Source organism: Diabrotica undecimpunctata, chromosome 3, assembly GCF_040954645.1.
Source record: "Diabrotica undecimpunctata isolate CICGRU chromosome 3, icDiaUnde3, whole genome shotgun sequence".
Taxonomy (NCBI): Eukaryota; Metazoa; Arthropoda; class Insecta; order Coleoptera; family Chrysomelidae; genus Diabrotica; species Diabrotica undecimpunctata.
This window is the reverse complement of record NC_092805.1, coordinates 171611437-171683525: the sequence shown is the minus strand read 5'-3', so window position 1 is coordinate 171683525 and position 72089 is coordinate 171611437. Positions and strand designations below refer to the sequence as shown.

At 34.4% G+C, this 72089-nt stretch overlaps 1 protein-coding gene across 1 annotated transcript; it reads right to left on the bottom strand.

Moving 5' to 3' along the window:
* Positions 1 to 41764: 41764 nt before the first annotated feature.
* LOC140436141 (uncharacterized) lies at positions 41765 to 50055 on the bottom strand. Its single transcript, XM_072524848.1, has 3 exons — positions 49765 to 50055; positions 45672 to 49437; positions 41765 to 42014 (listed from the first exon to the last, which is right to left on the bottom strand). Exons 2-3 carry the CDS (start codon positions 49085 to 49087, stop codon positions 41765 to 41767), a joined length of 3666 nt encoding a protein of 1221 aa, XP_072380949.1. The 5' UTR covers positions 49088 to 49437; positions 49765 to 50055.
* Between the last annotated feature and the right edge of the window lie 22034 nt (positions 50056 to 72089).

Sequence of the window (72089 nt, the reverse complement as noted above, 5' to 3'; positions counted from 1 at the left end):
TGTGTCACAGTGAGAACAGGTTATGTTATCTACCAAATCATAAGATTTATTGTCGCTCTTGCTGTTTATAAATTCACCAATTTTATTTATATAGGCAATCACTTGTGGATTTGCAACATTCACTGGTACTTTTAACGTCACAATTATGTCGATTAGTTCATTTTTCTTTAATTTATTTAACTCAGTCGTTAACATGGTTGTATCACACGCCGCCATCTTTTTCCATATGTTTTCCATAGTTGTCTCTCTTTCTTATCGGTTCTTTTAATATCCCTTTGCATGGAACGAGGTGCCAGTTTTTTAATATTTCCCATTGTTGGTTTATATCGTAGGTGTTAGTATCAAATTTATCAAAGTTTTCGTATATTTTTTGTTGGAGTTTGTTTTTTATATCAGCCTCTTTCAGATTTCTAACATCTAATTTTGAATATGTTGGATATGTTTTAACTGATTTGATGATGTTACGATATCTCTCGTTAATCATTATCTAATTTGGTTTCTTACCACATTTTTCAGTTTATCTGCTGGTGAGCGCCGTGTATGATCTTGTTCCATGTGTTTTATATATCTTCTCTTTGAAATTTTTATCACTGGTGCCTAGGGAAAGGTCTTTTTTGTTCTTTTTTTCGGAAGTCTATGGACGAGAGTCAGACATGGTCTAATTGTAGAATATTACGTGATTTTTTGGTACCACTCCCATTCACTTTAAGTTCTTAACCATTGTTAAATATATCATAGGTTTATGTAGTTCTTTAAGTAAATTTTGTATGGAATACAACTTTGCCTAGAAATAAATCACAAGAAATCTAAATTTTTTAACCAAACTTTGTCAATTTATCTGTACTATTATTGAACATCTGGAATACTCGTATAATAGATAATTATTGAAAATGAATCCAATCTAAATATTTCAACAATCTGACTATAAATAAAACAACTGATTTATTCTTTAAAAAGTCTGTTAAACATAATTGATCGATTTCAACACACCAAAAAATTCCTCAAAAGTTTCTCTACACTTTCCAATTAAATGTCTAAACAAAAACAATAGATACACTGTCCGGCATTTTACGGAAAAAATCCGATCGTGCCTGCTATTGCCAAATCGCCTCAATGTTAACATTGCAATCTTTATATAATATTATTTAAAACAAATTAGCAGAAAATGTCAAGTAATAGCAACAATGGGAAGGGAAATATTCATTAGTAGTAGGTTGTGCGAGGCACATGCCACACACAAACTCACGAATTGCTGCGTTGTAATAGATAAATAAACAAAAAAAGTTCATGTAAATTATTAGCTGGATGTCGTTTTTTTTGGCTGTCGTAATGTTTAGCATATAACAAATTCATTGGCGTGTATTCTGATACTCAACACAAATTATTTAATTGAATATTAAAATTACTTTTAAAATTAAGGAACCAAGAAGATACTTATATAAAAAATAGAAAATAATCCGTAATGATACAAATCGGTATATTGGTTAGGTAAACCAGGAAGATATTCAATTATAAACATTTTCGAACTATTGTCAATTTGGAAATGTATGATAGCACAGTTTTATATAGTAGAGGATTACGACGGTCCTTATATCGGACTGTTCAAAGCCCGATATAACATATTAATTCCCTCGAATATTTTTGTATGGTATGTTGCCCTTCTTTTTTACAACCGACCGGATGCTGTTTTACTACGATGAGCGTTTTAGTTAAGAAGCAGTTTTTTAGTAGTATGTAGAGTTTGTTTTGCCGTACTTTAATTATTTTGAATAGTGATTTAGCAGTTTATTAGGAGGGTATAGAATGTTGTTTCTTCTTCTTTTAGTATTCAATCCGATTATCGAAAGTTGGCGATCATATTGGCAATAATAACTTTGTTTACGGCAACTCGAAACAGATTAGCGGATGTCTCTTGATACTACTTTCGGAGATTTCGGAGCCAGGATGTTCTTCTTCAGCCTTGATCTCTTCTTCGATCTAGCCCTGTGCTATGAAGTGTAGGAGGTTATACTTCTCTGGATGTCTCACTGCATGGCCGAAATATTGTAACTTTCGAATTTTTATTGTTTTTGTTATATCTGTGCTCTTTTTAATTCGATGTAAAACTATTTCATTTGTTATTCGATTAACCCAACTTATCCGCAATATTCGTCGGTAAATCCACATCTCAAAGGCCCCCAGTTTTTTAATTAGTGTTCCTGTAAGAGTCCAGCACTCCATGCCATACAGCAATGTAGAGAATATATACCAGCGTATTAATCTGATTTTAAGGTTTATTTGTAACCTTAAATGATCCATTAGAAACAGTAGTTGCCAACTACCTCCGAAAGTTGGGAGCCAATGTAGAACAAAAGTGACAACTTTCTTTGGGGGCCAATTGTTAGGCCTCGTTCAGTCTCCCAGATGTGAAAACGTCTTATCTTAAAAGTATATGTGAAAAATAAGTTTTACTAGGACAAATAAACCAAGATATTACCTAATCATATTTATTGTATATAAATAAATATAAAAACTTAAAATTTTAATATTAAATTAAAATCAAACACAAATTGTGCTTGTACTACCAAATTATTCTTAATCAATATATTCGAATCGTATGGATTCATAATGCAGGTTGATTCTCCTACAAGAGTTACTAAAACAACATCTACCATAATGGATTATATTTTCTCAGATTCCTCACTCCTTGATGTATGTAATTCCTCTACAATTATTAATGCAGGACTATCTGGTCATAAAGCAGTGTATACCAAGTACTCTTAACAAACAATCCTCTAAAACCCAAGGTTTAGGTAGGATTTTTTCCGCTCAGAACTTTCGTAAATTCCAAAATTTGTGCTTTCCCTCAGTGGACGTGGACTATAATTTCAGTGATTTTTTAGAAAGACTTGTCTGTATTTTCAATAAGCCATTTCCTTTAATTACAATTAAGTCAAAACATCACAAACCTTGGACTCCCAAAGGTATCCGTATATCAGCCAAGAATATGCGTTCACTACTGCACATCAAGAAGTTTACTACCAACCTCTTTGTCACTAAATATATCTCCAAGTACAGAGAAACGTATCTAAAACTTATCAAAACAGTTAACAAAATGTACCATCAGAATCATTTAAGAAGCTCTAAAAATGTTCAGCACAAATATTTTCTCTTCCAAACCCTGAAAATCTAAATGAATACTTCGTTAATGTAAGTAAAAATATAACATCAGCGATTTTGCCACAACAAAATCCTATTCCCTATCTTCCCAATTCAAAAAAGGTCTCGAATTCATTCTTTATTAGACCAGTTGATAAATCTGAACTGATCCAAACAATCAGTAGTGTCAAAACTAAATCTGCGTGTAGTACTGATGGACTATCCATAAAAATTTTCTTAAATCTCCCAAAAAATATGTTGGTCCTGGTCTCACTAATTACCGATTCGTTTGAAAAAGGTATATTTCCAGAGTGCCCAAAGACAGCCATTATTATTCCTCTTCATAAGGCTGGTGAAAAATCTAATGTCTGCAACTATAGACCTATTGCCTTACTACCGGTCCTTTCCAAAATTATTGAGAGACTTATAAAAGCCCGACTTATGTCCTTCCTGTCTTTATCAGAACAACATTTTATCACAAAGTCAGTTCTAATCTTTTAACTAATAAATGTACCAGCGATGCTATGTTTTCTGTACTACATGAGGTCTATCGGGGACTAAACAATAATCTTTATACTGCCACTGTTTTTTGTGACTATGCCAAAGCTTTTGATTGTGCAAATCACAACATTTTGATAAAAAACTAAATTTCTATGGAATTTGAGGTATTTCTTTGAATTAGTTCCAATCTTACTTGAGGAATAGAAAACAACTAGTTAGAGCCAATGACTCTAGTCACAAAAGCATTGTATGTGCAGTACCACAAGGTTCAGTACTTGGTCCTCTACTTTTCCTTATCTTTATAAATGACATCACTAACATAGAAATCGATGGAAACATTTTTCCTTTTACTGATGATACAAGTATTACCTGGGGGAACCCTAATATTGCAATTCTTCATGCAATTATAACTTCTGATCTATTTAAAATAAAAATCTGGTTCGACTCTTATTTACTCTCTTTTAACGTGGATAAGACATTAGCATTATCCTATAAAGGAGTACTTCAACCCTTTCTTCTTAATAACTGCCAGATCAGCATCGTTGATTATGTAAAATTTCTTTTTATTTTTATAGACAGAAACCTAAATGGTCCCTTCATATTGAATTGTTAAGTAAGAAACTAGCCTCAGCCTGCTATGCAATAAGATCTGTTTCAAATAAAATCAATTTAGCATCTTCCAAAATAACATATTTTTCTTTGTTCGAGTCTCAGCTTCGATATGGCCTACAAAAAAGAGCAATACGGTATCTTTTTGGCCTCAGTAGAATAACACATTGCAGAAGCTACTTCAAAAATCACGGGATTTTAACTCTTTCCTCTTTATATATTCTAGAAACTCGTTGCTTAATGCGTAAACACCTACATGTTTTTTCAGCAAGACCTAATCATGGCTACTCCACCAGAAATTAAACCTTTGATATGTATTTAGCGATCCCGTCCACTGAGTTAGTAAAGAAATCTATATTATATTCGGCAAAAAAATTATACAACCATCTCCCTTTGCAACTTAAATCTAAAACCCCTGTGGGAGCCTTGTAACTGGCTCCCTACATAAGAGGGTTGGAAATCTTTTGATTCCAAGCCTTACTTCAAAGGACTTGTGAGTGGATGTATCTCCATAGGTTTGGTTCTTCAGTGACCGTTGAAGGATAAGGATTGTTAATGTGAGCAAATATAGCTCCAGAGAAGTAAAATCACTTTTAGTTTATCGACTTATAATTAACTATTTTTAGAGTAGAGAAGCCTCAACACGGCCGTAGCTGACTATACAATATCAAATAATTCTTTCTTTATAACACGCGAAAGAGAAAACCGTTATGAGAAAAATGCCCGATTTCGACGTAGAGAAATATTTTATACATGAATTGAGAGTGTTTTAAAATGCACATGCCTCAAGGGCGATGTGTGAGAATGAACTGATAAAATACTACTTGATGCGTAAAAGTGAAGATTACCCCTCTTGTATTTAGGTGTGAAAACTATTTAAGAGGCTGTGGCGCCAATGAGTCGGGTATCCCGAGCAAACTTGATGAAATGACTATTTTACTTATTCTACACTAAGAAAAGTATAAGGAATTATATTTTTATTTTATATTTTAAAACAATATGTTCATTTCTGGAACAACCTCGTCGACACTCTCGATCGAAATTCTTAGGACGAAGTGTCGAAGTGAAGTTAATCGAGGTGGCTCTCTACATACTCTTGAAGTCGAGTAATGTAGTGTGACACCTCGTATTCGAACTTCGGGCCCTTTGACTCGGATGCGAAAAACAGACACAGAACGGAAATAGAACGAGGCGAAGCGAGCCTTAGGAGTAGCAACCTCCAGTGGAGTCTTACGTTGCCGTGTTATCAATTCCTGTTGTAACTTAAACATCCTAGCATATAAGATCAAATAATGTAACTTAAATTGAATTTAACAACAATTAACGGGTTTTTACCCAAGTATTTAGTGGCTCAAAACATGTACATCTAATAAGTATTAACCACATTTTGTATTAACCTTGGTCAAAATTTTAAATTTCATGTTTTCTTTAATTAAAGTGGTTATATACTTTTAGGATAACACTGATGATGGAATATTAATTCCCAAAACGTTCTGTGATGTAACGCGATAGAATGTTTTAATTATATACCTTTTATACTTTACTTTACTTAATCAGTAGACCCATTTGTACCTTTCGGTGTTGGGTCGTTTATAATACATTCATTAAATTACAATATTTTACAATCTTCTGAGGTGTTCTAGCTCTTACTTTTTCCATTCCTTCCTATTGGATGCCATCTGTGTTGCTTCCTGCCAAGTCTTACCCTTACTCGGTTAGATGTCCGAACCATGCCAATTTTTTCTCCTTGATTAAGTTGAGTATGGGTTTGATTTTGAGTCTTTCGCTTATTTCTTCATTTCTGATTCTATCAGTTCTTTTTACTCCGATCGTTCTTCTGAGGTATTTCATCTCTGCTGCCTGAGTTCTGCTTTGATGTCTTTTGTTTAATATCCAATTTTCTGCTCCATATGTCATTGTAGGTCTATATATTGTTTTGTATATTGTCATCTTGGTCTTTGTTGATATTTCTTTGTTATTAAGGAATCCTCTATTTAGTGCTTGGAATAGTTTTCCTGTGTTTTCCATTCTGTTGTTAAGATCGTCCTCGATGTCTTCTTTGTTGTTGATTACTGTTTCTAAGCATTAGTATGAATTTGTCTGCATTATTTTTTGTTGGTCTATCATTACTTCTAGTTGATCTTCCGTCCCTTGTTTCCTTGATATTTTCGTTATCTGAGTCTTCTCTTTATTTGCGTTTAAGTTGTATTTTCTTGCTTCTAGGTTCCATTTCTCTAAGTTGCATTTCAGTTTTTCTGTACCTTTTATAAAGGATTTTTAAATAAATTTTTTTGATATCATTTTGTTATGATGTATTCTATAGAATGCTTTTTTGTAGTATATAAGATATATGTAGATATTTCAGGTAAAGTCTCTGTTCTTCGAAATAGAACCTGAGTATTAAATAAGCTTTTAGAAAAGCGTGAGGGTATCCAAACTAAGTGTAGTACATATGCCTCAGTTTCCGTAATTTGGTTCTATTGAACTCATTAACAAGGTACTTTCTAAATCATTTTTATTTTGTTATTAAAGGTGTCATCTATAAATCAAACTGGAGATTTATCGAGAGAGTATTTACATCTAATTAAAACGTCTACGTTTCTTTTTAAATCTCTAAATTATGTAATCATCACTGATGAGTTGTAGTGAAGTTTGTAGGAAAAATAATAAATACACCATCTCTTAGTTTGTATTAGAAATTGGGTGTACTGTACGCCAATGGCTTCCACTCATTTTTGTGAACTCCAGCCATTCGGTTAACCTATGATTCTGTTTCAGATAAATTTCTTTTATCTACTAATTGTCGGTTCGGGTTAAATCTAAACAGATTTATTAACATTTTGTACTAAATACTTGTTAATTGCTTTGTTGGAATGAGAGTGTTGGAAAATTAACGCCTTTTGTTGTTTATTACAGGCTTCGTTCTCCTTGCATGCCGGTAATTGTTTGTAATTGAGTCATTAAAATAAAAGAACGTGGTTTTACAACGAAAAAGAACAGTTTGTGTGTGTTTTTTTTAAGTTTAAATATAAAAATAACTTTGAAAACTTTAAAACACAGATGACGAGATTTTGAAAAATACGAGACTATCAAATTTGATTTCAGGACGTAGGATACCAAGACAAAAATAGAAGAAAGAAAAATAGTAAAATTTAAATACTTGGTTCTCAAATCTCAATTTAAATCCAATAAGAAGAAAATAAATACAATCAGAATATATGGAAAAATAAAGAAATTATCCAAAATAAAGATCCAGGGTACACCCGTTTTAAAACGCATTATCACCCAAATTATTTAATTGTGGATCGCCAAAATATTATGAACCATTGTGATCTAAATTTATATAGATCTTCAAGTATTCTTTCATTAAAAAATATTTTATCTTTTGTCCATAACTGGACACAAAGGATTCCAGTCACTGAATGTAATCCGGCTTCTTTGTTTTCTCGTGGTCAAGACTGCTCTGAAGAAGAGCTTTTCTGCAAGGACGGACGTAGTTGGAATACATAGGATATCCCTTAGCAAACGAGCGGTGGTAGGAAATGTATCCTGGTTATCTTTCCACCAAGATACGATGTCCATGTATCTGTCTTCTCATACTTCTACTAGATAACGGTCCAGTTTGTGGTCAAGGCGCATCATTTTCTTGTACAGTGACAAAATTTTGAGATCGTCCTTGCCACTAGAGGACCTAGAAGAAGATCCAACTTCCTTGTTTGTTGCTTTTAGATTGAGGTTTTTTTTTCATATTTTTTGTATACTTCTTTCTGTCTCCCTTTTATCCCTGTTTCTTTTTTTAACGACGAAGATGGAGAAGATCTTATGGCGATGTATAACTTTAATTAGCAAATTATTTCGATAATAATAAAAGTGCAGTTTTTGCGGGACAAAGCGTCAGTCCCGTCCCGAGTGCCGTCCCGCATTAAAATTGCTGTGCTGTCCCGAGTCCCGTCCCGCATTAAAATCGCTGTCCCCTCCCACAGCAAAAATACCTGTCCCGTCCCGCGGGACATAGCGTGCATCCCTATTTGCGTCTAATAAAAATAAGTTTATATTTTATGATGTTTTGTATATAAACAATTTTTAAACAATATTACAGTACATTTTTAATACTATGTTGGCTTTACAATTTTCTCCTGGACATCGCCTTTGCTTTTCACGTTTCTCCACGAAGAGAATTTTATGCCCGTAGATATTTTAGATGTTGATCTTTTTGATCTTCCTACTAGACTTCTTCTATTAAGAGTCAAGTTTAGGTAGGGAACTGCTACAGATCGACGAAAATCTGATATTTGGCTTATTGACTCGTTTTAGAGAGGCCTTGACTTTACTAATGACATATCAAACAGTCGTGTGAATATTGGTCAATATCACTTCTTAGCTTTGATTTTAGTTATATTTTCGAACAAACGCGTAGTTGATCCATGATTCCTATAAATGTATTTTATACATTTGCGGTTAAATAAACGTTTCCCTTGAAGCGTGTGGCCTTTAAGCGTTTTCCATCCACTAGCTTGTGCGAGAGGTTCTATATGAGGCGCTCCGTGGACAAACGGCGAATACGCCAAATTGGCATTTTGAGAAAAACGCGATTAAAGTTGAAAAAGTGTTTTTAATTCAATAAGGGCGAATATACACGTCATCAAAATTTTGTAATGCGGTTAGGTAAAAACTATTTTTTTTATAAAAAGTTTTGCTTGTTAAGCAAATAAGATCACCCCATCTAAACCAAAATTATAATTCAGGATATTGAAAAAAGTTTTATTCAAAGGATATGATATGAAAAACATTTTTTAATTAAAAATTGTTCTGTTTAAGATAAATCAAAAACTAAAAAAACACCAAACAATAAATTATTAATTCAAGCAAAAATCCATAACATCATCCTGACTTCTCCAGTTAGCGTTGCCAAATTGGTTTGTGATTCTTGGAGAGAGATCAGCTCATCAAAGAAACTCCTATGATGAAGCGGTATGTATGGAAGAAGTGACTTGATGTCTTTTATTTTTTCCTCTGAAAGTTTTATAGGCTGTTGGTATTTAGGAGACAAAACTGCGGCAGATAAATCAAACAAATGGCGTTGATATTCTCCTACTTTTCCTTTCTGCAAAACAACTTGTTCGGACAAAACATTTTGGTACGTTGGTTGTATGGAAAACCCTTGTTTGAACAACTTGGAGTAAAGAAATACTTTACCATCTTTAAAACTAGCAGTTGATTTTCTTTTTGTAATTAACTTCTGAAGAGCAGTGAAATCAAAAAACATTGATGATGTCATTTTTACTACTTTGAATGGTCTGACCTTCCTTGATGAACGAATTAAGTCAATATAGTGGTCTTCAGAATAAACATCAATATTTCGAAGCCTTAACTCAATGTGACCAAAATCCCTGTCACAAGGTAAATATGAATGTCCAGGAATCATAAAGTAATGCTCTATGAAATCAAATTTTAATTCATGAATTTTTTTTAAACAAGCTAAAACAATGTTCATATTTTTGTTCTGGCCGCCACAATTGTCACTAAATAGCACAACTTTTTTGACTTGATGATCCATAGAATCAAAGTAATGGGACAAGCAGCTTGCTATTTCACATGAACCACGACCTCCAGTACTTTCATTCCACATGTACATAACACATTTTCCAGATTTAACATCATGGACTGCAAAATTGTAGGTCTAAAGCTTCCTTTTGTAATACTGTACAGATGTCGTCAGTTTAGGGGTAGGGAGAGTTTGCTGCAGATCTATACAAATTGCTGAAACTGAGTCTCCATTATTACTTTTATAACTTTTAAGTATTTTTTGAACTGCTTTGGCTCGTCTTAAATGAAATTCCTTGGCAACTTGTAATTGGTTACGTTGTAAATCATCACAATTTGAAAGTTCCATATCTGTTTTGTCACAAAAATTACAAGTATCCGACTTAGGAGGGTTGAAACCAATATTGAATTTTTTATTAAATGTGTCACGATAGAACCGTGAGCTGACAGGTTCAATTAAAGGGTGATTTTCTGTCATCCACTCACAGTACAGGTCATACAACTTGTTTATGTTTAAGTCTGTGGAAAGGTACTTTCGGTAAGGGCTTTTTGCTCTGCTGTAATGGCTTGAACATTTGGGTAAACTATTTACATGTAACATTACAGTTTCTTTCATTTCTACACTTACTTTGTTAACTGGATTTTTATTTCCTCTTCTGTCCAATTCTACAGTGCCACTTGTGGATACTTTATTCAAAACAGTTCGAACCCTCTTTTCAGTGACACCATGAATCGCATAGAATGCTTTTCTGCAGACTTTAAATTCATTGCTTTCAAAAAGTACACTGTACTCAATACTACGTAACTTTCGACTAGGTCGATTTTTAATGCGACAACGGTTGACAGAAACAGATTTCACTCTTTTAGATAAGTAAGTGTTTTGTAGGTTATACTCAGATAATTCCCAAAAGTTTTTAAAAATTATACTAATTTTCTCCAAACCTACTTTCTCAAAACATCCACAGGAACAGGGACTTCCCACAGTCCGCTTAGGCACAAGTTTTCGGTTTTTAATGGTGCTGTATTCTTCACCTGAGTTTCTTTTAACTTTATTCACATTCTTTTGCCACGTGTCTTCAGTTTTCGACCTTTTTCTAGTGTAGCCTTTGTTTTGGTCTTCTGTAAACTCGCTTTCTGACATTGTAGCAGTAAAATTTTAACTTTATTAGTAAAGTAACTCAAACTATTCAAACTAATCAAAATAAAAACTACTTGTTTTAACAAGCAAAACGACACTGTAGCTTAAAACGGTAAAAATAAGACGGAAATCACGGAAATTTTATTCAGAAATTTGGCAAGACAGAAGTGGGAGGGCTAGCTGTGTACCGACGTAGCGGTGGCGTATTCGCCGTTGTTCCACGGAACATTTACCATACTTTTTAAGATTCATACAGTTTGCTTCCGTTAAGTCAACCTATTATAGTTCTGAATAGAAAGGACGAATAAACCATGTTATGGTGGTACATTGTTCGAATAATGATCAGGCTATCCATTGCATTAAAAAAAAAACTGTAACTGGCGTATTCGCCCTTTTTCCTCGGAGCGCCTCATATTATCAAAATTAGGTACTATAGACACTTATTTATCGTTTGATTCTAAAAAAATATTTCTCCATTTATATTAAATCGAAAATCTGATGATCCACGAGCTTTTTTACCACGAATTTTTGTATTTTTTATACGACACTTCGCTAATCTGTTTTCCCGCAAGGTTCCCGTTGGTCGGTATTTACATTTTTGTAAATAAAATAATAAATGTCTGTTGATAAATCAATTATTAAAAAATACCCAGTGGCTTGTAGGTTCAGAAATGTAATCTAACATATCAACTACTACTCTTGATCCTAAGGTAAAGTATTCGCGATCATTTTTAGTAATTTTTTTGCCAGTATAAAAATCAAAATTATAACAGTATTCTCTACTACCACAAAAATCACAAAATTTTTAGCCGAATCGAATGAGCTTTCCACGTATAAGTGGCTTCAATGAGTTAATTTCGCCTAAATATAATAGATTATAACACTTTTTATTCAAATCGCAATAAACAAATGTAAAATTAAAAACAATACAACGACTTTGCACAGATTCACGTTCAATTGAATACCGAAATGCTGCACATTCTGATCACGCTAAGTACCAGTATCGTATTTATAGATTAGTCAAATTATAATGACGATTCAACAATTTATATTTTCGAAATTTATTCATAAATAAAGTTTATAATAAACATTTTAACAAATTAATCTAAACATTATGTGATCGAGGTTGTGTCTAAATGAATAAACATCGTTCTGTGTTTCACTCTGCTATATCTATAATTTCTAATGATATTCGATTCTAATGACATTCGATAAGGTATAATATACTTTGTCCAACTTTTTATAACAGTTCGACAAATCCAATAGAATAGAATAAAAGAAAATACAGAAGAGTCTGACCAAAGATGAGCTAAAACTAATACGGAGAAACATTTAAAGGTAACATTATATAAAGGTTATAGCGAATGATACATTTTTAATTTTTTTTATATGACGAACGGCACTGTTTTGTTTGTGAGCCTTTATTTGGGTCATCTCAGCTATTAATCAGGTGTATGTTGCATCTCCACTCTCCCATAGTCAGGTCTACCCATGTTACTCGTGATAGATGGTACCATTACCGGGTAGTACTGAGTCTTCCTTTATACCGACACTATCTTCCCTCCTTTTCTGCCATATTCGCCTCCGGTACGTCATCATTCTTCTCACTATCTGATGCTTCGAAAACTATTAGCTGATTATTTTCCACTGGATGTATACAAATTACTGCCTTCTGATGCTGCTACGCGGGTACGACCACGGTGTGAGCTTTTAAGGTACTACCGTGACGATTTGCCGATTTCATTGGCGTACCACAAGGGACTAATTACACCTTTTTCTAGTTAATATTCCCTTAAAATTTTCCTCTTATATTAAACATACGAAAAACGAAAGATACGTAAAATCAGTTTATTCAACGATAATTATTAAAATCCTAAACCTACATAAATGCGATAAAATAATTTTGAAAAACATTAGTTTTAGGTATCTAGGTATCTTTTAAATCAAATAAACTGTCACCAGAACTTTCTCTTGCCTAGAGTATGAAATTTAGCATAGGTTCGAGTGGAAACCAATATCTACCACTCCAGGGCGTCAGCACCTAGATCATCAGGGCGTCACTGAATTATTTTTTTTCCGCTTTTAAGAATTGTAGAAAAAAGACGAGATATCAATTTTGTGACCTGTATAAAGATGGTGTTGACCTGGAGCTGAAATTAAATCAGAATTGCGAACAGAAATGGAATGTTCATACATCCTATTTTGGATTCTACGATTTGTTTGGCCTATATAGGATCGGGGGCAGTCTGCACAAGGAATTTCATAAACCTTGTGTTGTTTATTTGGAATGTTGTCTTTGATTGATAGGACAAGAGATGAAAGCTTTTATTGGAGGGTAAGTATTCCTTTCAAAGTATTCCTTTCCTACATCAAAGGTGTCAGTGACACCTTTGATGTAAGGAAGAAAAGCTTTCTTATGATGAGAGTCTGAGTCTTTGGGTTGAAATTGAGTGGGAGATTGATGTTGTAAATTATTCTAGTCAAAATTATTTTTGAAATAGCAAAGTGAACAAATTTGTGAAGGTTCAAACCAATTAAGAAGTATTATTTAACTTTGAAATCCTTTTTCTTAAGGCTGCTAGTCACTTGATAATAATAGACATATAGAAGCAATATTACCATCGTTGTGAAAAAATGGGTTCAATAATGCTTTAAAAGCATCTAGCTATTCAATATACAAGTGAAATATTTAAAGATGTCCATTTTTTCCTTCTGTAAAGAAGCAAAAAAGGGAACTGTTAGTGCATCATTAATACTAAAAACTGATAAAGCCTATAGAAACATTCTAATAGCTTACCTGATAGATTTTATTGGGAGAACACAACACAAACGACCCACTTTGCTATTGGAGATGAAGTAACGCTGTGATTTTCATGAGGCCAGCCGAAATTTGTTTATCTATCAATTGAATTAGACCAATCAGAAAAAAGTTTTATTCGGCGCAGTTTAAAAATATCAATAAGTGCTTATGGCCATTTATCAGATCTTAAAAGTGAGCGTTTTACTCAAAATAATTTGAAAATAAACACGAAAGTGCTTTTTTTGTGAAGATCTGTAATACGTAGATTAAAACCTTATACAGGATGAAATTTGAAATACGACAATTAAACTTAATAAATAGGTGTATGTTTATTCGTTACAATACTAATATTAATATCTTAACTACTATCGACATGTTTTGCCTCCTCGGTCTTCTTTGGTCTCCCTTTCCTAGTCCTTCCAAGAAATCATCAAGTCTGTGTTTTAGGTGAATGGCGTATCGACGTTGAAAATGCCCGAACCATCTTAACCCATGCTGTCTCCTTTTGGTATCAATTGATGCTACTCCCGTAAACACCAACAAAACAAAGTACATGAAAAGAAGCACGCAACCACAAATCCTACGACCACTTATAGTGAACGACGTCATCGAAGCAGTGAACGAATTTGTATACCTGGGAGCGCTCCGGAGAAATAAGCCACAGAATTTGCACGGCCAACAGATACTGTTTGAGGCTCAATCTCCTCCTTAAATCCACAATTATATCGAGAAATACAAAAATAAAACTCTACAAAACAATAATAAGCCCAGTCCTAACATATGGTTTAGAGACCTGGACTCTAACAAAAAGTAATAAAAACATGTTGGGATGTTTCGAAAGAAAAGAACTTAGGCAAATCTAGGGAGCAGTGAATGACAATGGAATGTGGAGAAGACGATGCAACTTTGAACTTTATAGAATATACCAGGAACCAGATATCGTAAAACAATGTGGATGGAACAAAATGACCCAGCTAGAAAAACGCTCCTTGATAGACCCATTGGCCAGAGAAGAAGAGGAAGACCCAGAACAAGGCTCCTTGATAACATCGAAGAGATGAGATGAGATGAGAAACATGGAAAAACGTACTTGGCGGAGAAAGGGAAGGATGAATAGGGACGACTGGAGAGAAATTCTTGAGGAGGCTAGCACCCAAGCAGGGATGTAAATCCAGAATGATGATGATGGTGCTAATCCCGACTTCGCCTAATATACTTACTCTGAATTTTATCCTTTTTAGTCACTCCACTCATTCATCTAAGTCTTCTCATTTCTACCAGATGCATTTCCTGTGTATTTTTAACTGTCCAACATTCAGTTCCATACATCATAATAATTCTTATGGCAGTTTTATACAATTTTCTTTTCAGTTTCCATTAATTTAACTGACTTTCTCTTAAGTAAACATTTTTAAGCAGTCCAAAAGCATTTTTAAGCAGAGTTAAACAATATATGCTTGTGATAACAGAAAAATAATGACATCACAGTAATAAAACCAACATACTAAATTAAATTTAAGGCAAATAATAATATGAACACACAAAGCTGCACACTTTTATTCGCCCTCTTTGTACGCCATTGGTTAAAACTGCCACCGTGTTGTACGCTTATTATTACTGATACAGATGCACATGGCCGATTTGCAACCTGATCTCATTTAAAAGGACAAAACAACATCGTGTATGCACATTCGACTCCGAATATATAAATAAAAAGGAAGCGATGCAAGAAGACGTGAATCTTGGCAAAAACGCATTTGAACTTGGCTGATTTTAATGAAAGAAACCGAGGAAATAAACTGTTTTAGAATTTAGAAACATTTAATCTATTAAGATTTTTCGTTCTGAATATAATTAGTTCAATAAAACTCACTGAAAATTTAGACAAATCAAAAACAGAGATTATACAACAAATAAATAGTTAAGTACGGCATCGATCTCGCAAGAATACTTACTGCTGAAACGTCACCTTCTCAGACATAACTAGCCCTATATATAACTGTTTGACAATGGAACTGCTGCTCAGCTGTTTCTAATATACTAAATTTAGAAGCCTTACTTATTCAAAAAATTGCATATGTGGGCATGTTATGAGAAACGTGGTTTAAACCAGAAAAGTTTTATACCGTCTCTGGTTATAATTGCTTTAGATCTGATCACCCAGATGAGTACGGAGGTACAGCAATTTTAATTAAAGATAAAATAATTACAGCAGATTTATTAGATAATTATAATATACATCCATGGCTGTTAAACTTTCTTGTATCAATAGACCTATACATGTAATATCCATATACAAAGAACGGGTCCATTTTTCACACACTTCTCCATTCATTATCGGAGGGAATTTCAATGACCACAATATGGTATGAATGTGCCAAAATGATAATACGGTAAACTTGTATTAGAGACGATTACAGTACACTTAAATGATGGTTTTGCAATAAGTTTCAGTCAATCAGCAATCGATATAACAATATGTATCCAGAACATTGTATATACATTAACTTAATCTGTTATTCAAGATTAACATGGTTCTGATTATCTACCCTTGATCATCGCCTTGGAAGACTTCAAACGAGCAATACAATCTGGACAATACACACAAAATATGGAATCTACATAAAGCAAATTGGAATTTGTATTCATCCAGCTTTTTATCAAATGTCGAGGTCTTGAGAAGAATGAATAAAGAAAAGGAAGTCATATTTACGATCAAAAAACGAAAACTGCAATACTTACAAGAGGTGAAAGATATGAACTGCTTCGAATAATTATTATGCAAGGGAAAATAGCAGGAAAAAGGTCCATAGGAAGAAGACGAAACTCCTGGCTAAAGAATCTACGGGAATGGTATAGCTGTAGTAACAACGAATTGTTTCGGTCAGCAGTTTCGAAAATACGTATAGCCCTGATGATCGCCAAGAAGAAGCTTTTTATCAGAAAAATAACCACAAACCAAGGAGGAATTCTTCTTCTTTTTCTTCTTCCTCTTTATTAGCAATTGTGCTTGTTCATTGGTGGATCAATACCTCTATGGAAGGTTGTCACTTCATTTTTTGCGCGATCGTCCGATACTTCTTTTATCGATTGGTGACTTATCTCTTGCTATTTTGGCGATACTGATCTCCATTCTGCTTATGTGATTACTCCATTCTATTTTTTATTTTGTGTTCATTCATTTATACAGTGTACGTAAGATACCCTGTTTGTCAAAAATTTGGTTGCGAGAACGAGTTTTTAGGTAAAAAAGGGGGATAGCAACCGGCCGATGAAGACAGAAAGATCGGCAGAGGGGAATTGAAGGCAGGTTGCAAGATTTGGTCAAAGGGAACGGTCGTTATGTAGTTTTGCAAAAAACCGGCAAATTTGCCGAAGAATAAGTGATGTAGGTACACCCAAAGTAATGTGTCAACTCTGATAGGGGTAATCACTGTTTTGTTTGTTTGTAAGTTGTAATATGAGACATTTGTAATACGGCGAGTACAACAAATTTGAAGGATCACAACATGTTCCATTGTTGAGTTTTAAGGAGCCCAGTCTGAAGTCTGTATCCGGTGCTGTCCATTTCAACCTCACTTTATTTGTACGTGGTCGTCGTTCCAGACCATAGAAGCAGTTCTTTTGTTCGTGTGAGAGTTAAACCCCAGTTCTACACCAGAAAATTTATTAGAATCAGTTCCCGACTCCAGACGTTATACAGAGTGAAATTTAGTGAAATTCAAGGTAACTTTTTGTGTTAAATTTTTAAGTCAAGATAGACAATTTTTAAATAAAATAATAATTGCCTACATTATTTAAAAAAATAATTTTTTATTTGTAATAATTTTTTAGATGTCACATGTTTATAGTCCAGTAACTTATAGTCCAGTAACATTTTTTTTTGTAAGTTTTGTAGCATATCCTGAGTTTGTAAATGAATAGGGCATATGTAAGTTTTTCTTTGTTATTTTTGGTATAAGTTTTTGTAACTAAGTATATCATATATATTTTGTACCATTTGATGTTTTGTAACTGTTGGTGTTAAGACAGTAAAATTTTTAATTTATCTATCTGAACCATTTTGTTATTTTAGAAAAGTCTCCTAACCTCTGTGTTCTTTTTTTTTTTAGGAAGGAAGAACCTTTCTTCAGGAAGTTTTCTCGAAGCGGCGTCCATTTTAAATTGCTAGAGGTCTTTTTGTTGTTTTTGTAACAATTTTGTCCAGGTGATTTATGTAAGTATCTATTTGTTTAATTTTTTTGTAGCTGCCCCTATCCACCCACCCAGCTCTCCAAATAAGCCCTGAGTGCCGTTCGCACAGTATCGTTTATTTTGCTTGCCCTATCTCCACCCCAGTAACTTCTGTCCCAGTTTTCGAACCCCCTATAATTATACCCCATGTGGTAGGCAAAATATTTCGTTACAGTTGTAAGACATTGTTATTGTTGTATATTTTGTTGTGTTACAAGATGCCAAAACCATGGTGGGATAATACCTGCGAATCAGCTGCAAATAACTGCAGAACAGCATATAGACGTTATAAAATAAATACCAATCTTGACAAAATACTTGAATACAAAGAATTTGTTGTCTTAGCATAGAAAATTTTTTAAATTAGAGAAAAACAAAGTTGGATAAACTGCTGCGAAATTCTAACTCCCTCACTCCAATCATCGAGTTCCGGAAAAAAGTACATCGCTATTAAAACCGAAAACAATCCAATAAAGAAGCTGCATCGATAGAAGAAATCCGCTTCAAAATTTCACCTCCTTACGTTCCAAGTCAAATAAATGAAGCTACAGTGACCGTATACAACAAAAAAAAAAATCGGTTGCCTGTAAAGTCGGTTTTACGGGCGAAGATTTTACGTGACAACGTCTTTTTCTCGGTAGAATATTTATTGATATGAATATTATTAAATTGCACAATAGGAACAAGGAATTGAATGAAAATAAGAATTGCACAAATTTTAACTATAGAAATATATTTTGTTTACTAAAACATTGTACATGTAAACTTAAACTTAACTAATTTCTATTTAAGTGATTTTGTTGAGGATAGGACGATGATAGGAGAAATAGCATCGCACCAGCGGACCGATCATGTTTGAGTGGGAGAGAGACGCAAGGCATTCGCCGGTCCGGCGGGCCTCTCTCTCGTTCGGTGACTCATCGTAACAGACGTGAGTGGGCGTTACACTTTTTCATGAGTGACTCCGAGCCACAACCTAATTTAAGACGTTGTCACGTCAAAAACTTCAATCTGGAAAAACCATTTGAATTATGGGAATTCAAATTGTTGTGGAAAGTCATGGACTCAAAGAAAGTAATAGTTAATCTTCAGGTATGGACTGTATATCACACATTATGCTATATTTTCTAACTACAGAATACAAATCATTATTATTACAAATTTTTAACAATATATAGCCAAACGAGCATTTAATTTCCATGATAAGAAGGACCATATTGCCTATAAAAAAACCAGGATAGCCAGATAAAATAGTTGATGTCCAACGTCTTACAAACCTATATCTTTAAGTTCTTGTATACTAAGAACTCTCAATAAATCAAAATTCGTCTTAAATACTAGCTTGAGTCCGAATATATCCTCCCCAAATCTCAATGTGGCTTCCGAAAATCCAAGTCTACACAAGATGCTGTCACTTTCCTAGTTTCTTCTATACAGGTCAATTTCGCAAATCAAGCGTTAACAAATTAATCATTTGTTATTTTTTAAAAGGGTTCCGCCACCAACAAAATTGGGGAACTGCTAGTCTACGCTATAAAGCATTTCTAATAATATTTCGTCAGAATTAATAAAGGAAGCGCAGAATTAATAAAGGAAGGTGGAGACTCCCTATTGAATGCGATACACGAACTAATAGTGAACATATGGCATAATAAACAACTGCCACAAGACTGGAATACCGGAGTAATTATTCCACTACATAAGAAGGGAGATCAGCTTCAATGTGAAAACTACCGAGCAATAACGCTACTGACTGTGGCATATAAAATACTGTCAAATATTGTGTCAACTCAACTCATTGATATCATAAAAGAAACACTTAAAGTACAAAGCAAAATTCGAATTCAAAACGAACTAACAGATACAATTCATGTGAGAACGGGCCTACGACAGGGAGATGCCCTATCTTGTATTCTATTCAACATCACATTAGAGAAAATAATTAGGGAGTCAAAAGTCAACACCAGAGGAACAATAATAACAAAAAGTGTACAAATATTGGCATTTGCAGATGATGTTGATATCATAGCCAGAAGCGAAAGAGAGATGATAGAAGCATTTAATGCGATAGAAAGAGCGGCACAAAATAGTGGCCTAAACATTAATGAAATAAAAACCAAATACATGAAGGTCAGTAAATCGACAGGCCAAAGAAACCTACAGAATCTGACAATAGGAGACTATAACATCGAAAGCGTGAAAAATTTTACATACCTAGGTTCACTAGTTACCGCAGATAACAATGTCAGTGAAGAAGTTAAGAGAAGAATACATATCGCTAATAAAACATATAATGGACTAATTAAACATCTAAGATCTAACAACATCACAAGAAGCACCAAATGCAAAATATACAAGACCCTGATAAAACCGGTCCTTGTATATGGATCAGAGACATGGACACTATCGAAAAGCGATGAAAACCTATTAGGCACATTTGAACGAAAAATCCTTAGACACATATATAAGGGGGTAAAGGAAAATGACATATGGCGCAGAAGATATAACTTTGAACTGTACACAGCATACAACGAACCCGAGATCATAACATCCATAAAGATCGGACGTCTGCGCTGGATGGGCCATGTTGAACGAATGTTGGAGACTGAAACACCAAAACATATTATGAGACAAACACCAGTAGGAAGAAGGTCAAAGGGAAGACCCAAACTTAGATACATGGAACAAGTGGAGCAAGATCTGAAAACACTTAAGATTACCAACTGGAAAAACAAAGCAAGGAACAGAACAGAATGGCGGAAAATCCTAGAACAAGCCAGGACCCAGAAAGGGTTGTCGAGCTACTGATGATGATGATGATGAATAATATTTCGACATTCCACTTTAACATTCGCTAATGAAAATTTAGCTTGGTTTCTAGCTGTTCTTATTTTGGAATACAATGTTTTTCTATTCTAATATTCTTTGCATTGCATTAAGTACTTCTATTATAAGTTATTGAAAATCTCATTCATTATACTTCTCTGAATTATGGTCCGAGTGACGTAAAGTATGTCACCCGTTATAAGTTCATAAATGTTTTATGAACAATTTAAATATAAATCGTATTAAGCATATTCAATGATTCACTGTCCACGAAGAATTAATCTTAAAGAACACGATGGCAGGGAGATCAATTCAAAGAGATTATAATTCTTAATTAATTCAAACAGTAAACGATGAAAACGAATGCACTCTTTAAAAAAACAATACACACGCGCTGAAAGAGATCGGTCTAGCAGATAATGTCGATCTTTCGTTTATTCAAATTTTATATATTCATACGCATCTTCTTCTTCTTTTCCTTTATTGGTGTTGGCGGGAGGAAAGGTTTTTCGGATTTGAATTGGTAATGGAAATCCTGTTAGAATAACTCATTGAAAGGTTATTCACTGGGTGAATGGATTAAAATTTACCGGATGTCACAATTTTTTTAATTTTGTTTATAAAATTGTGCAGACTTTAAGTCTTTTAGCTAATATAATAGTCGAATCATTTTAAATAGTTGTTGATAACACTCTCCTAACTGCTACATACTTTGATAGGTTATTAGACGATGAATTTGACAGGACAACAAGATCACATATGTTGATAAGAACTTCAAAAAATAAAGTGAAATAAAGCATTTGGACCAGATGCTATGATTGCCAGTTGCTTAGTGAGAATAGGTATAGAAGAGACAGGAAAAAAATGGCTAGCAGGTTTTTTTTATAAATTGATTGAAGTAAGATAAATGTCAAAGGAGTATACTATTAATAAATATCGTGATTTTCCTTAGATGTTTCCACATCTTCAGCTGCTCTGAGCAAGTACTGGATTTAGTAAATCAGTCTTTCCAGGTTATTTGGAAAGTTTCGTGACGTTTGGACCGATACGTGAAGAAACCCAAATATCTAAAAATCAGTTTTAGTTTTTATATAATCGTTGTATTTGGGTGGTTCTTACCGTTTCAGGTTTTTTTCTCTTTAACACTAACACTTGGTTCGTCTAAGTTTATTGTTGTGTTAAATATATTATACATTATTTGTATCTCTTTATTTGACCTATTCTTCTGGTGTATTTGTATTCTTCGGTATAGAAGTTAACATTCCCCTACCCCGCTTCCACATCCTTTTAATTCTTTATCATCTGATTTTGAAAACACACTTATATCGAACGTATGTGACAGAAACCCTGATAATGGTAGCGTATATTATTTCTTAATAAAACAAAAAATAATGACAAACACAGATGACCCCAGACGTATAACTATAAATGGCAGTGAGATAGAACAAATCTAGGAATATATCTACCTAAGCCAAATCCTGAGACTTGACAAAGAGAACCAAAGTGCGGAAATTACTAGAAGAGCAAGACTAGCATGGACAGGATTTGGAAAACTTAGTTGGATACTTAAGAACCGCAAAATGCCCCAATACTTGAGGAGCAAAGTGTTCAACCAATGCATCCTTCCTATCATGATATATGGATGTTAAACCTGGAACCTAACCAAGGCAAACATGAATAAACTAGCCACAACAGAAAGAACAATCAAAAGAGCAATGTTAGGTATACGATTGTCAGATAAAAAGAGGAACGACTGGATAAGATCCAAAACAAAAGTCAAGGACATAGCAACAAAAATTGCAAAAATTAAATGGAGCTTCGCGGGCCACACTGCTAGAGAAAAAGACCAACGTTGGAATACTACAATACAGCATTGGATACCTTACAAAAGTAAACGACCAAGAGGAAGACCACAGATGAGATGGGTTGATGATATTAAAAGAATAGCCGGAAGAAATTGGAAATATGTAGCTCAGGATAGAGACCGATGGAAGGAGTTGGGAGATGCCTATGTCCAAACATGGACGACAGAAGGCTAAGAAGAAGAAGAAAGATATTATTTCTTTGTGATAAAGTAAGCCTAGGAAGTTAAACAGTTTAAATTAATGAGCGAGACAAACTGAAAAACCTGGCACTCTTAAGTATGTTCCTGATGCAGTCATTGCACCTGATTCTTTAAATTTTTTCTTGCATGAACCTCTAAAATTCAATCCAAACACTATCCTAACAACGTTTTATACAAAGAAAAAACTTTGGTAATTTATTTTGATACTGAAGTTTGCAAAATAGATAGCTCGTTTCTATATGACGTTTAGAGTGATGTTAACTTATAATTTAGCGTATAATTTAGCAACCTCTTGTTTACAGTCTTGAGTTCTGTTGGATATAAAAACACCACCTACTCCTGTAGCTCAATATTCTATGTTACACTGTTTTTGTTTATCTTAATTATTCTGAAAAACATAATTTGATTTTTCTTAATTTACTTTAACTATGTCCATAGTTCAAATCACATTTGAGCATTCAACAAAGTATCCTTTGCAATATCCAGAAGGTTGTTCGAAGGCGATCCTAAGATTAATATGAAATGAGATAAGAAAGGTAAATATTTAGAAGGCAAGTACTGATAAGGGTTAATTATAAAGTCGACCAAGAAATTCATCTTTAAACTGAGAAGTAATAAGCAGATGGAGTACTAGCCATGGAGTTTGGACGTTTTCACGGTTTTATAAGATATTTGAAACAAAATGTTCCCGGTATGTTATCAATTTATTACGACATTCATCGACAACATTTATTAGCTAAAAGTCTGTATGTCAGATTATATCAATCTCTTCAATTGGTCATAAAGGCAGTAAAGAAAATTTGTAGCAAGAGTTTATTTGCACAGCTGTGTCAAAAAAATAACTACAATTTTGTAGATTTGTCTTTAACACTGAAGGCTCCTAAAAGGATTATGTTTGGAGAGATTTTATTTACTTTTTGGAAGTACTTTACAATTTTTGGAGGCTTACAATCCCTATTTGAAAGAAAACTTAATCAGATGGAAACGAGACTTTGCGTATTTAACAGATTTGTTTAATAAATTTAATGAAGTTAACTTTCATTTATAAGGTAACATTCTTAATTTAATAAAAGCAAAGTTTATCATTGCAGCTTTTCTTGGCAGAATTAAGCCAATGTAGCAAAATACTGAACGACTCGATTTTTGCCAAATTCCCACGGTAATGATGTTTTAATCTACGTTCAACATTTAAATGCATTTTACAGAGATTTTGTTGAAGATATTTTGACTATGGAAATACCACAGTCGACTGTAAACCCATATTGTGACATTACAGAAATTGATTGATTGGATCCGCTCCATTAGGTAACAGCAAGCATTCATTGTGTATTTACTCATTTTTCTATACATTTTCAATAAAATATAAATTAAACTTTAATGATTTTATTATTTATATTAAGGTAGTTAATAAATTCTTTTTCTTAAGTAGACTTTGTGGACCGAATAAATTTCTAAAAATGCCACACAGTGTTTACAGGTGTCTACGGAAACCAAAATATCAGCAAGTGGACAAAAAGTTTTGGGAAACATTGCTTTTACTCCATAAAAAGAGAAAGTCTCAAATCTAGAAAACCCTTATCGGCCTTAAGCTTATTTTCATTTTTTTTGTTACAGTTTTTTACCATCTATATCCTTACCCACCCCAATAAAACTCCCTTACTTGAGCAACGTGGTCTTCGTTGAGTATTGTGAACGAGAAGCTTGTTATTATCAACTTTTGTCAGCTTTTCGCAACATTGTATGACTCCCAAAATGATGGCAGCACAACTGGGAAATTAACTTCACAGAAACCGTTCCAAAGAAGCTGGAAATAAACAGGAATCGTCCACTACAGGCTGATAATATTGGGACAAATAATAAAGAAAACATAGTTCCAGTAAAAACTGGGAGACAAAACAAGAATATATAACTACGTTTAAGAAACCAATCGTAACTAAACTGGAAATAATCAGACATTTATTATATTTATCACCAAATAATTAGAATTCACAAAATATTATAATATTTTTTTTTCTCTGTCAATAAATTATAAAAACTTGCAGTAATTTTTAAAACGACTACATATGATTATGTTGAAGGGCAACTTAATCATATACTGTGTTAATATATGTAATTTTCAGATTGTTATAAAATTTAATACTCATACTAATAGGTGTGGTGCTCATTACTTCAGCGATTAAATTACTTTAGTTCCTTTAGATACCATGGGAAAAAGGTATTTTTTTACCCATTTCAAAATCTAAATTCTTTATTTGTTTTATCGGCGTTCAGATCATATGACCCGAAAAACTAGAATCTGATTGGGGTCCTTTGTCCAGTAATATCGACAAAGAATATAATAATTGCGGTGAAGACGAATTCGGACATTTTTCTGGAAATAAATACAGAAAATTGTACAAAACTGCGTTTATATATGAATGGTTATTAGTAGTGTTGAAACATTCTCGCAGATTTTTCAGCTCGTAATGTTTTCTCCTTCCTATTGATTTTTCTTAGGCTGCTTTTTCCCTGCATAATAGAGTCGAAGCAGTTAATATTTGTCACCTCTCATAATCTATCAAAGATAATAAAGTTTTCTCTTTTTAATAGTTATTACAACTTCTTTTACTTTTTCCTACGCCTTAACACCTAGACATTGGTGATTTCCTATGCACATGAAATTTCTGCGGGAGCTATATGTTCTATCTGTAGTATTCCGGGTCTTACTCTGCTTTAAATAATTTTGGTTTTGAGCAAAACCATTTTCAGCCCTTCTTGTGATTGGCTCTGTACGTGTATATGTAGGTCGAATCCTACTGGTCCTATTTGTTGCCTGATTTATTTTTATATTCTTCTTCAACACTGTTTTCCATTATATTGTAAACCTTTGAGCATTATTTTTTTGCAATTTCTATTTATTCTCACGTTTCATTATTTCAAGTTTTCCTAGGATCGTCTTTTGATTTATGTTTATTGTATTTTCTATATTTGAGACATGTTGTGCATGGACGTTTATTCTCTTATTAAGATGATATTTCGATGTTGTTCCCGTATGTATACGTATTCTTCGATTCGCCTTTTCGATATACGATTGGTTACAGTCTCCACATGGAACCTAGTGTACTTCTAGATCTATAATCGACATACTTGCATGAAAGCCTACTTGTTCTTCCGGTTGTTTATTTATAGTGTACTCCTGGATAAATTATTACCGCTATGCCCCTGTAGTTCTTTGGGTAGACTTTTGTACCTTTTTTGTGGATAGGCAAAATATAAGACGGTCTCCATTCTTCTGAAACATCTCTCATCTCTCATCATTCTTTTCCATTTCGGAATATTTAGAAAAGTTTTTAAAGCATTTCTATTAATTTTATGTGGCCAAATCCTATTAGTTCGAATTTATTCCCTATGTACCTGTTGATTTCCGCAAATTTGTTCCTTTTTTAGCTCTTTTTACCTGCTAAAAGCTTAAATTCATTCTTTCATCTATTGATTGAATGTTTCGCTTATTCTCTAGAAAATTTTCTCGTGTTTTTTGACAATAATGCAACAAAGTGCTCCATCTACACTATTTGTCAGATATGCTATTTATTAGCGCTTTACATTAATCATTCGTCCTTATGCTTTTTAGGTTCTTAAGGCTTTACAGCTTTTTGTACCTAATGTGGTTACCTATATAGTAATATTTAATTTGCCAGGTACTGTTTGTGTTCTTTAGTACGTCTTGTTTAACTCTTATATTCATTTGCTTGTACTTTTCTACCGTTTGTTCGCATCTATTTTGAACTTGTACTGTTGTACTTTTTCTCTTTTGCTTAATAATTTCTTCAATGTGTTCAATGCCTCGCCAGTACGATTTACCAGTCTTGCGCTGCTTTTTTTAACCTTCAACAGATGGGCATCAAAAGTTACACAAAAGACGGGCCGGGGTCGGAACGGACCTTATTCTTAAATCGGTAAACTATGCTTATACAAAAAAACACTGTACGAGTAACACATTATTTTTATAGTATTGAACATTTAGTAGACTAAAGCATACACATTACTACAAAATACATTCTACTGCTGACGCTAACAGACTAAATAACAACTACATACTATTTGTACAATGTACACAACCTATTTCTGATTTTGCGTGTTCTAGACATACAAAATTATTACATTTTACACATATTTTACTAGTTTTTCTGTCTTTGCCTCTACAACACACATGGCACCGCCCCTTGTATTTTTTTTGTTCTACTCTGGGCTCAGTAATATTCAAAAGTTCTCTGGGAATACATTTGACATATGATCGAATTACATGAATAAAAAAAGGGTAACTTTTTTTGTAGGATTTAACGCTTGTTTATAGTTTTTTATTATTTTACCGATATTGCGAAGATTAAAATCCATATTTAAACTTTAAACACTCGGTATCTCGGAAAGTAGCAATATGTGTATAACGTATGTTAGGTATAATCATCATATTTTAAGGTCTAGAATCTACAAGTCAGACATTGGACATTATTAATGAATCACTCTGTATATATAATAGATTGTAAATAAACAGTTTCTAGTAAAAAACTTCTTCGAAACGAGCCGCTTAATTAGCATTTAACTCGAATATTGTTTAAACAATTGTGAGTTACAACAATTGATTTCAAAAAGAAGAAGGGAGTATTATAAAGTGTAATTCTTTACGCCAAATTAAATCTACCATGTCGTGTGTATTATGTGATAACGCGAGTCATTAGAGGATGAGAAAATCTAAGAGTTTATTACTCAGCCAATCTAAACTCTCCCACATTTTTCTTTCATCGACATTCCATCAAGATCTAATGGACCAAATCCAAACAGGTGGTTTATTTAGAAAAAATGGCATTCCTTTCGTATGAGTAGACGCACACGAGAAGTAAGGAAGTCAATCTTGATGTCCGTACTTGTTACAATAAATGTCTCACTAAGTAGATGGTATGTTCATGTGAGTACTGAACTAAATAAGAATCTCAAAATTTACATATTTTCCTACCTGCTTTGAATAATAACATATATGCTATGAGAGCCGATTGCCGTTCTCTGTGAAGGGAAGAAGAGTAATCTTGATCTTGAACTCTGTCTTCTTGACTCACCATATTTAGTTAATAAAATCTACAGTGGACATCGTAAAGTTGGATGAATGTGAGAATTTTCTATGTCGAGCTTCCACTCGACTCTTAATGGGATATTTATCGGTAGTTCAAAGGTAGCTACTTTGATGGGTACTTGACTAAAGAGTAGGTGCTCCGAGCTATTGGCTTTGCATATAAGGAGCAGAAGAGTTTATATATTAGAGATATAAGTATTTCATTTAATAGAAGCATATACTGCTCAACAGAAATATATGCGGATACTTGCATTGCGGAATTGCGAAAAAAAAAATAAAATGTTCACAAATCCTATTTTGGATTCTACGATTGGTTTGACCTATGTAAAATCTGTAGACAGTCTGTACAAGGAATTTCATACTTCATGTTATTCATTTGAAATGTTATCTTTGATTGATCGGTCAAGAGATGAAAGTTAATGTACCTACTGTGTAATTAAAATTGGAATCTACAATAAGTTATACAAAAATAAGTAAACATAAAAGTTTCATTTTTTAATACAAATTTTAATAAAAGGCAACTTAAAGTCCATAACAAGTGCATGTTTGGCTAATAATTTGGCATAGAAGAATATTATATCTATTTATTTTTTTTTCTACAAATTTCGTAAGTAGTTTTACATCCCTGTATAACAGTTCAAGTAAAATTTAGCTCAAGTTACTCCACCATCATCTTAAAAACCAGTCGAACAAGAAGTTAAGCCGCCGAAAGGGCACAGTTGCACAAAACCCCTTCAGCCCAGCAGGTACTCTGCAAATAATTGAGCCCTTACAAAAAGGGTTCGTTACAATCAAAAATTGCAAATGACTTTTTTACCGATTTCGTCTCTATTCTTTTCAAAACGTTCTCTTCGAGTACCATCCACTTTTTGTCGGTTCTTTTTGAGTGTAACTTGATATTTCTACATGGATACACACAAAAATTAATGGGATTCGTACTGTGCTTGAGAATTTTAGGTGGTTAAACAAAGGTGGATATATCCGGGTTTGGTGTAGTATTTTTCTATGTCAATATCGAGGATTTTTTGTAATAATTCGGGGAAGAATGGTAGAAAATTTATGCTCAATCTCTAACCGCTCATATTTATGCCATAAAAGATTTAGTTAGGTCAGTATTAAGATTTTTTTATTGTTTTTATAATCCTAATCTTAGCTCCACAAATTAAACTATGAGAAGAGTGAGAGATAACAAACATAAGCATGAATTTAATAAGTACGATGAAAGAGTTGTATATAATATTATAATGGGAGATTTAAACGTTAAAATGAGTATAGGAGAAGTGATGAATTGTATGGGGGAAATGGACTCAGGAGAGGAATGAACGTGGCGAGAGGCTGGTTGATTTCTGTATCAATGAGGAACTTAATAATACTTGTAAATACCTTCAAATTTCCTAAATGTAGATTATACACATAAAGATCACCAGTTGACAATACCAATAAAATAGTCAGAAATTAAATAGATTATATTATCGTCAACATAAGATATAGAAATTCTATAATATCATCCAAAACTTATCCAGAAGCAGATATATTCTCCGATCACAACCCGATTGTTGAGAGTAAAACTAAAGACTGTGAAGAGCCTTAGCTCAAAGAAAACCATGGATAGGAAAAGGAGGCTCAAACAAGACAACACATATGCGGAAACAAAATTAAAAAGAACCGATAACTAAAAAACTCTAGAAAAAAACCTTCAAACCACTTGGTGGAAAAGAAAACCTTGGTTGACAGTAGAAATTCTTGAACATGCAAGAGAGAACAGATAGAAAAAGAGAGGCAAATAGAGGCAAAACAGAGGTGGTTCTCCAACAGTTGTAAGGAACTAGAAGATCAGGATAAATAGTATGATAGCTTGATTTTACACAAAAAGACAAAGAAATGACAGATCCTAGAAATACCATAAGAACGAATATCATTAAAAATGATAATGATGATGGTATTACTAATGTCAAGGAGTGATTGTGTCAATGGACCCATTACATCCAACATTTATTTAATTATGAAAGTGAAGAACTGGTATTAGAAACCAACGAGTACAGCGGATCACTAATATTAGAGGAAGTCATCTATGCCATAAAAAAACACAAAAGATGGTATTGATGAATTATTAAAACTCATCGATGAAGATGTTATTGATGTAACGATTAAAATCTTTAATATAATGCATCAGACTGCCACAATCGCCAGCCAATGGCTCCAATCGACCTTTGTAGCAATTAGGCTATTAGACATGGTATGTCCACAAGAGATATTTTATTTTGCTTGAATTGTCTGGTCCAGAGGCACATAAGTATGAATCATGACAAGTACTTACGTTTTGTAGATTTTAGAAAGCATTTATAAAAGTTCAACATAAAAAGTAGATATATTAAATAGCAGAATTATTGACAGCTGTAATATGAAAATTATGTCTAATCTATATTGGAATCATACTGCCTAGGTAACAGTTGACAACCAAAACACCCGAGATATCAAAATACAAAGAGGAGTCCACCAGGGTTGCGTGCTTGCCCCACTACTCTTTAATATTTACGTTATTTAAAGAAGCGCTCTCAGATTGAACAGAGGGCATATTTATCAATGGAGAAATTTTGAATACTTTACGTTTGCAATACTGCAAGACGATAAAGTAATAATGACGGATAATAACAATGATAGTGCTGTGTGCTGTCATGAATACGGACTAAAGATGAATATGAAGAAAATTAAATGCAATGATCGTAACTAAATGAGGAGATGAAAACATCCAATTTATTATCAAAGATCTCTCTTCAGCCTTAACTAATCCAACTTTGGACATAGGTCTCCCCCAAATCAATCCAGTGTTTTCTATTTTGTGCCACTTGCTTCCAGTTGTGTCCTCTGATCTTCTTAATGTCATCAGCCCATCTCATTTGTGGTCTTCCTCTGCTTCTCTTTCCTAACTATGGCCTCCATTGTTGTATTTCGTCGTTCCATCTTTTATTCTTCAGTCGGGCATTGTGTCCTGAGAAGCTCCATTTTAATTGCACCCCGAGCATTGATCTTTCCATTTGTGTCTTTGTGCCTTTACTATTTTATCTATATTAGACTTGGTGAGTGTCCACGTCTGTGAACCATACGTGAGTATAGGGAGGAGACACTGATCGTAAATTCTGGTTTTCAAATATTGTTCTATTTTAGTGCTTTTCAAGATCCAACTCAGTTTTCCAAATCCTGCCCACGCTGACCTTATTCTTCTGGTAATTTCGGCAGTTTGATTTTCTTTGTTAACTTTCATTATTTGTCTCAGGTAGATGTATTCGCTTACTGTTTCTAGATTTATATCGTTTAACGTTATTTCTCTAATGTTCGGTGTATTTGTCATTATTTTTGTTTTTTTCAAGTTCATCTTAAGACCTACTTTTTCCGGAGCTTGAAATAGTTGCGTCATCATGGTCTGTAGTACTTCGAAACTTGTAGCGAATATTATAATGTCATCAGCGTATCTCAAAAGACTCAGTTTTCTTTCATTAACATTTATTCCTTTATCTGCCCAGTTAATATCTTTGAACACGTCTTCAAGTCCAAATGTGAATAGCTTTGGTGAGATAACATCTCCATGGCGAACTCCTCTGTTTGTTGGCATAACTTTGGTTTTCGCATCTATTTGTATTTTCATTGTAGCTTTCTTGTAAATATTATGTATGAGCATTCTGTATCGGGAGTTTATCCTGCAGTTGTTTATAGCTCTCTCTATTGCCCAAAGTTCTATGAAGTCGAATGCCTTTTCATAATCAACGAAGCCAATGTATTATACGAAGTTTAATAATTTTCGTTGACTTTCTCTATTAGCGTTTGACTGTAAGAAGTAAGGATCCGCTGTGCTGAAGAGGATCAGCTGTGCTGTAATCTTTTCGGAATCCTACCTACTATTGATTGATAGCTATCGAGCTTCGACGTTAACCTGTTGGTTATCACTCTCATAAATAGTTTGTACATTTGGGACAGCAGGGAGATTGGCCTATAGTTTTTCAGATTTCCTCTGTTTCCTTTTTTGAAGAGAAGTATTGTTAAACTTTTATTCCAATCATCTGGGACTTCTCCTCTGTGAATACAATAAGATCTTCCTTTGCAGTGTTATCTGGGTTCTTGTTTGAGGAATACAAATCGCGGTAAAATGTTTGAGTAACTTTAAGGATTTCGATCTTTTCTCTTACTTCTTTTAGATCTTTACCCTTCAATGAGATTATTATAGGCTTTCCTAAGTTTGATTTTAAGCAATTCGTTATTAAAGATACTGAAACTAATAGTGTGGATACCTACAAATTAAAACACGTATTGATATAGTACGTGCATAATTCATTTAACTTGAAAAGGTTTCTTTGTTGTCGGGATATAAGGTTACTACGCCTAAGGATGCTTCGGTGTTACGGGTTCTCTGCTATTACAGCCTGGAAGCAAGCACACTGAAACAAGTGCATATAAATAAGTTTGCCACATATTTGAATTTTGGTCTTACAGAAAAATACTACGAATATAATGGATTTTAAGAATGTCAAACGTGAAAGTAACTTGAAGTATAGGAAATGAAGCGGAGATAATAGTAACTATCAAAAGACAAAAACTTGATTACTTGGGACATGTGATCAGATGACTAAAATAGTTATTACAATTTATTATGCAAGCAAACTTCGAGGAAAGTAAAATGTAAGAAGACGAAGAATATCCTGGCTTCAGAACTTATGGGAATAATCTGAATAGAGAGGAGGTGAATAGGGTCCGCAAAGCCATGATAGAAGATAGAACTTGAATAAGAAGAAGAAGAAGAAGATGAAACAGCTGTACGCTAATGCGAATGCAAAGCTAAAGCTAAGAAATAGTCTTTCGAATGGATTACAAGTGAATAAAGGCCTGTTGGCTGTTGTCTCTCACCGACATTATTTAAAATTAAAAATCGTTCATATTTTGACGATAGTAGAGCTCTTGCCGCAATTGTTCATGAGGTTCTTTCTTGTATCTATACTGTTTAATTTTTAAAATTCACTTCTCATTTAAATAAATAATTTTCCTCAAGCATTGCGCACATTAAGCTAATCGTATAGGAATCAATCATCCACGGTCCGATACCTCATTTGAATTCTCCTAATCAAATATTTTCCCATAATTTCCCATCGCTTTCATCTCAGACAGTTTACTAGACATACAACTTTTATCACCTCCAATAATGGTCTAGGAAAATAATAATAATAAACATAATAATTATGTGTACATAAAGCATACATGCAGGTATTATAAAAAGAATGTTAGTATGGGGCGATGTTGTTGCATACGAAATTTACGCACTCCATAAAATTAATGTCTTATAATTTTATTATTCTTCGTGTAAGAAGCTCTAACTTTAATTGATTAATCATTGTTTATTATTATTGTTGGAAAGAAAACTAGGTGCATGTATACAAACACCTGTTCTTAACTAATTTGAGGTTTCTTATTTCAAATATAAAATTATGTTCCTTGTAAGCGTTTTCATAAATTATAATTTTTATTTTTTTACATAAAAAGATTACATTTCGTTAATATTTTTTTTTTGCTTATACATACTTATATAATTTACAAGTATGAAACTCACAAATTTCTTGCATTGTGAACATTTTGTATAATATCTTTAAAATAAAACCAAGCAGACTTTTTAACTGCCTTGATCTTCTCGTACGACAAAGTTGGAAAGGTGGAATCTATACAGGGTGTTTCAAAATGGTATGTCATAAATTAAATCACGCATTCCGGGGACAAAAATAAATTGATTGAATCCAACTTACCTTAGTACAAAAGTGTGCACAAAAAAAGTTACAGCCCTTTTAAGTTACCAAATAAAAATTGTTTTCTATGGTGTCATCTACATATCTGATGTTAAGCTGATGTTTCTGATGTTTTTTCTTCTTCTCCTTTCTTCTTCTAGTACCCGGTCTCCCACTATTGTTTCAACTCTTTCCTTTCCGATTTTTTCTTTTGCGTTGAAGTTGCCCTCAACTCTGATTAAATGATTTCTCTGTTTTTAGTTTTTTTCAAGGCATCTTTAATATCTTGGTAGAAAATTCAATTTAATCTTCTGTTGCGTCAGTTGTAATCACGTCAGTTTTGTATGAGATTATCTTATTTGTAAGAGCATAATATTTGGAACTGTAAGTGTCAATGTTTCCAAAAAAATATATGGTAAAGGTTTTTTGTCAAAAGATATCCTGAATAATGCCACCATGCTTCGTTTATTCCTAATATAAATATTTACTGAAGAATGTTCATTTTACTAGGTTTATACATGTTTTTAAAGTTGCACGTACCTACCTTCAAATTGGACAATTTTTTTCTCTTTTTTTTTTTGACGAGGGTTTTGGACGTTAACGACTTGGTAGTCCTTGTCTACTCCTACCATGATCAGCATCTTTGTTATCTTTAGTATTCATTGCCAGTATGAGTACACTAGACATCTCGTCAGTAGATAGACTATGTATATCTGAGCGCAACCCCTAAATCGCATCCCCTAAAATCGCAACCCCCGGTCGTAAGTTCCAAACGGCTTAACGTAGGATGACGTACGAGGGCTCGTTGGAAAGGGGATGAAAAATGGGGTTGAACGCAGTATGTGCCGTGCGCATCGGAGCATGCCAAAAGGTCATTACGTCATATCTTTGTTTCTATTGGTCCGATCGGGGCGTACGAGGGCTCGTTGGAACGGGGAGGAGACGGGGACACAAAAAACAAAGATGGCGACGTTGCCAAATGGGCGCTAAAACGTATCTTCGTTGCTATTGGCCTGATTTTGACGCATGAGGTGTCAAATGAAAGCGTAGGTGACACACACACACACAGAAGCCATGTCAACGATCAGTATGAACATTATTCTTCTTCTTCTTGTCCATACAGTGCCTAATAGAACGTGTCATTCGAGACAGGACGTGACATTTGACGTAGAACGTGAAATGCCACGTGACATTCGACGCAGGACGTGACATTCGACGCAGAACGTGAAATGTCACGTGACATTCGACGCAGAACGTGAAATGTCACGTGACATTCGACGTAGAACGTGACAGCTATGTGACATTCAACGCAGAACGTGACATTCGACGTAGAACGTGACATTCGACGCAGGACGTGACATTCGACGTAGAACGTGACAGCTATGTGACATTCAACGCAGATCGTGACATTCGACGTAGAACGTGACATTCGACGCAGGACGTGACATTCGACGCAGAACGTGAAATGTCACGCGACATTCGACGTAGAACGTGACAGTTATGTGACATTCAACGCAGGACGTGACATTCGATGCAGAACGTGAAATGTCACGTGACATTCGACGTAGAACGTGACAGTTATGTGACATTCAACGCAGGACGTGACATTCGACGCAGAACGTGGCAGTTATGTGTTAGTCAAGATGTTGCTAGACATAAAATGTGACATTCTACATAGGATATAGTTAGTAGTACTATGAATCCCATCGAGTACATACATAGAGTAATAGAATTTCAAAGAAAACTTGATCGGTTAAAGATCGACATTAAATCATATGAGGATTTTAAACATATTACAAGACAATTAGATAACCTGCATTTTGACAACAAAACGTGGAAACCCGAAGAGTTGAATCTACAGCAGCAGCAGCAAGACACCTGGGCCTGTAGAAAACTGCCACCAGCTACATATCCATTAAGACGTATTCAACCAATACCATGTTTGTCAGCAACAACAACAACAACACCACGGGTGTCAGCAGCAACAACAACAACACAACCAGCGAATATATGAAAAGTGAAATAGATAATGTCTTTACAATGTCCTGTGTAATATTAGCATCTGTATTTATCTTAATTTTAAAAATTATTTTTGAAATTGTAAGAAGAAAATTTGAATCTTCATGTAATATAAGACTCAATCAATAAAGATGTTTTAAATAAAAAAAAAAGCGTTTAATTTCTAATATATTTATTTATACATATACAAAAATTACAATGGTATTATGTTATTGGCAAACCAGTGACGTAGACGATCCACATTTCTTTCGGTGCATGAAAATAATCCAGCGGCATGACATGGGTTTGCAGTAGGGCCAACGTTTCCAGTAGCACGAGGCGTACCATCAAACTTGCAAACATCAATAATAATGGGAAAAACTCCAAAAACGTGACGTTTCTTATCCAAATATTCTGCTTTTTGTTCTCCTCGAACGTAGATGTAATCTGCTGCATACAACAACTTGGTTTCTAGTATTTCATTGATTTTGGACAATTCTACTTGTCCATCAGAGTATCGAATTCCAAGCAGTTTTTTCTCCACGTATGAGGCAGTCTTCTTATCCCCATTACTTAGCGCATTAAATGGTTTCTGAGGCAAAAAGATGTAATGACTTCGTTTAAAACCTATTTCAATGGTAAGTTCTTTGGGAACAAACCATCCGTCCACATCGAATCCCTGAATGTCTACGAATGCTACTCTCATGATGACTGCTCGTTCACTACTGACAATTTATGCATTTAATTTAGACTTTTTACAATTTCGGTGAGAGGGAAGTACTCCATTACACAATCATGAATTATAATGCAATAAGCCTTGGTATTTTCGGGAAAACCATTATTCGCTTCAATATCGAGTTTTACGTCAACAGTGGATGCTTTCATGCTTTCTTCTTGTTTCGAACAATCGATGACAAACAATGCGTGATTCTTGAAAGCTGAGAAATCGAGTAGAGGTCGCTTTTGTTGGGAATGTATGTAGCTAGGATAAAATTCGGTATAGTTGAAATAGGCCTCATTGTAGTCAGTTTTGCTAAAATCCAACTGCATTCGCTCGTTTGGCCAATATTCACCATTTAAAGATAATCTGATACTTTGAATATCGACATTGTCAAATAAGGTGGGATCAGCTGAATTCTTGTCACGTTTGTTGGTTTGAAAGAAAACAATGACATAACGGGGTCTTTCCACTGCATTGCTAGTTTTTACAGCCCAAACTTCACGTCTAGCGCCTTTGGTAAGTGCTGGTAATTCATGCAATTCCCACTTTCTAAACGGAATAACTATAGGTTGATCTTGTTGAATGGATTTCATAAGTTCCAATTTAATATCATCATTGGGAAATATGTGCTTGACTCTGAGCTCAATATTGGTAATGTTAATCTTAACAGTAGTAACTTGGCCTTGAGTTTTTTCTTTGACAATTATGCAATCGTTGTCGTTTCGAGCTCGAACTAGTCTTATTGTTTGACGGCCACACGTAATCAAAGGATAATCATTGAAAATGTTGAACACATGCTTAAGAGGCATCTGTATGTTGAATGAATGATCAGCAGCGTGTAGAATTGGATCCCTAGGGTAATTCCAGCCTGCCATTGCCATATGACCGGAATCTTCTTGAGTATAACATGTCATAGCACGTACAGCGCTTACGATACCAGGATCCCGCACTGTTTCCATCTCCCTTGCGCTTTCGCTGTACGTACACGAATCGAAAAGAAAAGCACCAACATTATTTGCTAGTTTAACGTCACCAGTTCCGTTAATTGCGAGCGATCCTTTAATGCATAACAAGGTTTCGCTCATTGCAAAGAACGAGTCGACTTGATTGATGCTAAATTCCACAATGTCATTGCAATTGAATGATTTGATGAATGGTGCATATGTTCGGTATTCGGCCTTTCGAATCGACTCGTCAAACATCGGCTTACGATAAATATCAAATATTGGTGGCATTATGCTGTTTGAACGTGATCGTTTTCCATACATAGTTGTCATGTTTTCAGTTTAAAACCAAGTGATTGCAAAAATAATTTGTTTGCAAACGTAAGATGTTGCCGCTTAGATGAAGACGTAAGATGTTGCCGCTTAGACGGTTGCTCAACTAATGGTGTACTATGAGCAGTAGATTGCCTTATTAATAATCCCATTTCCCTCTTGATCTAAGTTCCAGCACCAATGTGCTCTGTTCTCCTCTAAAGTTTACAGGTCGTCCTTCTTGATCGACAGCCAACACTGTGATATTGGTGATTTCTCGTTGCGGTACAACAGGTAAATACAACAAATTGTGTGGAGTTTCGTCAATTGCGTACCCAGGATTTGATTGTATGACAAATTCGTAGATCGTGTGAGCAGGTCTGTTACCATCGAAGGCTCCGGTACTAATGTTGCATTCAAAGCGTATGCTAGATACTTTAATAATCCTAACAGGTCGATCTGAAGAATGCGTCTGTCCTGGATTTAGTAGTGCAGGAGAAAATCCCAATACTGTACCAAGACTGTCAGGTTGCTTAAACGAAATCTTATATTTGCTGAAAATTTGACACTGCAACGTGTTATGGTTAGGTTTTAGACTAAATATCGTTTCGGGTTTAAGCACATTATCAGCACCCAATTTCTGTTGTATGTATTCTTCAATATCGGCAATTTCATAACATCCATCGGGGATATCAAATTGTTGCAATTTGTTTTTGTCATTGTAGTAATAAAACTTGTTATTTTCAATGTTTGGTATACTGTTGTAGGAATGGAAAAATCGAAGAGCTATCTCATAATCTTTGTTCGGATCCAACACGATCGGTGTGGGAGGTTGAAATGAGAATATGTAATTGGTGCTGTCTACTCTCAACAACTGCGACATGATGACTGACTCACGTCAATGTATTAATAGGTTATTATATTAGAAAAAAACAACAATATTTACTTTAATAGTTTTACTTGTTCCAAAGCAAGTTTACAAAAATAACATGAAGCTTGAGAATCAGGTGGGCCATCCCAGTGAGTCCTCCAATCCGGTCTGTTATAATGTACGAAGCAAGGAAGTAGTATCTGTAGGTTAAATTCTCCTCGATATTCTTCAGGCAATTTATGCCATATTTGTAACAATTCGTAAGGTCGTACAGTTCGTTTAATATAATCTAGCGGTATGTATTTTAGTTCTTCTTCACTGAATTCTGTAAAACATTTTTTGTAAAACATATGGCCCATAAGCAGTTCTGTACTTTTAGTAGGCTCCATTATATAAAAACTTTAAGCATAAATGTCCACAAATAATTTGATTGTATGTTTGATACTGATGGTTATTATAGGAAATGTTGGCACGTGCACCACCCAGATACTTAACAAGTTCTTTGGTCGGCTTCAAATTACCAAATGAATCGAAATACTCTACGTTGTTGTTTATCTTTTTGTATGCTACCCAATGTGTTCCGTTATGTGTGGACACATCCAAGTTTACTATTGCACATTCTCGTTGTCGAGGACCGTCTCTAGGCAGAGCGTCATTCATGAAAACACCTCGAAAATGTGGTATTTTAAGGATCTTCTTCGCATAATGTGCAATCTCCACATCATATAGCGGACGATTGGGTAGCTTTATTGGAAGTTTTTTTTCAAATATAAGCCGAATCCACCTCTGGGTTTCTTACGTAGGTACAGACCCGAACCGATGTGTTCCATTGCCCTGTTATGGCGAATATCCTCTTCCAATTTCTTTTGAGCATTCTTAGCGTCGACTACTGTCTTCGCCACCCCAGCTGCACCCCCCGCTAAAGCCCCCAAAGCGGAAAGGCCTGCAAATAGAGGTATGAGGGGTAGAAAACCTCCGGATTTTAGTGGTAGCACTCGTGGAACATCAACTTCTTTACGACCGCCAAGTCCTTTGATTATGGATTTTGCTATTCGTACAGCCGTCAAAGCAGTATCTGTTAACGATGCTCCTCTTTTCATGGACTTTGCAATTTTTGGGACAACATCTCGATTGAAAGAGTAACGTCCTCGTCTTCCACGACGACGAGAGCATCCCATCCCCAACTTTCTTTTCGTTTTCATTCCGCCAGTTACAATTAAAGCAGCACTTTTTTCACCAAAGCTAGCGTCTTTCGACTTGAAGCGCTCCCAAGCTCTATCTTCCAATTCTTTATCGGCCTTGTGGCGTTCTTCGAGAGATGAATGCTGCGAATAAGCGATATCGTGTCGTTTGCAAGCTGCGTCTAATGGATTAATTCCTGGATCTCCACGTGCAAGACGTTTTTTTAGTTTTGTTCCGGGTCCACAATACTGATAACCAGGAATATGTAGTTCAACTGGAAGTTTATTAATTAGAGAGTTCACGAGACCTCCTCCTTCAACGACCAACATTGGACTGATACCATGCAAGTGGTGACATCTATAATATATATATTACCGTACTTATGTACTACACTTGCCACATGATGAAGGTCGTTCAGCAAGAGCAGACGCTACCAATTGATAATTTGGACATTGTCCAAAAAACAACCAACAGTAAACATGGTAAATTACTACCGAATTCATTCAGAGCGATTATTTGCGTTCCAAGTGGGTGCGGCAAAACGAATGTTATGCTATCTCTTCTATTCAATCCGAATGGCGTCAAGTTTAAAAATGTCTATGTTTATTCGAAATCCCTCTTTCAACCGAAATACCAACTACTGCAAGATGTAATAGCGCAAGTTAAAGGTGTAGGATATTACCCATTTAAAGACAATGAAGAAATTATTAGTCCCAGCGAAGCTAAACCTCACTCTGTGTTTTTATTTGACGATGTTGCATGCGATGGTCAGCAAAAGATTCGCGAGTATTATTCCATGTGCAGACATAAAGATATCGATGCCGCTTATTTATGCCAAACATATTCAAAAATACCGAAGCAGTTAATTAGAGACAACTGTAACATGATTGTACTATTCAAGCAAGATGAGATAAATTTAAAGCATGTATTTGATGAGCATGTATCACCAGACATGTCATTTGATGAATTTAAAAAAATTTGTTCTGAATGTTGGTGTGATAGGTATGGTACTCTGGTAATTATAAAAGATTTTGCTCTCAATAATGGCCGATATCGCAAAGGATTTGATAAATATATAAAATTGTAAGATAATTGTTTAGTTGTCATCACAATGTCAGATGATACGGTTGCCATTGCGCTTCGCAAGAAGAAAGTCGCCGAATTGGCTAGATCAATTCGCAAAAAATATTTGACATTAAAATTAGGCCGAACAGAACAAGATGAGTCCCTAAATAAACTGTTTAAACCACTCTCGAAACCTCTCAAAGATATTGCACAATCATCAAAAACGTTACATCATACTATCACTAACAAGTTTGAACAAGTTAAAAAAGAAGAAATGAAAAAGGAAGAGGAGGAGGAGGAGAATGGTGATGATGATGATGATGTATTTCTTGATGCACCTGATCTAGCGGTACCTAATGAAAACATTATTCAAGAACCAATCGAGATTTCGATGGATGCCACAGACGAATATATTGATCAATATCCTTCAATAAGTCACAAGTACATAAAAGAATATTTAATAAAAGACGATAAAATTGATAAAAACTATGGACCATTTTACGATTCTATTAGTGGCTGGATAATGGGAAAACGTCGAATAAACTTTGACAAACGCAATGGAGACATAATAATAATTCGAGAACGTGATTTAGAAGAACGTAGGTTAGGTGGTACGCCAGGTCTATATCAACTTTTATTTTATGCCAACCCTGAACAGTATAATGATGAGGATTTACAAAAGTATAAAACACTGTTGAAAAACACAGAGATTCATCTGGATACCTTAGGACGTCTTAAAGGTTCTAGTGGAGAAAAATACCATTCTATTATTAAACCTCTATTCAAACCATCTGATGCAGCAATGAAAAAGCATGCAACTCGATCCAAAAAAGAACTCGAACACAGAACGAAAACAACAGCAACAACAACACGATCATCTTCATCTACGGCCAAAGGAACGGGATTGGATGACTCTCGTTTAACATACAACACTGCTCCCATGGAGTATATTTATTGGGATGATCCAAATGAGTTAGTTGAACGTCTTAAACTATTGGTGGCTTCGAAAGACGCCGGCAACACATCTCTCGACAACGAAATCGTAGCAATCATCAATGAACTAAAAGAAGCTAATATAATAGAGTAACTGGGAATGTCAGTATCATTTCCACTATGAGTGTCGACAAATTCGGTCATCACTCTCGTAACAGTAGTAGTAGTAATGCCCAAAAGGTGGCACGAGTTACATTTCCACATACGTCTGACGGAAATATTAATGCCGAAAATGTGAAAATTTGTAATGTCAAGGATCCATCAGACAATGACGATGCTGCAACGAAAAAATACGTTGATAAACAAATCAATGAGTTGCGTAACCTGCACTATCCATTAATTCAAACACATGGTGTGATATTGCAGCAAAAAACTAATGACATACAAGATATAGCAATCGGACTAAACGATGTGAGAAAGGAGCTTCATAAAACTACAGTTCCACTTCTCGAGCAAAAATTGCAGCAAAAAACTAATGACATACAGGATTTAGCAATCGGACTAAACGATGTGAGAAAGGAGCTTCATAAAACTACAGTTCCACTGCTCGAGCAAAAGTTACAAAAAATAATCAAAGATGATTTGAATACACTGAAAAAGGATATGGAGAACAATCTAAAATCTGCTGCAGAAACAGTTGCAAAGCATACGATGTACGATATAAAGATGGAACAGAGGATAAAACAAGTGGAACAATCATTAAAAAGCATAGTAGATAGCGTTCATTCATGGGATATAGACAAACGTCTTAAGGTAGTGGAAGGTGCGATGAAAAAATAATGTCTAAAGAAAAGAAAGAGGTGGTGAACGAATTGCATAAACCAGCACGAAAAAACTATCCTCGTCGTCGAACAATAATCAAAGGAATCGATGACTTGTGGCAAATGGATTTGGCTGAAATGCGTCCTTATGCACATCAAAATAAAAATTACAAACTAATACTAGTTGTAATTGATTGTTTTTCAAAATTTGTGTGGACACGTCCTCTAAAAACGAAGACTGGTGAGGAAATTACTCGGGCATTTTCGGATATTCTCGCTCATACTCGACGAGTCCCAAAAAACTTACAATCTGATCAGGGAACCGAATTTTACAACAGAAAATTTCAAAATTTAATGAAAAAACATGAAATTAATCATTACAGCACCTACACGATCAAAAAAGCTGCTATTTGCGAAAGAGTTATTAGAACGTTGAAAGCAAAGTTGTACAAGTATTTCAGTTTACATGGATCGTACAAATGGTTAGATGCTCTACCCATAATCACCGAGGAATACAACAACACAAAACACAGTAAAACAGGATACAAACCGTCTCAGGTTAACAAATCCAACGAAAAAGCCATTTTAAACAAAAGTTATACTCATTTAAAGATTGCCGGTCCACGAAAGTTTAAAGTTGGCGACATTGTACGTGTATCAAAGGCAAAACATTTCTTCGAAAAGGCATACACGCCCAATTGGACTACTGAATTATTTAAAATTGTACAAGTTAAGATAACAAATCCTATAACGTATTTGCTCGAAGACATGCAAGGTGCGCCGATTAGTGGCGGTTTTTACGAAGAAGAATTGCAGAAAACATCAAGCCCTAACATATACCTGGTCGAAAAAGTACTCAGACGAAAAGGCAATAAGATGTATGTGAAATGGTTAGGAATGGATAGCAAACACAACAGCTGGATAAATAAATCGAATATAGTTTGAGGATCTATATTTCGATTCGCCGCGTAGACATACACTTTTCTAAAAAAGGCTTACAATCAACCACAAGGAGTGGGGAATGACAAAAGTATAAATTTAAGACAAACTACGATGTTCAGTTTACACCCATTTCGTCAACGGTATTCGAAACAAGAAGATGATGATGAGCTCTCAAGATAGTGGTTATGACAGTCAGCCTGTTAATTTCGATGATGATAGCAGTGAATTTAGTATAGAATTTGACTACGATGAAGATGGTCAACCACCTAGTCCTGGCGCCGAATTAGATCGAGTATTGGCAAAATTTGAAGCAGCAGCCACAAATGAAGTATATTGTTTATTGGAAACTACATATCCAATGAGCTCTCTCCATATAAAAATTGGTCTATCTCCAGCTCGAGATTTTTCACCATCCATCATTCTGTGTAAACATGGTAATTTTAACAGAATCAGTTTAAGCACATTCGAGTGGGAAGCCATAATTGAGTGGTTTAAAAAAAAAATGAGTGATTTTTTCCAAGCAGATCTACCGACTTATGCGGATGAGTATGATCCCATCGAATTTATGTGTGGTGATTTTTGCAAACTAAGACAATTGGTGATGGAAAATGTAAAGCTGCTGACAATCGAGAAATTTGGAGCCGCATTTTATTTGTGGGAAGATGACGTCAACCAAATTATAGAAGCAGACCAGAGCATGATGTCGCATAGAGTGGTGCTGTTAAAGAGTTTACAATTTCACGAATACTATATAAACATTTCAACTTTCATCAAGAACAATTTTGGTGCTATAGACTCTTTACATGGACCAGTTGAAGCCTTCGCAGCATATTGCAATATTTGTCCAAACACTTTGTTAAGTTTAGCTTTAAAGGAATTTGTATATTATTATAAAATTAAAGTTGTAAATGATTTAACTGAATAAATAATATTAATATAAATATGTTGTCTTTTATTTGTAATCTAACATAAATAAAACCAAAAAATGTAAAATTACACAAATTTATTATTATTAAAACTTACATTATAAAATTAATACTATTTTTTATATTTACAAAAACTACAATTTACAAAAACTTTGTGATAAGTGATCTTTTCTTTTTTTTTTTGATCTTATGAGTAGCCATATACTAAAAGAAGATAATTATTTATGCAAAGAGCATGTACATTGAACGGTCCAGGTAGTATCAAACAAGACATGATCAAATGAATTTTGACACCAATTATCTGCTACATCATACAAATATTTTATGGCATATTCATGATGTTCATCCCAACTAACAACCTGTTCATAGCCATAGCATTTATTTTTTAATTTCAGTACGTTTCGGAAACGTTCATAACAACCAAAACAAAAGTTTAAAGCAATATCATCTGCTACAAATGCAGAATAACGGACACAATACATATTAAATTCTCTTTCTTTATAATGTGATCCACAAAGATGAATTCTTTCTGCTTCACTTTCATGTTTTCTTTGTTCAAAATTCATTTGATCGCATATTTGTATTAGATGCAAATAATCAGATTCATATAATTTTCGAAAGCGATAAATACTATAATTATTACAAATTTCTAAAGTAAGACTCCACGGTAGAGGAGATATTTCAACAAAGTCAGTTATGTCCAAAATATTTTCACAAATAGTTTTTATAGATTGTGTGCGTAGTGTTGGTACCATCCTGCTGTTTTTTTTTTTTTCTGCAACAACAAATACATGTTATTCAACAAGATAATGTCCCCACGGAAGCGTATTAAATGATTTTGGTATTAAGTACCTCTTATCGTCATAAGGACTTAGAGCCGTTTTGGATTGCTCGATGCTGAATACTGAGTGTTGGTATGACCGAATACATCTTTGGCTCGCGGTTTGAAGTTTAAATTCTTTAAGACATTTTTCATAGTCTTCGTACGTAATTTTATTTCGAACGATGTTATATTTCACTCCTTTTGCTTTTTTCGTTATTCCCAAATTTCCTATGTCACATTCAATTCTCTCTTTGTTTAGTTGTTTTCTTTCTAGACGCTGTCTCTCTTTTTCCCTCTCCTCGTCAGTTATTTGCAGTTTAAATGTGTACATTTTTGATCGTAATCCAATAAAATGTGTAATTATTTTCCCATTTGCCTCGTCCTTCATTAATCCGGGGATTTTTTTATTTAACCTTTCTATTTCGTATGGGTTGTTTTCGGCATAGTCTGAGGTATCGAATTTACTTGGATGCGCCTTTAAAACCTCTCTATATGCATCTGAACATTGCAATTCATAAATAAAGCTATCTGTATCCATGTACAGCAATGAACAGTTTTTCTCTCCCATCGTTGGAAGCATAAAGTTGTAGTGAAAATCATACATACATAATTTGGATATATCGAGGATTGCTGCGCCTATATACAGGGGTTTATTAAAACATACTTCTGATTTCTTAAGTTCGATAGCTACCAAATTTTCGCTAAAGATCGTACGACTGTGAAATCGACTACTCGCAATCAAATTTTTGGCTCCGTACCTTCCATGCCACTTTTTACATAATTTTACAATACGATGACGTCTTTGATTCTCCATGGTCTTGCCGAACACAGCATTATTCATTAATTTGAACAAATTTTTCTCAAAACTGTTGGTGGCTGCCGCCCGTAAATTTGTATTTAACTCGATATACGGTCGCAGCCACGCAGATTGATTAAATTTCAAAACTTTATGTATTTTTGTTAAAATTAACCCGTTGGCTAATGCCTGTTTAAGATTTCTATAATGCATAATATATTTGGTTTTGTGATATAAAGTTGGTATTAACTTTGGCAATTTTGAACCGGGCGGAATGCGGTGTTCGGCAGCAAATGGAAAATCTTTATGTTTGTCGTGTAATTCGCGTGGATACTCCAAGTCAACTTGGAAAAAATAGCCCTCCTTTGCATCATCCTGTATTGACATAATATCTATATGGCCTTCGGGAAGATTACCAACACCAAATTTGGTTACGTCTTCGATCCACTTGAATCCTCCTATTGGTAAAGCTTCACTCATGGCCCAGCCATACAGATTGTTTACATCTAAATAGAGGATGTACTTAGAGGGCCGTGTGGGATCATACGACGAAATGTATTTGTTGTTGGCCTCCGAATATCTGTTGCTACAAACAGATATCCCACCTCTTATGGCTTTTTCCATAAACAAGATCATATCCACATCTTTTAGCAATTCTAATTTACATTGTGTGTATCTCAACATACAATCCCAAGTGTATCCTGGCATAGTATAATACCATGCTGGATCTAATTTATATGTGTCTCGACATTTTTGTCGAAACTGCTCAAACACATCAGCCAACAGCAGAATATCTGTTTTTAAATACAAATCGCTGTATCCCCCCAAATTTTTACAATTAAATTTCTGCCAAACATTTTGGGCATGAGCATACTTCTCTTCACTAATGTATTCATTATTTAACTTACTATAAAAATGGTTAATTGAGGGTAAAGAAGTTTCATCCAATTTTTCCAAACTATCAATATAATCGTAACAAAATACTCCTTTACAAGTTAACAAATTAAATGTATCATTATCTAATTGACTAAATTCTCGTTTTAAAATCTTCTTTTCTGATATATCTAAAAGAGATGCCAATTCATCGAGTGAAGCTCCCATAAATCTAAGTGAATCAATAAATCGTAATTTAATTTGATGTTCGTCAGATTGTAATGTAAATGAAATATATTTTTCTTTATTAATGGGAAGTAAGCTCAAGTGCCCATGCTTGCAAAGATCTATAATCATAAAATGCGAGTCGTAGCCACTAAAATTATGAAATACGATTGGGACGACAAACAATTTTTTAAAGTTCAAATTACATGCTTGGTGCGCAAATCCCCGTACTTGTCCCGTAAAATGATCGTGATCTACAACAATTGTATCTGTAGCCAAAAAGCGTTTTTCGCAAATATGGCAAACAGTTGCCATATTTGTGTTGGGCTTTTCGACCATAGGTACAATTGTCTTTATTTTGGAATTTACAAATTTGGAAATTTCGGCCATTTCTTTTGCGAACCACTCCATGCAATTTTCACCTCTATAGCTATTAAAATAAGATAAACTATCATCGTAAGCACATTTCAAATAATAACCTGCACTAAAAGGTACATGTTTCTGATATTTTGCTGTTTTACTCAATGAGACATTTGAATCTGTAAAATTATGTAATTGGCATTCAAAATCAGCATAAACTATAAACGGAGTTGTTTGTTTGTATGTAAAATTGCGAAAAGCCACATGGTCATATTTGGGAACAGTCATTTTGCATTTATTCACATCTGAACACATTTCTTCGTGCTCTGCTAGTTTGCTTTCGCTGTGAAAATAGTTTAAACAACGATCGCAAATATATTTTTTACGTGTGTTTTTGTTCAATTGTGATCTTACTAATTTTCCTAAATCTTTAATCCAACAATAATGAAGGCGTATTTCAGTCTGATCATCATCATCTTCTGGAGGAGCATCGTAATCGTTTAACTTTGGGAAATATTTATCCTGTATTAGGAGCAAATTAACATGCTTTTCCATCTTTTGCGGTGTCAGTCTGGCAGGTACTACTTCATAAAATTGTTTGTCCTTCACTACGTTTAATTCTAATGCAAACACATTGACAGATATGGCGTTTGATTTTTCAAATTTTGAAATTTGACTTAATGGCATTGGGCTTTCTAATTTGTCTGTTTGCAAAACAGTAGAATAATGTGGATATTTCGAAACTCTCTGTGGATCCTTAGTAACAGGACACAAAGCGCTAACTATTGACCAATAAAAACAAGCCTGATCAACGTTATGCACATTAATGCACGCTCGTTTTTTCTGAATCTCTATTGGCAAGTCAATGAACGATGAACCGTTTCCTATTTCTACTTTATTAATATTAACTTCTAATGAAATTACTTTAGACAGAGCAGCACCCGAATCTTTTTCTGCAAATTCAGACAGCTTTGTAAAAATTTTATCCTTAACATTTTCACTAAACCAAAGATGTAAATCGGTCGATGTGTCTATAATAGCATTTTTAGTGTTAAAATATTTTAAATCTAAACTTTCGGTATCACTCGATTTTTTAATGAATTCGCCGCAAAATGTAGTATTGACTTTAAGAATTCTATTTGTTTTTAAAATAATTTTAATTTTTCTACTAAAAATAATATAACAATCATTTAGGAACTGTGTTAAGTCCTTATGCACTAAATTAACTATAACTCCAGTTTTAATTCGACTAGCAAAACACGAAATAACATTTTCCCATTTAACTCTATTGTGTAATTTTGAATTAAGCCCCAACCCAACGTACTTATTATTGAAATTTAAAATAATTTGTCTAAAATGCTTAAAATGTCCTATGTAAGTTTGCAATTTTCTAACTGTTCCTACGGATAGTCTATTGTTTTTAATTACTTTACTGCATCTAAACATTTGACTATTTAACCGTCTTGTCCAAACTTTACGATCTCTTTCAGTGAATTTATCGAAAATTATTTTACTAAGCTTTTTAATAATGTGCATCAAATCATCAGACTGTTTAATCACTTGTTTTATATGCATGGCTATGGCTACTCACACAGACAAACAATAAGAAAAAATCACTTACCTTATTCAACTATCTTAAAGGATGCTAGGAGTCTGCTTTTTCCAATATCAACTTCCCCTTCGTATATCAGCGAATAGTTTCCGCTGTTGAGGTCCGTTATTGCTGCTTGGTAGGCTTTGGTTACCCGCTGTGGTAAGAAAACAACTTCAGCGCCCAAATCCAGCAGAACTGTCTCCCCAAATTGTGTTGTTACCACCTTTGCACTGTGAATGGTAAATTTTTCTCCAATTTGCAGATCTTTAAGTTTTTTTATTGGCTTACGTTCTGCAACCAAGGATGAATTATTTAGTTTTGATAGATCCATCTACAACAACAATAGAACAAACTATAGTTTTTCCGCTTAACGTGAATGGAGAGATGCATTACATACTCGGCAATAGAGAAGAACCATATACTACAAGAAATCGAAATACGAACAGCGGAGAATACTTCTTATAAAAAATAGCAGACGTGAAATTTTTTTCAACACCCAAATAGATAAAAAGGACATAATAAATACAAAAAACAGTATACATTTTTCATAAAATACTGCATGAAAAACGACCAGAGAGATGTACAATTCTCATAAAATACAATGATAAAAAGGACATAATAAATACATAGAAATATACAAAAGACAAAAACCGCTTACCTTTATCAGATATATGTAAGTCACTGCACACCGTATTGACTACTGCGAACTTGTTGTTGTTGTTGTATGTTTGCGATGCGAACTGTGACACCGTATGCGCTCCTCGGTCTTTTAAAGAACAGAGCAGCATATCGCCCCACGCGAGCCCAAGTTGCGCCAACCTAATGCGCCTACGGTACCATCAACTGATTCGTTTCATTGATAAGCAACACCTTGTGTTCTAGAAATGCTCATATTTATATATTTATTTTTATTTCTTCAACTAATTTTTATGGTATACAATAAATAGATATTGCGGTAAGCGAATCGTTGTTATCAATTTAGAATTTTGTTAATGTGGTTGCTGTTATCATCATATATTTTACAAAATGTAGCAACTGCGGTTTTCTTTCCGGTGTACTTGTTTTTCCAATGATTAAAATAAAATTTGTTATCACACTTGTTTACGTGTTTTGAATTATGCGGTACCGCGTTATCACGAGGCTTCATCCTGTTTGCTAACAAATGCACTATTTTAACATATTATTATTATATTTTAAATATTTCAGTATATAATTCTGTTTTTGTGAATTTTGTATAAATAACTATAGTACCAATTTTTGGAAATTAGTATAAATCAAGATGCTGGTCTGTTTACATGTCTTATTGTTGCTCTCTGTGTCTGTGTGTGCACAGAATAGCACTCTGGAGTATGCTAGTTCTTTTCTTAAACGTTTCGGATATCTAAATACATCAAATAATGCTCTTTCTAGTATAGATATGGTTCTAGTTGCCTTTCAGGAAAAATACAATCTCCCTGTGACTGGAACATTAAATAATGATACTATAAATATGATGATGAATAAGCCTCGATGTTCTGTTGGTGACAATAACTATGCCATTCGTTCGAAGTGGAATAAAACGACTTTACGCTGGTATTTCCCTCAGGCTATTAGTAATCCCGATTATATAAATCTTGCTGCAGAAGCTTTCGCTAGATGGGAGACAATATCTAATTTAAAGTTTAAACAAGTAATAATACCTTCTCCGAGGCCTGATATTACTATAACTGTGGTACCAGATACTCATAATTTTCGAGCAAGTTGTCAAGGAACCTCTAAATGTTCATTTAATTTCGATGGTCCTGGAAAAGTATTGGCTCACGCATACTTTCCAAGCGCACACGGAGAGTGTACCGAAATTCATCTTGATGTTAGTGAACGATGGTATGTAGGAAATGGCAGCGCTCCCAATGGTGAAGTCAATTTTTTGGCTGTCCTAATGCATGAAATTGGTCATTCTCTCGGACTAGCACACAGTACTATTGATTCGTCTATTATGTATCCTTGGTATCAACAAGATGTACCACCTTTTGGTGATGATGATAAAAAGGCAATGAGTAATCTATATGGACCAAAAACAACACCCTCTTACATACCAACAACAACACCAGTTACGCTAGCACAAACACCACTTTCGCACAACAAGAACCATATGTCGAAAACATCTACCATCAAACACAGGACCTCTTTGCCAACAACAACAACGACCACACCTGCAATACAAAACATATTATGTCTAATTCCGTATCCAGATTTCATGTTTCTAGCTACTTCTCCTCAGTTTCCAAATTATAGAATGTACGTTGGATATGGTCCGTATATATGGAAGTTTGATTTAAATGAAATGCGCCTTCCAAAACATCCCGAATTAATTACCGATTATCTCCCTAAAGAGTTGAGGTCTACGCACGTTTCACATGTTTTTCAGAATTCCGAGGGACACTTAGTAACTATACGCAATAATCAGTATTACGCTGCATCTTTCCCCAATTTAAAACTTCAAAAACGTTTTATGTTTCCTTCTATACCTGCGAGAACCAAAATAAATGCATTATTTCAAACAAACAGCGGTCAAACGTATTTATTATACAATGATGATTCTTATATTGAATTTAATGAAGCTGGAGATGTCTTAAACCGTGGACCCATGAATTATCTCTTACCCGGACTACCAGATACAATAACATCAGCATTCCGCTATACTGATGGGTTTATTTACTTTTTTCAGAACAACACCTATTATAAGTACAGCGAATACACACGTAAAGTTGTAGCAGCAGGAACGTTTAGCTGGGAACTTTTTGGGATACCCTGCCCCAACGACGGGCTATTAAAACAATTAAGAACTTTGTTAAACAAAATTGTAACTATATACGAATAAAAATGCTCCGTTTATGCTGATGTTGTTTTTATTTAAATTCCATTACTCTGTATGTATGTTAAGCAACGTCCTGCGTTGAATGTCACATAACTGTCACGTTCTACGTCGAATGTCACGTCCTGCGTCGAATGTCACGTGGCATTTCACGTTCTACGTCAAATGTCACGTCCTGTCTCGAATGACACGTTCTATTAGGCACTGTATGGACAAGAAGAAGAAGAATAATGTTCATACTGATCGTTGACATGGCTTCTGTGTGTGTGTGTGTCACCTACGCTTTCATTTGACACCTCATGCGTCAAAATCAGGCCAATAGCAACGAAGATACGTTTTAGCGCCCATTTGGCAACGTCGCCATCTTTGTTTTTTGTGTCCCCGTCTCCTCCCCGTTCCAACGAGCCCTCGTACGCCCCGATCGGACCAATAGAAACAAAGATATGACGTAATGACCTTTTGGCATGCTCCGATGCGCACGGCACATACTGCGTTCAACCCCATTTTTCATCCCCTTTCCAACGAGCCCTCGTACGTCATCCTACGTTAAGCCGTTTGGAACTTACGACCGGGGGTTGCGATTTTAGGGGATGCGATTTAGGGGTTGCGCTCAGATATACATAGTCTATCTACTACGGATCCTTCATAAAGTGGTTTTTTCCTGCTTTCTGCATCCTCAAGCCGTTAACCATTTACTTAATATATCCGCCTTCAAGACGGATTCGTCTTGGTGACGTCTCACTTACCGTCTATTACACCTGAAGCTGTTGGCCAGTACATGTACATGTACAGTGTTTTTACCCGCAATCATTCGATTAATTTTTCAAAATACCCTCACTACGTTTAGCCTGCAGACCAATGTAGTTCTAGCCTGTAGTACTTTTCAGAGTATCGCATGTGGAGCTATAAGTGAGAGTTGATTGTCTTATGGTGATCAGTTATCTAGAACAATTTCACGTTTATAACACTCGATGTGGACGGTCTAATAAAAGATGCTACCTCTATATTATCAAGATGCTTCTTCTTCTTATTGTGCCACTCCTATCGGAGATTGGAAATCATCAAGGCTATCCTGACCTTGTTTACACTGACCTAAAGAGTTCATTAGTGGTACAGCCAAACCACTCTCTCAAATTACGTAGCCATGACATTCTTCTACGGCCTGGATTCCGTTTTCCTTCTATTTTTCCTTGCATTATATTTTGAAGTAATACGTATTTATGTCCTCTCATCAGGTGACCCAAATATTCGAGTTTTCTTCGTTTGATCGTTGACAAAATTTCTGGGCCTTTTCCTATCCTTCGCATTACTTCAAAGTTTGTGACTCTTTCAACCCAAGTTATCTTCAGCATTCGACGGTAGCACCACATCTCGAAACTTGTAACCGTTTCAAAAGATTTAAAAGAAACTCATTATATATCAATATATTTCGATTATTTTTTTTTAAATAAAACTTCTAACCCCATCTATCTGTCAAGTACCTACCTGTAGCCGACTCAAGGATTCTTCTGTAATTCCCAAATATATCCGGTAGATGAGCCTATTCATCAACTTGTCACCCACGCTCAATTTCAGAGAGCGCAAGAATAGCGTCCCCCTCTTTTCTCTTAAGAATGTCCAACCATTAAGACGTGTTTCCGAATTGGGTCTCATTTAGAGGTGAGCTAATAAATCCTTTTCTTGTCCATATTTCAGATAGATATTTATTTTTTTAGACCCTTATTGGAGAGGCTGTAATGCTGACTTATTTCTAATACTTGTCGCAAGATAGTATTGGTATGGAGTTATTCCAGATCATGGCCCAGTAGCGGTATCTTTTTATGGAATACCTAACCCCTCTTCTCTAGGATGGTGGTGAATTGATATCGGATGTAGCCGAATCAATGGTTTATTTGGTGACTGATTAAATAAGAAAAGAAACAGAGCAGATTAAGGTTGTACCAATTTTTATTATACCTACTTTCAAGACAACGGAAATGATTATGAACTCAAAAAAAATGAAAATATAGTGAAGTGTTCTCATTTTATTTAAAGGTTTATTTTCTTCATTATTCCTAGTTGATAAATAACTATATTATTTTCAATGTAAACAAATTTCGAAATTTGGGGTTAATATATATATATATATATATATATATATATATATATATATATATATATATATATATATTCATTTTCTTTATAACTAATTCTTAATTTAATACGGTACAAAGCTTTTTTGTTTATGATAATGTAAACATAAAATAGTATTTTGGTATCATTTTGGGATGATGTAACTTTTAATGTTTTCTTTTTGTTCATTACTAAGAAATAATAAAGAATAATTTTCTTGTAAACTTTCGATAAATCTTAATTTTTTTTGCTCGTCCCCTGCGAGGATAAACCAGGGGTGTCGTCCAATAATAAATTATAATTTCATATTATCTAATTGTGCTTGGATTTAAGATACGATATAGTTTCTATATGTTTAAGAAAACCCCGCCCAATTCTCTTCAACAGTGAGCGATTCTGGCCTTGCAATATCATTGTAGCACGGCAGTGTTACAAACTTTCAATATTTTTTATATTGTTCTGCTTAAGAGTCCAGGCCTACACACCGTATAATAGCGTGTTAAATACGTAGCCCCTTAGCATTCTTAATCGGAGAGGGATGCTTATATCTCTGTTGCAGAAGAATTTCCTCGTCTTTTTATTTCATTGTTTTGGTCTCCAGTTTCGTTTATTGAAGTACCCAAGTATTTGTAACTTGATACTTTTTCAATTTGAATGCCGTTTATACTAATATGTGCTGGTTGTGTCATATTCTTACTGAAGACCATATACTTAGTTTTTTTGATATTGATACTTATGCCATAATTGTTGCAGGCAATATTTATATCTGTAAGTAATCGTTGTAATTCTTCTACTGTTCTTGCGACTAGTACAGTGTCGTCTGCGTATCGAATATTATTTACAACCTCTCCATTGATTACGATTCCTTCGTTTGCTTGCAAAAGGTTTTCCTGGCAGATGCTTTCACTATAAACATTAAATAGCAGCGGTGACAAGATGCATCCCTGACGTACTCCTCTACGTATTTCTATTGCTTGTGATATCTTATTTTCTATTTTGATGTTAGCTTTCTGATTTCAATATAGATTGAGAATTATTCGCAGATCTTTATTATCTATGTCCTTTCTTTCAAGAATGTCTTTTAGCTTATCATGGCGTACACTGTTAAACGCTTTTTACGTTTGCGAACGACTAGGATCAAGATACTAGATCAATTCTATCCCTTAGTAAGATTCTTCTATCTTAGTAAGATACTTCATGTTGTCGGTTTACTTATCTATAATATTTTACCGGTTTTTCTCTTTTTTTTTATTTTCTCCTTTTTGCATTTCTTGAGAGAAGATTTATTTTTAATTTCATGTCAAAATATTTATTATTTTTAATTTTTTTTGTTGACTTTCTTTCAGCTCCAATTTTTATTATTATAGCGTACCTTTTTGCATATACGATTTTTTACTTTTTTCCTATTCATTTATGTTAATTAGGCGAATTACGTACATTTCTAGTCATGCAAGTGTCCTCACTATAAGGACCAATACAAATATAAAGAAATTCCGATATGAATGCTCCGTCGGCCCAAGTTTCTTTGATCTGATGGCGATATAAACATTGTGAAGTGTCAGCTAGAGTATCCGCATATGATTACAACTCTATCGATTGGATCTCGCTCATTAATATGGATAGGAATGTTACAACCGACTTGTAGACGTGTTGCTGCGCTTTTTTGCTTCATTTTGATTCCTGTTTTTAAGGAAACTCGTATGATTTATGGGTTCTGTCTGCGAGCAGAGGATGAGAAAACTCTAAGGGTATGCGTATTTGAAATTTGATGTATCGATAATGTTATTTAACATTTCTTAGCTGTAATATCTGATAATGAAGGTCATTTCTCACGTACCGATGTCTGTTATTCAAAATAAGGAAATAGAAATTGAATTTAATACTAACTTGTATAGTTAGATCGTGAGAGTAATGTTATATAACATGTTTTGTATGTCGCGTGTGCTTTGAGGCAACTATTTAACCCAAAAATTTGTCCACTGCTGGACTTAAGCATTCTCGAATGGTTCCAGGGCGGTTTGTCTTATGAATGTTATCTCCAGTTTTTGTATATGCGTCGCAAATTGTGTTATCTCGATAGATCTCTACTAATTCTCTTGTAAATCTGATTATCCAAATATGACTATTCTGTATTAATAACCAACAAAAAAATAACCTAATACTTGATAAAAAAATTGAAATAGGTTACATGTTGTAACACGGTCACTCCTCGTCACGTAAATGGACTTTCTTTGGCCATGTATCTTTATTCATTTGCTTTACGTGACCATACCACACTACTTCCCTCGTTTCACTTCTGTCTACACTGGAATATACAGTATTTGTCCTCCTTCTAATATCTTCATTCCTGATATGATCTTTTTTGGATACACCATACGCTCTCCTTAGAAAATCCATTTCTACTACTTCTATTCTTTTTCTATCTTTTTTCGTGATCTGCCAAACTTTTGCCCCATAAGTCATAATAGACTCCACCAAGGTTCGATAGATTGTCAATTTCGTTTCTTGTCTAATATGTTTAGACCATAGTAGAGAGTTTAGAATGTTTACCCGCTTTTTTTCTCTGCCGCGTTCTGTTTTCGATGTCTCTTTTGATAGGGCCTTCTTTAGATATTATAGATCCGAGATATTTATCTTCATTGCATGTTTTTGTGTTTCTAATTTCTATCTCTGGATCTTCTTCATCATCTCCTATTTTAAGATACTCTGTCTTTGACATATTCATATTGAGGCCCCATTTTTCATATTATTTCTTTCGTTTTCTAAACATGTAGTCCATGTCTTCCTCATCATTCGCTACGACTACCTGATCATCTGCGAAAAATAAAGTTGTTACACATTTACCACCGCCTATGTCTATTCCCATTCCGAATACTTGTTTCCTCCACTGCTCTAGCGATGATTGAATATACATTTTTAATAAGGTCGGAGATAGACAACATCCTTGTTTAAGCCCCTTTGTTATTGGAAATGATTCAGATATAAAGTTTTCTTCTTTAACGACACTTCTTGCATTTTTGTATATATTTGCGATAGCATCCAAATACTATCTACTGAGATCTACGTTCGTCAATGTTTGAAACAGTTTTTTCAAAGGTACCGTGTCGTATGCCTTCTCTAAATTTACAAACAATAGGTGGGTAGATAGATTCCTTGCCTTCCGTTTTTCGATTATCTGCTGCAGAACGAATATTTCAGTAGTGATGATCTTCCTGCACGAAACCCATTTTGTTCTTATATGTCTTCGTATTATGATTGTATTCTTTCTTTCATTATTCGACCGTACAACCTCCCCACTGAGCTGTTAACAGTTACAGTTATTCCCCTATAATTAGAGGATTTGTGTTTATTCCCTTTCTTAAATATTGAGCTGATGTATCAACTGTACCAACTTGGATTGGATGTACCAACATTCCAATCATAAGGAGTATTTTGTCCTTTTAAGCATTTGTTAAATAGTTGAACCAAAATCTCATGTAATATTTTTGGTCCATACTTTACCAACTCAATTGAAATGTCTCCAGCTCCTGCTGCCAAGAGCTTCGATCTCTTGGAATTTACATTTATCCTCTGTCACTAAGATATCATAATGGTGTTTCCACCGTTTCAGATCTATTAACTGTAAGTTAGATTTTTCCTTTCCTTCCCTCAGGAGAGACTTTATCACCTTCCACGCTTGCCCAACTCTTGTTCTACCCATATACCTATCCACCTCTGCACATATTCGATCCCACATCTCATTTTTACTTTTCACTACTTCTCTTTTTACATCTCGATTAAATTTTTTATATATCTTGTAATCTTCCTCCTTTCTCGTTGACATCCATTTCTGATATGCAGTTTTCTTCTTGTTTACTAACGTTTGCATATTCTCCGACAACCATTATTGATTTCTTGTTTCATCTTTGTCTTTATACCCCAAAGCTTCACTTGCAGCCTCATGAATGCAGTTTTTAAGTTGCTGGTATAATTCTTCCGCTGATATATTTTTTCGATCCACATTTTGTAATTTTGTGGCCAGTCGTAATTAGTAAAGAAATTTCGTTGAATCTTCTTTTAAAGTTTCTAGGTTATATTTAGGGGATGTTACTTCTTGTCCCTTTTCTATATTCTGTACCTGAGTGTTATTGTTTTTGCGAGAGTTAACTATTACGTTGGCGCTAAGTAAACGATGGTCGGATCCACATTCTGATCCGCGGTTTACCCTTACGTCTGTTGTTTTAAGCTGGGAAGTTTGAAGTTGGATTATATAGTCGATTGTCAAGCGCAAATTCCTAGTAGGTTGTATCCGTGTAAATTTGTGGATGTCTCTATGTGGAAAAAATCCATTCATAATTTTGAGAGACATTGTTTCACAAAAATCTCTAAGACACATTCCGTTGTCATTGGTTATTTGTTCCCCATATCTTCCTACGACACTGTTATTTTCTTCTCTCCTTACTCTGCCGTTTAAATCTCCTAGTATAAAGATTTCACAGTTTTCTTTAACTTCAGGGAGTATTTCATTCATCTTGTTGTAGAAATCGTCTTTACTTTCTGGGGCTGCATCTTCATTTGGGACATATTCTTCACGTGCCATCTCCGCGACGGAGGTTGGCAATCATCATGGCTATTCTGATCTTAGATGCTGCTGTTCTGAATAGTTCAAATGATGTGCATCCGTACCATTCCCTCAAGTTACGCAACCATGAGATACTTCTTCTTTCTACACTTCTCTTGACCTGGATTTTCCCTTGTATAATCAATTGAAGTAGGTTGTATCTCTCATTACGCATAACATGCCCCAGGTATTGCAGCTTTCATGTCTTGATAGTTTCCAATACTTCCATTCTTTTGTTGATTTGGGACATACACTCCGACAATTACGATGTTGTGCCTATTCTTTTTCATTTCCAGTTTTAGCAGTTGTTCATTTACTTTATTCCACGATTTAATATTGTTTTTAAGATTTTTTCGAATGGCAATAGAGACTCCTCTCTTAGCTCTGTTATCTTTACTCACTCCACAGATATGTATATACTTTCCTATCTCTTCATTTCCTTTTCCCTTTTTCTTGGTCTCGGTGAGAATACATATATATATATATATATTTTTCTTTACGCTAATTCTTTGAATACTTCTGTTTGTTTGGTTCTAAGTCCTTGTAAATTCCATGTAGCCAATATAATTTTCCTTTTCCGTTGCATTAGTCGTCTTTATTTTATCCATCCTTTGTATTCCGAGGCAGTAGTAGGGAGGCAGTAAATAATAATGGGTACAACGAAAAAATAATAAATAAAATTTTAAATCAAAAACTACCCAAGAAAGCCCTGAAGTTAGTATTTTCGCGACCAGAGAAAAACCCCAGTACCTTCTGCTCGATTACGAACTACCTTCGCTTCAAAAACAAATTTTATGGCTCATTTATTTGTCTCTACCCCGTATACTAAACCTAGTTAACGGTGGCACGCAAGTGATAATCATTTCCGCTTAGGCCACTTGGGGTGTAAGCTTTTAATTATTTTTTTGTTTCTTGTTCATTTGGCTTGAGATTTGTGTCTAAGAAACGGACGTTATAAATGAAAGGATGCGTTTTTTCAACCCCTTTTTAAAGTGATAAATTATACCACAAAAACCATGTCAGATATAAGGAATCAGACCGAATTAAATAGAAGAGATTGTATGAATTGGTCGATTTAGTACACTTTATACTAATTTTTATGAGCGATTGTAGATTTAACTGTATTTTTGCTTTCTTTTCATAATTTTAATCTTCTGAACTTGGGTTCACATTGTTTTTCTTTATCATAAGGAATGGATTCGATCGTTCCTTGATGAAAGTTTATTTTATCTAAGAATAAAACACTAAAAACTTATGCTCTACTCTTTACTTTTAAAAGTAATATATCAGTTTGGGAATTGTTGCTGCTTTTATCCTGTCAGACATTTGTGTTTTTTGCTTTAAGGTATGTTATATATTGTTTCTTTGAGGAGTATTTGTTTTTACAATTGGTAGGTTACTAACCTTGCCAATCACCCTCCACATTTTATCCGGGTTTGGGACCGGCTGTGGTAACGGCAGAGCTACTCAATCCACCCCGCAATCACCCCAGGCAGTATGTCTGACTAAACAACTATTAAAACTAATCCAAAAAATAATAGAATAAAACAGAACTCCTCCAGAATGGAGATCAATCATCCTAATACCTCTCTTCAAAAAGGGAGACAAATCGGACCCGGAAAATTACAGAGGAAATATTATATTTAACACAACACTAAAATTAACAACCAAAGTGTTAACAAATAAACTGAATGAAATTATAACACCAGTACACGAACAACAAGGTTTAAGGTTGAAAAGATCATGCACCGACGCTATATTTATAATGAGGCAAGTGCAAGAGAAATCATTAGAATAAAACAAACCGGCATATCTATGTTTCGTTTACCTTAAGAAGGCATTTGACCGGGTCAAATTAAAATACGTTATCCACTTACTGTACGCAAAAGAAATAATCAAAACGGTCGAAAATATCTACTAGTACAACACAATAAAAGTAAAAGTAGAAGAAGAACTAACCGACCCTATTGAAGCTGACAATGGGATAAGACAGGAAGATTCCTTGAGTCCTCTAATGTTCAACCTGATTATGGATGAAATATTATAAAAAGTAAGAACTAAAAAAGGATACCAAATGGGGGAAAACAACTTAAAATATTCTGCTATGCAGACGACGCAATATTACTCTCTCAAAGTGAAGATGATTTACAACATATGCTGCACCAATTCAATATAACCGCCAGAAAATTTAACATGTTAATTTCCCCAAAAAAGACAAAATGCATGGTTACAACAGCAAATTTACTAAGATGTAAATTGGAGCTGGAAGGTCGGATAATAGAACAAGTGATGGAGTTTAAATATCTAGGCATCACATTATCTAGCTACGGAAAGCTCGAAACTGAAGTGGAAGATCAAGTGAATAGAGCAAACAGAGGCGCAGGCTGCCTGAATGAAACAAGATGGAGAAATAATATCGGGAAAGAAACGAAAGGCAGAATTTACAAAACAGTCAATCAGACCAATAATGACATACGCGGCGAAACAAGACCTGACACAGAGAGGACAAAAAGGATGTTAAAAACAGCAGAGATGACAACACTTAGAAAAATTGATGGTAAGACACTATGGGACAGAGCTAGAAGTACATATATACGACGTAGATGCAAGGTGGAGAACATCAAGAACTGGGTAAAAAATAGATAAGTAGAATGGAAAGATCATATAAGCCGAATGACAACAAATATAGTAGTAAAGACGGCAAGAGACAGTTCGCCAATAGGAAGACGATCAGTAGGAAGACCAAGAAAACGATGGAACGACAACTTACTGGAGGCATATTGAAAAACTGACAGAGTCATGTCTATATAGAAAAATAAGAAGAAGAAGAAGAATAGGTATGTTATATACTCTATTGTAAATAAAAAGGCATTGAAACAATTATTAGTTTTTCGCATTTATTATGCTCCAAATAAATTTGAAATAAATGTCTAAATTTAGCATGCTTGCAGTACGTGCATTGCTTTTACCATTTTTTCCCTGAATAGACGTCCTTTCTGATCCTTTAATATGCTCAATTGATGTTTTGCGACCCTCTTCGATATTTTGGGTTAATTTTGATTTTTAATTAGATGTCCAGTACAAGCAACTTACGTTTTTAGCTCACAACCTCAACAACTTGCAAATTGCATTAAATAAATAAATAAAAAACTTTACTCTTTATACAGATAACATTATCATAGTTCTCGTACTTAAGAAATTATGTGCAATCTCATAAACAACCAACTTTCTGATCTGTAAAGCCACTTTACACGAATGATATAAACTATATTATCTGTATCGAATGGTAAATAGCCCAATCGTACCAACACAGCAAAGTATAAATCACCAGACCACGAGACATTGGCGATATCGTGATATATTTTACATAATTGTAATATAATTGTCGCCCGAGGGCGCTCATATCGACTTATACATAACAAAGCCTACTTTGTGGAATCATTTTCTTCCTTCTGAAAGTTCATAACCTCACTTTCTCTCTCTTACTATTTATTTCTATAATTTCTATCACTTTAAGCGGTACGATGACTAGATTGATCTTTCTTTTGTTATATTTTTTTTATTGATTGACCCTCTGTGTACCTGTCAAAATGTTTTGCTTAGATGGAGACGGCACCTATGACCCGGTCCGGTTGCGTAAGGTGTTTGAGAGATTTTTAAGACGATTGTTAACAGGTACATGGTGTTGAGCAACGATTTTTTATGAATAGCCCGCTTAAGTGCTTTTATATTTATCGTTGATTTGCCTATTTATTGCTCTTATAATTATACCAATAAAACATTCGGAGATGTTTTGATGTTTTAGTTAAAAATGTAATGTATTCACCAATATATTGATTTGAATAATATTAGAGAAACGTAGAAAACTGTTTATATTAACTGAGAAAAAGTGACTAAATTGTAAAATTATAAACAACAATTACTACAATGTCCAGTAATGGAATTGTTTCGGGATCTCAAACAAATAATTCCCACATAATTTTTGTTTGTTTAAATGAATAATAATTAGAAAATTGTTTAATTTTTTCTTGGTTAGGGCCGAGTAGCTCAGGCGGTAGAGTGTCTGACTTGCACACGGAATACCGGAGACCAAATCCCAGCGCCGGCGAAAACATCAAGATATTTTTAAATATCTTCAGTCCCCTGGTCGACTTAGCTTAAGTAAAATGATGAGTAGGTACCTTGTGTAAAATCAGGGGTTGCTGCGTAGCACTGGTCGTGTTACCTAGTATACAGTACGTTAAGTTTTAAATTAGATATACACACTATAAATGGCAACACTGCACGCCGTCAACTTTCCACGAACCTCCGTTGCCCCGTCGCCAGTAATTTGTCATTATACAGTGGTTGTTTAAAGCAATAACAGCTTAGATTTTCAATTCATTTTGTAAATAACATGTCTGTTTATACGCCCGTAGAAAAGGTTGTGGTAATTCTGGACAACAGTGTGTAGATTTATTTTCTGTGTTTTTTAAGGGGACATCAAATCCTTGCGCCAGTCAGTTCACAATATTGTTAAAAATTTTGAGAGTTGTTATTGCCCCAAAAATTTCAGAAAATGTCAAGCTCAAGAAGTGACACTAGAAAAAGTTGAGGAAAGAGTATACCGGGATACACAAATTTGTGCAACAATCGAGGTAGATTCAAGACGTTTAAGTAGAAGCGTTGCTAGAGAGTTAAATCTTAGCAATGTTACTGTAACGAAAGTATGGAAACAGCAAGGTTACAAGAATTTTAAATATTCGAAAACAGCTTTATCCAGACGACTACTTTCGCAGAATGGGGTTTTGTGAAACTCTAATAACGAAGGCTAATGATGAACCCAATTTTATTAAAAACATTTTATTTACTGATGAATCTTCTGTTTTGTTAGTAGAAAAACACAATCCTTCCATTACGAGATATTGGGCAAGGAAAACCAACACAGAAGTGTTGTTTACCAAACTCAAGGCCCTTAAAAAGTTAACGTCTGGACTGGCATTTTAGGAGACCACATAATAGGTCCATTTTTTATTGAGGGCAACTTGAATAGTAGAGTATACTTCGATTTGTTACAGAATCATGTTCTTCCTGTTATTCTCAATCTTCCTGATGTAAATCTGGAGAATGTTTGTTTCCATCAAGACGGCTCCTTAGTTCACAACTCTCAAATAATTAGGGAGTACTTAAACAATACTTTCTCGAATTGAGTTATCAGTGGAACAGGCGATATTAAGTGGCCTGCGCGATCTCTAGATCTTACATCCATTGACTTCTTTTTTTGGGGAGATTTAAAAAGCATCATCTACAATCATTCTGAGGCTAGAGCTCCAAATTTGAATGAATTAAAAAACCAAATAAGGGAAGTCTTTAATTCTGTTTCAGCAGAAACTCTTACATCTGTCCGCAGAAGTTTTTATGCCAGATTGAGATACTGGTCAACCGTAAAAGGTCAAATATTTGAATCATTTCTGTATTCTTCCGCATTCTTCGTTTATCTGTAGCATATTCTTAAACCTATTCCGATATAGTGTTTGAATTCTAAATTTCTGTAGAAGTTCTTCTTTATGTCTCGTATTTACGATTTTTTGCATTACTTCATCTCTTTAGATATTGTTTTTTTTGTCGTCTTTCCTATATAAATTTTCGTAGCACTAATCGGTGGTTACGTGCACATTCTGTTGTCTGTATACTTTTACATCTTGTATTATTGTTTTACTGGTTTTTCTTGCTATTATTGAATTAATAATAGATCCTTGATCTCTACTAGGTTCCTCCCATGTGTGTCTATGTATAATTTGTATGGTAAAAAAGTTGTGTGGGTTATGGCCAAAATGTATTCTCGACAATTAGTCCACTTTCATTGTCGTTTCTAATTTTGTCTTCTCCAAATCGTCCCACTATTTCTTTATCTTTTTTTAGTATATGATTGTTAAAATCTTCAATTTGCAGAGTGTCTTAGTTATCTATCCCTTGTCCAATACATCTTTTAGTGCTTTTATAGAAATTTTTTTCCCTTTTGGTCTCATTGTCATTCATTGCATATACTCCAACAATTATTGTTAGTTGTTTAAATATGTTTATCCTAATTTCCATTATTTGTTCATTTATTTGTCGGTGATCTTGTAAGTGTTTTCTTCTCCATTTATTTTTAATTATAATTAATACTCCGTTTGGTAGTTTTTTATGTTTACAAACAACACTCCAGATGTGTTTATATTTCCTTGTAATTTCCTCTCCTTTACGCCCTTTTTATTGTAATATAATGTTTCTACAATGCGGATGGAACAAAATGACCTATCTAGAAAAACGTTCCTTAATAGACCCATTGGTCAGAGAAGAAGAAGAAAACCTAGAACAAGGTTCCTTGATAACATCGATTAAGACATGAGAAATATGGGAATACATGTTTGGCGGAGAAAGGCAATAGACAGGAACGACTGGAGAAAATTCTTGAGGAGGCTAGGACCCACGAAAGGTTCTTATATTCTTCAAACATATTTTTATTCTTATTGATTCTTCATATGAAGGGTCCTTCAAACATATTTTTGCACATTTTTATTTTATTTGATGTCTTTTCCAGTTTATTGCTGTCTCTATCCCATTTTCTCACTTTACTTTAACGTATTTTTCTTTTATAATTTCTTCACTTGCTATTTGTGCCCCTATATATAATTCTTCTTTTTTAACATCATCGTTCATGAATATTTTGTGTTCTTTAATGTGTTTCAATTTGCAAAGATACAATTTACCTAATTTTACTAAAATCTACAAAAATTTCAACGAAATTACAACAGAATGCTCGTTTAACTATCTCACCCGGAAGATACAATTAACCATTTATCTCAAATCTAACCAGAAATGATAAAAAGTGTATTACCTCGGCGAAAGTCTCGGATCTCCGCATTCCTTCAAGCAGTACCATACTAGTACCAGAGAAGTGAACTCTCTCACTTCACCTACGCGACATTTTTCGAAATGGAAACAATCGAACGAAGCAATAATAAATCTGCGCGTTTTTCTCGAAGCCGTCGATCAGATTAAAAGGTAAATTTGTTAGTTGTAAACATTATCTGACCGTTGGTTGGAGCTGATAAACATCGACCATTTGTAGAAAACGATTAGTGGTGCGGTTAGTACCTTTGCACATAGGCGAAGTTTTAGGGTAACAGCTGTTAAGTAACAATATATCACATGAAGTATGGATAGAAAATTATTGACTGTAGAAAACAAGTATCATTTAGTTAATATTTTTATTCTTAGGTACAGTTTTAAGTCTTTTTCAAGACAAATGATATATATCACATTGCTAAAAAAACGATACATAAAATGAACATATTGACCGAATGAAAAAAAATGAAAAAAAAAAAAAACAGCAAAGAAACCCTTGATAACCTTGTTGCAAGTGCAGACAACAAAATTTTCGCAAAAATCAAAAAGATGGAAAGAGAAAAAAATGAAAGCAGTACATACAGCTCCAATTGGTATCTATCTATTTAAAAAAAAAAGCCTAAATGGTCCACTGATGCAACATAGCTTTCTGCCACTCATCTCTATCTTGTGTCTTTCTTATACAATTTTCAGAAATTCTCTTTATATCGTCACTCCATTTGCTAGGTGGCCCACCTCTATTTAGGTACGCTTTGTGTCTCCGATACCATTCCACTATCTGTCTTGTCCACGGCTCATCTATTCCATTTTATATGCAAATTAACCCAACAGCGTCTCGCACTCCCGTCTTGTTCCTGATCACTTGATTTGGAACTCGGTCTTTTTCATTTGAAACCAACAATGGTATTATATGTATTTTTTGTATATTCTTTTTTGTCGTAGTGAGTGTTTCAGCACTCCACTGTTAACTCTGCTGTTGTCTGGTCCCAAGTCCAGGATGAGAAAGGAGGAGGGTTAAGCAAGTGACTAACCATTTCTTCTTGGAAAAAAATAACTAGTTATGAAAACAAAACACGTGCCTCGAAAAAGGACGGATCTTTTAACACGACAAAAGCGACGACAAATGACAATGATAATAGAAACCTGGAACGTACCAAGCTTATATCGGCCGGGAGCTCTAACTCATGTGGTCAGAAACCTAGACATAACTCCCTTACAAGGGATTAGATGAACTAAAAAGAGCACACTAAAAACTAATAAATCTGTAGTATTTTTCAGCGGAAGTAAACAGGAGCACCAATTCGGCACTGGCTTTGTAGTCAAGAAAAGTATTGTGGGGTCAGTCATAACTTTCAAACCCGTTAACGAAAGGCTCTGTTATATCAGACTAAAAGAACAACTGCATAGCTATTCACTAGTTGCTGCCCATGCACCGACAAAGGAAAAGGAAGAGCAAGTAAATGACAACTTTTAGGAAACTAGAGAAACTGGCAAATAATATCTCCAAACAGGGCTTGCATATTATCTTAAAAGGTGTAAATGCAAAGATTGGGAAGAAAGCAGTGTACAGACCAACAATAGCTAAGCATAGTCTCCATGATGTCAGTAATGATAATGGAACAAGGTTAATAGACTTTGCAGCATCCCACAACCTACTAATAAAATCAACAATGTTCAAACACAAGAAAATACATAAAGAAACGTGGCTCTCAAACGATGGTATCACAATAAATTAGATCATGTTTTGGTAGATGTCATGAGGGATGAGGGGTAGTAACTACTTAGACGTAAGAAGCCTAAAAGGGGCGGATGGAGGCACTGATCATTTTCTGGTAAAAAGGAAGATAAGAACAAGGATAGCGTGCCAAAAAATAAACAAGAATACGCCAACAACATTGTGGAATACCAAAGTTCTGAGGAATAATAAGACAGTGCAGAAATTTCAAAACGCTATACATATCACTAATACAGTCAGAGGATTATAACAATATCGACTCTGCTAGCAAAAATATAAAATTAACGTTGACAAGTTTATGATATGAAATACTAGGACACAAAAAAAGAACAGCAAAGAAATGATTCGATGACGATTGACTTAAATCCATAAAAGAAAAAAGCATAGCTAGAAGGAGCATGCTAAAGATTCACTCACACAACAACAGTAAAAGGTATAAACAGACAAAAACAGAGACAAGAAAACTAATGAAATGGAAAGAGAAGGAATACCAGGAACAAATATTCAGAGATATAGAAGAAAATCAGAGGAACAACTAAGTAAGACAAGTCTTGAAAGGAGTTTCTAAGATCAAGGCCGGGTGCCAAGCAAGAACAGGAAAGTTCCTTTAAAACTACAACGGGGAGCTTATTACTGATGACAAGGAAATCCTAAAAATCTGGAAGGAATACTTTTATCAACTGTTCAACGACCAATCTAACAGAAATACCTCACACATAGAAGTGCATATAGCTGAAGTTGAAGACCAATACCCGAGATACGAAGTAGTTACCTAGGGAATTAAAAAACTTAACAACAATAAACGGTAGTATACCCTCAGAGGGCTTAAAATGCGGAGGAGAAGCGTTGTACAGATCTATATACAAGCTAATTCATGGCATTTGGCGAGAAGAAATATTGCCAGATAAATTTTGTACCAATCTACAAAAAAGGAAACAAAAAGCACTGTATTAATTACCGGGGAATAACGCTCCTAAAAAACACCTACAAAGTCCTTGCAATCCTGCTAGAAAAAAACAAAACATACACAGAAGAAATCATTGAGGATTAGCAGATATTCACAACAAAATTTTGTCTTTTTATTATGCTGTCTTCTAACGAAGGTTGGCGATCACTTCTTTAAAGGCTTCCCTATCTTTTGCAACGTGAAATATCTATTCGACACTGAGGTTAGTCAAGTCTCTCATATTCTCCAGCCAATATTTCTTCACTCTACTTTTCCTTGAATGATGACGTACAGAAGAGAGTATTTATCGTTCTGAAGTATGTGGCCCAGATACGATGTTTTTGTTATTTTAGTCGTGTTTATAAGCTTTCTGTCATGTCCAACTCGTCTTAACACTTAGTGGTTTGAGACTTTTGCAGTCCACGGAATTTTTAAAATACGCTTATATAGCCACATTTCGAATGCCTCTAATTTTTTTACGGATTAGGCTTTCAGCGTCCACGCTTCTACCCCATATAGCAGTTTTGACCATACATAACATTCAACAAACCTCAATCTGATAACCGTACTCAATTTCTTATTTGTAAACATTGACTTGTATTTTATAAATCCTTTTCGAGCTATTTCAATTCTGACCTTAATCATCATCTTGATCTAACTGTGAGTTTATAATTGCTCCGAGGTATTTATACTTGTCGACCATCTCTAACGGTTTACCCTCCAATGTCAGATGTATGTTGTCAACAGGGCTTTTCGAGATCACCATGTATTTGGTTTTATCTATATTTATTGTTAGTCCTAACTTTTTGCTTTCTCTGTTAACGATTTCTATAAGAATTTGTAAATATTATATATTTTCTGCCAGGATTGCGGATATCGTTATCGGCAAATCATATGTTATTAACGATGTTCCCTCCAATCCTTACACCTTCAGTTCTTTCCTATAGTGCCTCGTGAAATATTAGTTGAGAGCATACATTAAATAATTCTGGCAACAGCACACATCCCTCTCTGACTCCTCTTTAAATTCCTACTTTATTTGTCTCACTATCTTCCACTTTTACGACCGCTGTTTGATTGTAGTATAGATTTTTTATTAAATTAATATCCTTGGGATCTATGTGTATGTGTTTCAATGCATGTATGAGTTTACCATGTTGAACTTTGTCAAACGCCTTTTGAAAATCTATATAACATATGAATACGATTTTGTTACATTCCACCTTTAAATCCAAACTGCGTGTTGTCTAGCACTCAATATTTTAATACTTCAAGATTTTTAGTAGGTATATCTACTGGAATTTCATCAGAACTTGGCGCTTTATCACTTTTTGAGTTTTTAATTGCCTGTTTCACCTCTAATATTAGAATTTGTATTTTTATTAGTTGGTAATGTTTCATTTATTTCTTCTCTATTATCTGTAAATAAGTCCTTGATGTATTCTCTCAAGGTTATTGTTTTTCTTCTTCTGATAATTAATTGGAGATCTCCATTGGAGTTTCTTATGACTTGTACTAGTTTCTTCATTTGCTTATATTTTTCTTTATTTGTATTTCTGTATTTTAGTTTTTTTTCTATAAGCTTTATAATATCTGGTGTCATCCAGTCTTTTCTACCCACAAACGTTTCGCCAGCGTTAAGTACTGTCGTCTTCATTTCGTTCTAGGCACTGTTAATATCTTTTTATAATAAGTTATTTGCATATATTGCCTATATGTTGTCTATATGTTAGATTTCTGCTTTTTTATTAAAAATATTTGCCTATATAGCCTTTTTCTTTAATTTCTATTGCCTATAAATTCGAGATCTGGTTATTATACAGTACAATCATTGATTTCTTTTATTTCATTATTTTTTCCCACCATATGTTCCAACATTTTTTGCGTCTTCTTTTCAGTACTTTCAAGTACCATCCCAATCACTTTAGTTGCATTTCGAGTTACCTAATGTCTTTTTTTTTCACTTGAGAGCTTACCAAATAAGTAATCATCGCAACGTGAATCACAAACGGCGTATGTACGCCCATGAATGGCAGAAAACGATTAGTCCTCAGCTTAGTACCTTCACTCGGTACTTACGGCTGGTTTTGTACAATTAAATTAAATCTTTCTGATTAGATGGTTGATCTCTATAAGGATATGGGTAATAATAGCGGAGATAAAGAGAAAATATCTGTTTGGATACATTATCTAGCTTATAAATAAACGAGCACAAGTCAAATTGTTATTCTAGCATTGGATTATTATTTCATTTTGTTTATGATCAGATGTTGGATTTTAATGGTGACTTTAATGTTTTAGAGGTTTCTTAGAAGATGTTGGTGTTGATTTTAAATACAGAAATTTCAATAGAACTGTAAATTATAATAAATACAAGGTGGCTATTGTATTGCAGAAGTACACACATAAATCGACTGAGTTAATCATTTTAAATTATGTTAAATATACATTATTTAAACTTACTCCAGTTATTTTAGACCAAAATATTCAATTATACCCAATTTGGAAGTCTTTTGGATAACTTTGTTGCTAGTTGAAAGTAGATACAGGGTGTGGATAAGGGAGAATACAAAGAATAAATAAGAATAGAATCGAAATAAATGAAAATTTAAATTGAAGCGTAATGATTAAAGAGAATTTTTAGTCGAAAGAACAGTTGGAAACAGATGGTTAATAAATGAAAAAAAATCAAATGAAATTGGAATAAAGTAATTATTAGAAGAAAAATAACAAACATGTAACGTTTATAACATTATAATACTCTTTTATTCGCTTCCTTACCTTATGTCACCTTCATCATTCGCTGTTACTACCTGGCCATCTGCAAAGGCCGTCTTCTTCGATTTCAATTCCGATTTTGGAACACTTCTTCCGCCATACCTCCAGAGCTCTTTGGGTGTAGATTTTAAACAAGGTAAGAGAAAGTCAACATCGTTTTGGATGTTTCAAATGGTCGTACCAGATTGGTCGTACCATTTTGATACTGCTAATTGGTTTGCTATATATCTTCTATAGCGTTTTTATATATAAATTATTTGAAACCAGAGTTCTGAAGCACGTCAAATAACTTGTTAATTGGCATACTATCGTACGCTTTCTCCAGATCTATAAATATTCAGTTTTCAAAATTTCTTTGCTTTTCTATGCCTGGGAAAGATTTTTCCATATTTTTATCATACAGTCTCATTATAGAAGTGATTACGCTATTACCTCTACAATCGCTGCAAGCTTTTTTACATCCTTTGTTGTATATTGAACTGATGAATATTATCTGTCAATATTTTGGAACTCGCTCTTCATTCATAAAACATTTGAGTCCGCCAGATGCAAAACTTGTATTTACCTAATACGTCAAAATGAATTATTTCCAAAAAAAAAAGGTAAATTTTGCAAAAACCTTAGATTTAATAAATGGTATTTGCTTTTCCATATGTCATTTTTTCATTCGGACTTATCATTTATCAGTTAAAAGTTACCCCGGTGCTGACATATCGTCAGATCATATTTCTGTTGTTGATAAATTTAGGTTTAGATTTAAGAAGGTTACAAAAAAGAAGAGTAACAAAAAATTCGATATGAGAAGACTCAAAGATAAGGAACCAAAAGAGAGTTGCATAGACTCTCTCAGAGGAACTTCTAGAGGACTACTAAGTAGTAATAGACCATGTCTTCTCTATTACTCAGATAATTGAAAAGAAAGTTGCTCGTGGCCAAGAAGTCCATCTGACGTTCGTAGACCTTAGGAAAGCATATGATAGTATCCCGCTTGATAAATTATGGGAGGCACTGGGGAAAACAAATATAAATATAGAATTGATTGAAGCAGTAAAAACGTTGTACTACCAACAAACAACAAGAATTAATAT

What these genes read in the sequence shown, in the direction of transcription:
- LOC140436141 (XM_072524848.1), bottom strand. Translation starts at nt 49,087, where the DNA reads ATGCATATAAAACAAGTGATTAAACAGTCTGATGATTTGATGCACATT. An exon ending in AACCCATACGAAATAGAAAG is followed by an intron (nt 42,015 to 45,671) that starts GTTAAATAAAAA and finishes TATTTCCGTCAG; the next exon opens with ACGTATGTGGAAATGTAACT.